Below are 52,719 nucleotides of genomic sequence, written 5' to 3'. Positions count from 1 at the left end.
GTCGCAACATCACTGAAGTCAACCTATAGTTCAGATAACGTAATGATATCAATGGGTGGCGTCATAAAACAACGGATGACGTCAGATATGGTTCTCAACAATAATGGCGTATGACGTCATAACGCTTCAGCTGACCAATCCCTGAAAATCGCTAAATGGTGCATGTGCACTTACCAATTGTTATTACACTGGATCTTCTCACTCTTATGTACATATAGAATACTAAACGAGCACCCGTGTAATACCAATTTTATGAAACGAGTGAATAGTTGTTGTATTCGACGAGCGAAAGCGAGTCAGATACCACAACTATTCACAAGTTTCATAAAATTGGTTTTACACGGGAGCTCGTTCAGTATTTTATTAATTACTTGCCATTTATAACGTTTTTAGAATTAAACTGTTGAGTATGAATAGGATGACACCTACACAATCCACGGCATAGTCCAATTGAGTTTAACAGAATAATACTTCAAACACGTCAAAAGTTGAAAGGTATGAATTTAATACCATACAACGGTCCACCTTTAGAATTCACAAAAGTATCGTAGGGCTAAGACTATCGCAACTCACATACTTTAACCTAGACTACGACTGTCGTTGCGCTACAATACGATCACCTTGTGGAAAGGGGCTTGCACCTCAAAGTTTACAATAACGTCACAATACCCGATAACGTAATTTGTGGAATTTTGTTGCAAGATCAATCGGCGAAACAATACCATGTGAGGTCATCGAGTGTGCATAAGCTCCTCTCAGTGATCTATCAACTCCACACGCAATGTTGTTAAATATGCCAAGGGATGTTAAGAGCTTTCAATATTTGTTCGTGAAACGTGTTCCGAGAGTACATAAGCACGCATTTTGGTATTACACAATGTGTAATACAGCTGCATGTTTATTAAACGGGTGATCTCTTTACGGGCAAGTAATACATATCTATGTTTATTTTTTGTTTGTTTGTTGTTTAACGCCGCACTCAGCAATATTCCGGCTATTCGACGGCAGTCTTTAAATAATCGAGTCTGGACCAGACAATGTCATGAGCATCGATCCACGCAATTGGGATACGATAACATGCATATCATATGACATTATTTAAAGAAAGGTAAGATATTCTATGAGTAGTAACTAAAAACTATACGCATACAAAATTTCATAAATTGTAATGGAAAATAAATGATTTTAGATACCTTGGCGATCAGGTAAAACATCTGACTGGAAGCTTTGGTTCAGCTTCTTTGGTCCAGTGGGTTCTTGTGGATATACCGTATTCGACGTAATAAGCGCCCACGGTGATATGTGCTAATATATTGGCTAGAGAATAATCCCAATTAGCACCCGTTCCGATTGATCAATGTACACAAGACTTACATATTCGCGTATATTGTTATAGTGTTATATGTATCCTTAATTATGGGGAATTAAATTCTGGAAAAATATATCTGTCGTATATAAGCATTTCAGACTGTCAGCATAAACCACGAAATTTATCTTTCAACTTTTTTTTCACCAAAATAATATTCTAATAAGAGCCCCCTATTTCTAATTTTGAAAGTGCCCTGGGCGCTTATTACGTCGAATATGGTATGTTTACAGCGAACGCCTTAACCACGAGGCTACCCCACTGTGGCGATCTTCAGCAACACATGCTTGTCATAAGAGGCGACTAAAAAAACGGGATCGGGTGGTCAGGCTCGCTGACTTGGTTAATGGATGTCATTGATCCAAATTGCATAGATCGATGCTCAGGTTGTCAATCAAATTGGATTATTTACAGACCGTCGTCATATATACTGAACAACAAAAGTTCCTTTGACATTGAATAAGATTTAAAGCAAAGTTATGTTTTTTACCAAATCTGAAACAATTTCGGTTTGCAACAGATAAAAGACTCCTGTTAGTGTTCAAATGGTTTAATTTGCCATACTGACTTCAGAAAATGAGTGATTTCATAAAACAAACCATGCCAAAATTTCAATTTACAAATCAATAGAGTGTTTGTCCACCTCTGGTTGCGATGCAAGCACAAAGTCCTGTGGGATATCTGTCCATATCTGCTGGAGCATGTTTCGAAGTTGACGTCGAAGGCGCCGATCCATCTCATCCCACATGTGCTCCATTGGTGAGAGATCAGGGGAGCGAGCCGGCCAGGGGATGACATTCACGTTGTTTTGTTGAAGAGAATCCTGAACAAGTCGAGCAATATGAGGCCGGGCGTTGTCATGTTAAAGGTAATGCCTACGCCATGGAATCCCGTTATCGTACATGTTTTTATACCCATTCTTGGGTAGTGAAATGCATGGGGCTTGCATAAAAGTCAACTTGTGCATGGAATTCATGCTTTTCTGTAGCAGTTGCGTTTTTATGACTTGATTCCATACATGTACTACAATATTGAAAACCACACTTTACTTGTTTGAAAAATACACTAAAATATTTGCGTCACAGGAACTTTTGTTGTTGAGTATAGTTGGAATATTGCTGAGTGCAGCCTGAAACAAACAAACTATCCTGAATATAGTCTACTCCTCGCTGTTTCTCACTGTTTTTGGACTTTTAAAAAAAATAATTCTGATTTATATCAAAAGCCTACTTACATCCAAAAGAACTTCAATTTATGCGTAAGAAAAATATACAAGATGATTATGAATCTTTATCTGTTCACAGTAGGGTGACCAAATGGCGTGTCAGTCTCTACGCGTGAGTGATTGGGGTGTAACACCGCTTTTAGCTTCCAGTTATATTCCAGCCATATCATGGCGGGGCAACCTGTGAATATCTGGGGTAGAATAGGTCTTCAGCAGCCCATGCTTGCCATAAAAGGCGACTATGCTTGTCCTAGACTAAGTTCCGCCGGTCAGACTCGCTGACTTGGTTGATGCATGTCTTTGTATCTCAATTGTGTAGACCAATGCTAATGATGTCAATCACTGGATTGTCTGGACCAAACTCGATTATATACAGACCGCCGTCATACAGCTGGAATATTGCTGAGTGCGAAGTAAAACAACAAATCAAACTAAAACAACCGTTCATTAAGTACATTAATTTTGAATGCTTAAATATTTTTGAGAGCTCCTTGTGCATCTTATCATATTTATAAAGATAAGTCGCTTTATGGCCGAAACGTTGCCCAGGCAATGCTAAATTTTAACTCACATTCATACATAGATACCATATCTATTCTATCCTCGATTATCCAGTGTATCATATTCTATGACGATAAACATCCTAGGCCCATGTGCCACCACAGCAGCATTTCAGAGCAGACGCCACCATCCAACTTGAATACAATTTATACCACCCATGAGTGAGTGAGTGAGTTGGGTTTAATGCCGCTTTTAACATTATTCCAGTTATATCACGGTGAGTCAGCTTAATGTGGGAGGAAAGCCTGAAGGGATGCAGGTCTAAGACGTTTACCACTTCAGTGAAACCCACGAGCACGGGTATGGTGCTGACAAACCTAGAAACATAATTGGGGCGAACTGGGATTTGAACCCACAATCATAGGTTTCTGGCGTGCCCAAGGGACGCAACTCTGCACAGCGAATCGTGGCGCCTTAGACAATTGGGCCACCCGTGCCACCCATGAGAATAATTTCATCAGACAGCTATTATTACCATCGTGCCCTATGAATTGGGGCTTCCACAGGAGGCATGGGCAAGATCAAGCACTGAAAATTCATCACAATTCTATAGATAACTGGGATGTTATCGGTTACCATGAGGTCACAATCAAATGACATCACTAATTCCTCTGCCACTGATGCTGGTTAGCTGTGGTTTTTACACTCATTACACTGGTTCTTACTGTTTACTAACTGAAAAAGTTGAAAGAATGATTTTTGATGACAAATAGATTCTCACCCTTGCATCTTTTGAAATTGTCATTTGCCATTGATAGCTTTTATTCACTCGTGTTGAAATATTAAATATCCAAAGACACTCAGGAGAAATTCTCTATTTATCACAAGAGAATGAAAATATTACACACTGGGTAATCGAAGATGATTGCCTCCCCAATTTGTCACTTCTGGCAATGTAGAAACTCAAAGATATGTGTTCTTGATTGCACTTTTTATTCACATTGAAATATCTGCATTATCTGCATTTCCTGTCTTTAAGACCCGTGAAGATCCAGGGGAAAAATAGGTCTTCAGCAACCCATACTTGCCGTAAAAGGTGACTGTGCTTGTCGTTAAAGGCGACTAACGGGATCGGGACTTAGTTGATGCATGTCATCGATCCCAATTGCGTGGATCGATGCTCATGATATCAATCACTGGATTGTCTGGTCCAGACTCGATTATTTACAGACCGGCGTCATATAGCTGGAATACTGCTGAGTGCGGCGTTAAACAACAAAGCAACCAACCAAATCCTGTCTTTAATGAACATTCCTCGTTTGGAGATACATGAGTTCCTTCTTTTTCCTAACTGTTCTCCTCATCTTCTTTGGGAAGGTCCTATCATTCCATTGAGGTCACATAGATCACTAGATGTCTTCACACCCTTCCTTCCATAATAGGTCCCTGCAGATATCAAAACCTTAAAAGATCTTCAACACTCTTCTTCCATAAACACATGTCAGTGGAGATCTTTAAAGTGTTCCTCCACACAGGATCATCTCTGGAGATCTTAAACTTTTTCCTCCATGTAGGTCAGTGGAGATCTTTAAAGTGTTCCTCCACACAGGATCATCTCTGGAGATCTTAAAAGTGTTCCTCCATTTAGGTCAGTGGAGATCTTTAAAGTGTTCCTCCACACAGGATCGTCTCTGGAGATCTTAAAAGTTTTCCTCTATACAGGTCACTGGAGATCTTAAACGTGTTCCTCCAAAAAGGTGTCTGGAGATCTTAAAAGTTTTCCTCTAGACAGGTCACTGGAGATCTTAAACGTGTTCCTCAAATAAGGTCACTGATGATCTTTAAAGTTTTCCTCCATTTAGGTCAGTGGAGCTTTTCACAACCCTCTTCCAATAGTGGTCTCTTGAGATCTCAAATACCTTCTATTGAGGTCTCTAGAGGCCTTCCACACCACTTATCCTTATCCAATGCCTCAACCCTCATGGAGACCTTCTCAGCTCCACCTGTCTTACACATTTCATGGCGGTTGTATCTCCACACATTCTTCCCATGTGTATATAAATGGACATGCTGGAGTGAGTGAGTGAGTGCTGTTTTACGCTGCTTTTAGCAATATTCCAGCAATATCACGGCGGGGGACACCAGAAATGGGCTTCACACATTGTACCCATGTCGGAAATCGAACCCGGGTCTTCGGCATGACGAGCGAACCCTTTCACCACAAGGCTACCCGACCGCCCCTTGACATGCTGGACACACACAGGAGAAGAAGCACAAACATCATTTTCAGAATCCATCACCAGTTTTAAGATTCATTCCTTGGTAATCATTTCCCTGCCTCATTCCTTCTTGGAATTGTCCTGCCTACCCTGAATCTGCTGCAGGGTGGCAGTCAGGTTTTCTCTCAGCGTTTTGAATATTCCATTTTATTTCAATGGGCTATTCGGCTGTAGTCACTTGCTCACCTTTCTTTTCTTAACAGGTTGCAGATATTGATCCACAATTATTTCATCGTCGTATGTATTCTGGATGATACTGCTAACATTGGGACTAGAATATAAGAACATTATGGCTTGTTCAGATCCAAGAGATCTGACCCACCCCAGATTCTCTTGACTTGAAGTGCTGTTGTCATGGATTTCCTCAAATGTTCCACTAGGAAAATTGGGGTCATCTTGAAAACTCTCTGGTATCTTCATCAGTTCAAGACATTCAGCCCCTGCCTCCTGAAGAGCATCTTCAGCAGGAAGACTGGGGTCAAGTTGAAGGACCTCTGATATGGTAGTTTGTTCAACACATTCAACACGTTGCCTGGCCTCCTGAAGAGCAGCTTCAGCAGGAAGACTGGGGTCATGTTGAAGGACCTCTGATATGGTAGTTTGTTCAACACATTCAACACGTTGTTTGGCCTCCTGAAGAGCAGCTTCAGCAGGAAGACTGGGGTCATGTTGAAGGACCTCTGGTATCAATGTTTGTTCAACACATTCAACACGTTGTTTGGCCTCCTGAAGAGCAGCTTCAGCAGGAAGACAGGGGTCATGTTGAAGGACCTCTGATATCGTTGTTTGTTCAACACATTCAACACGTTGTTTGGCCTCCTGAAGAGCAGCTTCAGCAGGAAGACAGGGGTCATGTTGAAGGACCTCTGATATCGTTGTTTGTTCAACACATTCAACACGTTGTTTGGCCTCCTGAAGAGCAGCTTCAGCAGGAAGACTGGGGTCATGTTGAAGGACCTCTGATATCGTTGTTTGTTCAACACATTCAACACGTTGCCTGGCCTCCTGAAGAGCCGTTGGAAGCTCACCATCTTTTATAGTGTATGACAACTTCATGCTTCCAGAAACAGTTTGTGATATTGGTCTTACAGACACAATCAGAGGACTAGTATCTGTATCATTCAGGGATTGCTCACCATCAGGAATGGTAGTTGGAGTGCTTTGATTGAGCATTTGACATAGGTTCTTTGATACCAATCTCTGCTGAATGACCTTTGCCAGGATTTGTTTGTGAGAAGACAATAAAATTCTTTTCCTTTGGCTCAAATAGCCTTCATCCAAAGAGGTTGAGTTTTCCATGTGTAAGTAAGATTTTACTTCTTGGTGATCCCTGCTGGCTTCAGAGCTGTTTTCAGGATGATTCAGTACTATGACAGCAGAGTCACTATTTGGTGGGTCTGGCTCAATGAAGTCACCTTGGCTTCTTGCATCTTGCTCGTCCATTGCAAAGTTCTCCTGAATACGAGTATGCGTCCAAGAGCTTACAAGTCTTTCGAATGTTGTGTTGGGTGTCACAAGTTTTTGTCTTGACCCTGAAATACATGGAGACAATAATCATATATGCCATATGTCATAACTTAATGGAAAGAATAGTGTCTCGGAGCCATAGCTCACCTGGATATGGAGTCAACAGTAATAAATGTCTCAACAAAAGTTGCTGTCATCGAAATTCAAAAATATTCTGGGTGAGTGAGTTTGGGTTAATGCCGCTTTTAACAATATTCCAGTTATATCGTGGTGTGTCAGCTTAATGTGGGGGAAAGTCCGAAGAGATGCAGGTCTCAGACGTTTACCACTTTGGTGAAACCCACTGGCACAAATATGGTGCTGACAAACCTTGAAACATAATCTGGGGCAAATGGGGATTGGAACCCACAATCATAGCTTCCTGGCGTGCCCAAGGGACGCAACTCTGCATAGTGAATCACAGCGCCTTAGCCCCGATTATGTTTCTAGGTTTGTCAGCACCATACCCGTGCTCGTGGGTTTCACCGAAGTGGTAAACGTCTGAGACCTGCATCGCTTCGGGCTTTCCTACCACATTAAGCTGACACGCCGTGATATAACTGGAATACTGTTAAAAGCAGCGTTAAACCCAACTCAATCACTCACTCATATCAAGTTAATGTCCCAACCACATTAATGTCTGGCGTGTGATACATTTTACCAGTCCCAGGCTTTAGAAAAGTTATTTCGGGATGAACATAAACTTGACATGAAATGGGAATGAAACTTGCATCATATTTATTACCAAGAATATTTTTTTATGAATTATCAAGAAACCATGTCCATGTGTCCTGATGATGACAGAAAACTGCTGATGTTGGTTGGGTGGTTTGTTGTTTAATGATGCACTCAGCAATATTCCAGCAATATGAGGGGGGTCTGTACATAATACAGTCTGGACCAGACAATCCAGTGATTGATATCATGAGCATCGATCCACGCAATTGGGTTCGATGACATGTATCAACCAAGTCAGCAAGCCTCACCACCCAATCCCGTTAGTCACCTCTTATGACAAGCGTAGTTGCCTTTAACTGCTGATGTATGCAAGGTTTGCAAAATGTGTAACTGGAACTGCATCTCTTCCCACATGTCACAACAATTCTGTGAATTTAATAGGCCTATAGAGACTGCTGGATTACACTGATCCATTGACCGGGTATTAATAGTGTAGGGTTTGACCATCCCCCTGTGTGGAGTGGATATAAATGTCCTACTATTACTATTAGTAGTAGTAGTATTAATATTATTATGAAAGATTAGCTAGAGTCGTATGAAAAAATTGGGTGTTCTCTAACATATTTTGAGTGGTATATCAGTGTTAGAAATTGTCACTAGTCCTATAGTCCTAGCCAAACTGCCCAATAGTTAAGATATCATAAGAACTCGTAGACATTTGCCCTTTTTAAAGGTTTTGCTATATGTTATCATCATAAGGACTAGTGGGCTAAAGCTGTTAATTTCTACTGCTGCATGTATTTATCTTACATCAATGAGTGAGTGAGTGAGTATGGTTTAACGCCGCTTTTAGCAATATTCCAGCAATATCACGGCAGGGGACACCAGAAATGGGCTTCACACATTGTACTCATGTCGGGAATCGAACCCGGGTCTTCGGCGTGACATGCGAACGCTTTAACCACCAGGCTACCCCTTACATCAATGAGACAACCATGTTTTATGTTTAATGTTTTATGTTGTGTGTTTGTTTGTTGTTTAACGCTGCATTCAGCAATATTCCAGCTATATGAAATTCTGACTACGGTCTGTCTGGACCAGATAATCCAGTGACTGACATCATGAGCATCGGTCCACGCAATTGGGACCGATGACATGCATCAACCGAGTCAGCGAGTCTGACCACCCTAATAGTCGCCTTTTATGACAACCATAGTCGCCTAGTTTGAAATATATATCGTAACAAGGAATTGGTGGGCACAGACATGTTAGTATTACGAGTGCAAGTAAAAGTCATGATCATGGATGATTATCGCCCGTTTCCTTGACAAATTCAACAACAAACCAGCTATATGACGGCGGTCCGTAAATAATCAAGTCTGGACCAGACAATCCAGTGATTGACATGAGCATCGTTCCACATAATAAGGATACGATGACATGCATCAACCAAGTCAGCGAGCCTGACCACCCGATCCTGTTAATCACCTGTTACAACAAGCAGTCGCCTTTTACGGCAAGCATGGGCTGCTGAAGATCTATTCTACCCCAGATCTTCACGGGTCCCACCTATTGGTAATACATCCTTTTCAGTATTGGTAAGTTTCCTTAAATTTAGCATGCTTTCACAAAAATGTTACATTTTAAAGGAGAACAAATATATCTGTGATACTTTATCATATTATCTCACATCTGTTTATTTATTGTACCTAAATCTTAATGAGGCGACAAAATAGACTGGGCGCTCTGACTTGGTTGAGGTGTGTCATCGTACCAGGACGGTGTGGATCATTGATTGTTGGTCCAGACTCGATTTTTTACAGGCACATAGCCGGAATATTGCTGAGTACGGTGTTGCAGAACAAACAAACAAAACAAACCAAAATCAATTTTTAACATTAGGATGATGACACAGCCCCGTTGACTTTCCTTTACTTTCGGACAGGGCATGATCAGTTACTTGGTTGGATTTTTTGTTTTTTTTTGTTTGTTTGTTTGTTTGTTTGTTTTTTAATGCTGCACTGAGCAATATTCCAGCTTTTTGACGGCAGTCTGTAAATATTCGTGTCTGGACAATACAGTTACTGACATCATGAGCAACGATCTACGCAACTGGGATACAATAACATGCATCAATCAAGTCAGCCTTCTTGGTAATTCGGCCAGTGAAGATACGGGGTAGAATAGGTATTCAGCGTCCAATGCTTGCCGTAAAAGGCGACTGACGGGATCGGGTGGTCAGGCTCACTGACTTAAAGGCTACTCAACAACCCCTTAACCATGATAACCGCCTCCATGGTGTAGTGTATAGAGCGTCTGGCTGGAAAGCGGAGTGTTGGTCATTGGCCTCGTCACACCAAAGGACGTAGCAAGATGGTACTTGTTGTTACCCTGCCTGGCACTCGGCATTCAGGGGTTAAAACAAGGAGTGGTAGGCTTGGTCAGTACCCAGATAACACACGACATTGTCACACGTCGTGATATAACGTTGTCACAATGTTATTTAACGTCGACCTGCAATGTTATTTCATAACGTTATAACAACATTGAACATTCACGATGTGAAAACGTTGTGCATTGGACATCACACAACGTTCTGTAACTACGTTTCTGAAACGTCGGTGAAACGTTATTGAGTTTGCTTCTCGATAGTCATAAAGGAATAGAACTGCTTTATCAAAATCAACATGAATTTGTCAGAATACCAAGGTAGTAATGCATTACCTTTCTATATATTTGGCATTTGAATTTCCATCACTTATACTAAAATTTTCCATAACGTAATTGCGTATCTCTATGACAACGTTATTCCACAACGTTACAACAACGTTGCAAATTAATGTTGTGATAACGTTGTGCTTTGGACATTACAACACTTTTTGTAAATGATGTTTAGGAAACCACTCGTAGATCTACCATCTCTTAGTGTTATTTTTTTTAAACATATATATCTATTAACAAACTTATCTGTCTACTAAATGTTGTCACAAGCAATATTACAGTTAAAAACAATTGGCGCGTATTTTTTTCCGGCGTGAGAGCGACTGCAGAAAGGTTTATCCTGTTGCCTCGTGAAGTGACGTCAGAATGACTGGACAGATGATCTGTGAATTCGGATGAGGTAAGTTAATTTTTCAAAAGTAGTCTCCGCTTGTTGATATTTTTCTGTACATGCAGATCGTCCAATGATTTAAATGTATCGTATTATTCAGAAGTGGCAGGGTTTAGAATGCAGTTTGCCGGTCACTTTCACTGAGCGTCAGTGTTGATATTAATATGATACACAGAACATGATGATAGAGGTGAAGGGGGCCCAAGACTTTTTTCCATATTATTATTTTATGAATACCAAGGGTAATTACCAAGGGCAAGCAGTATCTGTTCGACCAGAATTCAGTCTGGCGGCGTTTTGTGGCCGTCATATCATGTTCGGGTTTCGATCGTAAGCGTGTAGGTCTGTAAATAGGCCTAACTTATGCATCGCCTACTGACCACTGACAGTTATCGCCATTTCTTCCGTGTTATTTCTGAAATCATTACTATTTAAAGTTTACATGTTCTAATCTTCTGACTTTGATTTTTGTGAAACAATGTGGCTCATTCAGACCATGGGAAAGGTTAAGTAGATGCCGATTTCTCTTATACAGCGAAAAGAGGGAATCAAAACAATGGAAGTATTTTCAGATCGACTCTCTGTAGGCTGCTAGTTATAGCCCTAGTCTAAAGCGCTCAATGATGTTATGAAAAAAATTGTATTTTCGGGAAGAGACAGAAACATACTTGTTGTTTCCGAAAAGGCCTAATTAGCACTGACTGAAGTAGCCTAAATGTGGATCATCAGGTTGTTGGTGCTGTCTATAAAGTTTATAATAGCAAGGCGCTTATCATGTGTATTTTTATTATTTCCCAAAAAGAATCAATTCATCATTTTCGGATAACTAGATCTATGTCCGACTCCCTTCTAATGAAAACGAGCAAAAGTAAAACGAGTCTCTCGTCGCGCGCTATAACGGGGTGTTTGCGGTCTTGTCCTCGCTGGTGATGATAAGCTAGTCGATAGTCAAAAGTTAAATATCACCATATGTTGTCAGTGAGTTGGTCATCGTTTGTTGATTATTAAGGTGAGATAGGTGTAGCCAATGTGCACCAATGAAAAAAATAATGGAATTGATAGCAACCATATTCGTTTGGTTTTCAATCTCCATATGTTGCCACGTAGGCTACCATATTACAGAATTATATTAAACGATATTTAACTGTATTAGATCCACGTAATAAACGTAGTGACAAATAAATTTCAATAAATATTTACAGAGCTGTTTCAACTTCGTCTGGTATTGTATAAGCTATTGCATTTTGTTAATTTCCCCATGTTTCTAATCTTTGTAAATGTTAGAACATATATAACTATCGGGCATATTAATATGGAAAATATTAAGGTAGATCTAAGTATTAAAAAAAGTAATCACAGTTTTAATTAGGATAAATACCCCAAAGTGTTAACACTTCTATCACTTATTCATAATTCATATTCTACATTCTTGCTTCAAATATGGGAACTATTTATTTTATTTGGCAATATATATTTTTCAGTTATGTACATATTTTTCAAATAAGGTTTTAGAAACTTGGCCAACATATTCACTTGAATCACTAGTTTGTGATGTACAGCAGAAAGGTAAAGTTACTGTTTGAATACAAACAGTTGATCTGATGACTGTTAAAACTATTTGCCAATACTACCACCAGTTACATCATATGTGATTTATCTATACAGGACTGGTTTATTTAAGAATGTGATATTTTGTGGTTTCTGTTTTTCTTTCAGGTGGAGAAAACAGTATTGTGGGAGCATATTTGTTTAAAGTACATCACTGACAGAAAGGTATGTCTGATGCAATAATATATACAAACATCTTCAAGAATTAAAATTTAGATGATTCTTATTTAATTATACCCACAATCTAAAAGGGCGGGGGTATAAAGTTACACCAATGATTCAGTGCTAAAAGCTTTTCTGCCTATGTATGATCCAAGAGCATCATGGTATTACTGTCAGCACCTTCTTTGCACTTTCAGCAGTTTTTAACAGTTTATTTTGGGGAATGCAACCATTATTTTGTTATGTCAGAAATATGTCCCTTGCCTTGCCATTTTATAACATTTGTGTCATTTTGTATTCAGTTACCAAGGCATAAGGAGAGACTGAGGATACAGTTGAAGATCATCCCTGTGACTTTTCATTTTAGGACTGAAAAGGCTCCTCAGCCACTCAGCCCAAGTTCTGACTTGTCATTTAACAAATAAATAAAGGTCACCTCAACCAGAATTCTACTGTCATTTCGTTTACTGGGAAATGGATCTTAGGACACCAGATGCATAGACTATTCTGTTTGTCACAGTGTTGCTCTCAATGCTGAATGTATGGGGTAAGGCCAAGAAAATTTAAATGTTTCAATTTGTGCAGGGCTTATTGTTTGATGGTTGTTAATTTGCAAATTCGTGGGAAAATCAAATATCTTTTAATTGTGTTGAAACATTTGTGAACAATTTGCACATAGCCTTGAAAATTGTTTGGGAAAATATATATTATATAACCAAATTGTACATGTAATTTAAAACATTTAGATTTTTATCTTGGCCGTATTTCAAACTCTGCCAAATGAGAGTGCATTTCAATGACTTGCTGTTTAATGGATAGGGTTAAAGTGCCTGGGAGGTATTGAGGAATAAAGTGTTAACCTACATGGACATTGCAACAACGTGCTGCAATGACTGTAGTGTCGCCATATGTAAACAGTATGCGATACCTACGTTGTCGCGACGTTTTGGTTAAACGTTGTAGCAACGTAAAAAATGGACGTTGTGACAACATCTTGATTTGGTTGTATTTTGGTTTACGCACAATGTTGTAGCAACCACTCTGGGAGTCTACAGATTTACGTTGTGACAACGTAACATCACAACGTTATAGCAACGAAAAGTCAACGTTGTCACAACGTAGAATTGTTTGCTGGGTATACTGTCTGAATGGGGTGTTCATTTTAACTGCAGCATATATTTCAGTGGGCTAACTATAGCAGTCTGGGACCCGTTCCACAAAGCGATCTTAGCGCTAAGACTGTCGTAAGTCAGTGTTAAAGAATGGGAGTTACTATCGACTTAGCGCTAAGATCGCTTTGTGGAACGGGGCCCTGGAGTACTACAAAAAGTGCTGTAAACCTCCACGACCTGCTTTTGACAAACGCTAGCCGTCACAGTCTCAGCATGATGGAGGCAAATCGGTTTGGATTGATTCTGATTTTTTTAAGCTACACTCAGCAATATTTCAGCTATATGACGGTAGTCTGTAAATATTCGAGTCTGCGGTTGACATCATGAGCATCGATCCACGCAATTGGGATACGACATGCATCAACCAAGTCAGTGAGCCTGACCACCCGATCCCCTATTTGCCTCTTACGACAAGCATGGTTTGCTAAGAATAAGATCTAGCACAAGCATACATGGATTATGGAACCAGGTTATTTCGACAAGGTTAATTCTCGTCGTCGAATACTACTGCTGTACTAGCCTTGTGGGCGGAGACCACGACAACGAGGCACTTGTCCAAGATTACTTGGAACCAATATATTGTATACCCTAAAATCGAATCTCAAACTGAAGTGACCGGGTCTTCGGTTTGTGAACACCACGCAACCTATCGCCTCGTGGCTGTCGTAAGATACAGCGTTGGTCATCAGCAAAATATTATACATACCCAGACAATGTCATAAATATAGAGATCAGAAAAGGACCCTCGCGAACACTAGTTTGCAAATATACACCATGACACACCCACCCACCTGTTACAGCTGATCTGGATAGCGTCTGGACTTTGGAAGTTAAAACTGGTTGATAAATTGAGATGCGCAAAAACATCTGCAGACAGGAACAAGTTCGTTTTGTTACTGAGCTCTCTGCAATGATTTCGATCGCGCACACTGTCATGGAGTTTGTTAGTGATTGGTGTAGGGGAGATAACTCCTGTTTCCTACAGCATATGCACAAGACAATACCCAGTGTGGCGTGCTTAAAATGATACCCTCTGGTTGTTGATATAACATTGTTATGTTAATACATCATACACCAGTTTTATGGCTCAAATATGCGAGTATTTGTATCTACCACAATTTGTGATGATATATCATTATAGGATGTCGTATATGTGATGTTTAGCGAGCCGATAGGCGCTAACTTTATATTTGTGTGGATACATGTCGATATATGTTGGGCTGAACAGAGAGAGGCAAAACTTCGGCATGCGCGTTATTGTCTGATCCAAGGGAGGTAACTCCTTCATGCATAATCGAAATGTCAAACACTACAGTATAGCTGAACTCAATTTATCACCCCAAACTGGCTCCCACAGGAGATATCGCTTGGATGAGGTCAAGCGATATCTACACTGTATATATCGCTGCAATGAAATTACATCACAATGCTTTGCAGACCATCGTGACGTCACTGGTTACCATGACGTCACAATCAAATGACATCACAAATGGCTCCGCTACTGAAGCTGTTTGCAGTACTTTTTACACTGAAGACACTGCTAATTACTGTCTACAAATTGAAAAAGTTGAAAGAATGATGTTGGATGATAAATAAAATCTCACCCTCATGTCTTTTGATATCAAATATATCAACACTCGTTGATAAAAGTGTCAAAAATCCTCGGCAAGCCTCGGAATTTTTCCGCTTTTATCAACTCGTGTTGATATATTTTATATCAAAAGACACTCGGGTGAGATTCTCTATTTATCACCAAAAACTGGCTCCCACAGGAGATATCGCTGCAATGAAATTACATCACAATGCTTTGCAGATCATTGTGACGTCACTGTTACCATGACGTCACAATCAAATGATCACTAATGGATCTTGTACTGAAGCTGTTAGCAGTACTTTTTACGCTGAAGAAACTGCTAATTACTGTCTACAAACTGAAAAAGTTCGAAGAATGATGTTGGATGATAAATAAAATCTCGGCAAGCCTCGGAATGTTTTCACTTTTATCAACTCGTGTTGATATATTTGATATCAAAAGACACTCTATTCTCTATTTAATAGGAACATCATTTTGTTACTTCGGACTATTCGCTCGTCACGCTAAGACCCGGGTTCGATTCCCGACGTGGGTACAATGTGTGAAGCCCATTTCTGGTGTCCTCCGCCGTGATATTGCTGGAATATTGCTAAAAGCGGCGTAAAACCATATTCACTCACTCACTTCGGACTAGCGGACTAAATTGCATGTGCATGCATGCTTAATTCGTTTCCGTTGCGCATTTAGATATATTTTCAATTTTGCATGTTTGATAAGTCATTACAACATGATGAGCAGCAATGCGTCGTTCGTGAGTTTTGCAATCGGGGACTTATTGTCATTGCTTTCATTAAACACAATTGCTAATTTAGTATCACATTTAGTATTTGGTTGATCTAAGCGATGGCGTGCATAAACAGCACATGTCCGTCTGCGGGTCCACAACTGTTTATTTAGACTATGACACTGACGCGTTCAGTACCAGTCGAATCTAATCTAAAGACCCGTGAAGATCCGGGGTAGAATAGGTCTTCAGCAACCCATGCTTGCCGTAAAAGACGACTATGCTTGTCGTAAAAGGCGACTAACGGGATCGGGTGGTCAGGCTCGCTGACTTGGTTGATGCATGTCACCGATCCCAATTGAGCAGATCGATGCTCATGATATTAATCACTGGATTGTCTGGTCCAGACTCGAATATTGACAGACCGCCGTCATATAGCTGGAATAGTGCTGAGTGCGGCGTTAAACAAGAAACAAAACTAAACTGAAATTTCTCAGGTCTATTGCCTGGCCATTCATATACCATCAGCTTCTGCTGAGATGGGGGCCGTCGGGTAGCCCAGTGGTTAAAGCATTCGCTCGTCACGCCGAAGACCCGGGTTCGATTCCCGACATGGGTACAATGTGTGACGCCCATTTCTGGTGTCCCCCGCCTTGATATTGCTGGAATATTGCTAAAAGCGGCGTAAAACCATGCTCACTCACTCACTCAGCTTCTGTCACGGTCATGTCCCTTGTTCACCACCACGTGTACTTTAATTGCTGGGCCACGATATATATATTCCAGGGGGTGGGGGTTTGGGGGGTGGTTAATCTGGCATAATTAGTAGGATGTGTGTGTTGGTGTGTGGGGTGGGGTGGGGTGGGGTGGGGTGGGGTGGCAATCTAACAAGACCCTACCTCTAGAAGATAAAGAAGAAGAAGAAGAAGAAGTTTATTCATGAATATAGGACACATGGCCCAAAGTTCATTTACTGGCATAATATATACTATGCACATGCACAAATTTTCTTACAACAAATGTTCATCTTTTTTGACATTTGTATTTACAAAGGTGAACGTCTTTTTAAATATATGGACAGGTTTTTAATAACACAATCATTTCTGGTAGATAGAAGACACATTTTGGTACAGATGGCTGCACATGGTAACATTTTGGAATTAAGTTTTCTTTACTACTTTTATAAAAAGGACAAATTAACCAAAAAATAATGGTATTCATTTACTATTTCATAGCGGTAATATTTCATACATAAACTAAATGTCTCTGTGGTATTATCAAATCCGGTTTTCTGTACATTTAGATTATGGCGTTAACAACGGAATTTACATAAAGCTCTGAGAAGATCTCTTTCACATGCGAAAGTAGACAGATATGTTTCTGGTTCGAGTAGTGATTTATAAGATGAATACACATAAAGGAAAGAAGAATTTGTGATTTTGTAATGCCATCTTTACATCGTTGTTTGAATATAACCATGAATAATTTCATATCGCCGCTATCCTAAGACAACCACCCATATGAAAACCCAGTTTGAAATAATAATTGTCTTCAAATGCTGTTAACATATGGTAACAGGCATACGGATATCTTGTTTCATGTAATCTAAGTAGTCGACGCAAGTACTTAATACAACGACTATAACAATGTACACACAGTGATGTTCTTCCCAGCTCTCCTAGAACTGCATTTGTTGATGTTCTTTTACCAACGGAAAGAACACTTTTAAAGAAATTACTCTGAACCTTTTCAATGCCTTTTCTATAGGCACATCCTCGATTCCGGGGTAGAATAGGTCTTCAGCAACCCATGCTTGCCGTAAAAGGCGACTATGCTTGTCGTAAAAGGCGACTAACGGGGTCGGGTGGTCAGGCTCGCTGACTTGGTTGATACATGACATTGGTCCCAATTGCGTGGATCGATGCTCATGATATTAATCACTTGATTGTCTGGTCCAGACACGATTATTTACAGACCGCCGTCATATAGCTGGAATATTGCTGAGTGCCGGTTAAACAACAAACCAACCAACCAACCAACATCCTCAAATTAAACCACCCTTTCTAAAAACTATGACTTTTGTCTTATCTAAATTAACGTCAAGGCCCCATTTGTCACAATAAGAATCTGAAACATCTAGTTTTCTCTGCAGTCCAATTACACAATCATCAACTAGAATGACATCATCAGCAAATAATAATAACATGATTTCATCAAAATTATCTTTCACAAATATGCCTCTTAGCCCAAGATTCTCCATTTCACGTACAAACTCGTGAATAAAACGTATAAAAAGAACAGGACTTAACATACATCCTTGTCTAACACCACTTGTTGTGTTAAAAAGACTAGTTTTCACATCTTCAACCCTTACACATGCTTTTATATGTTCATACATATTTCTATGGATAATATACATTTTACCATGAACACCTCTATTTAATAACACATATAACAACTAATTTCTATCTACATAGACGAAGGCTTTTCTAAAGTCAATGAAAGTTATTTATTTTATTTGTTATTTCTGACATAGGGATTGTAGAACAAAAATTTGGTAAGTAGTGGAATAATCATTTCTGAATCCCGCTTGTGCTTCGTGTAGCATATCATTAACTTCGACACAGTTTCGTTTTCTCAGTTCCAGTGCTGAAGTGAAAAGTTCACCAACAATATTTAAAAGCGAAATTCCCCTGAAATTATCCGGATTTCGAGCGTCACCTTTATTATACAGTGGGACAACCATTCCAATATTCCACTCATCTGGAAATTCGCCACGATCAAATACAGAATTGTAAAGTATATTTAATATGACACAATGGAAAGCATTTTTATAAAGTTCAGAAGGAACACCGTCAATACCAGGTGCTTTACCAGACTTTACACTTCTAACAGCTGCCCTTATTTCATCGTCAGTAATGGCTTCGGACAGTATATCTGTAGTATTACAATAGTCAATGTTATCATAATCATGTTTCATAATAAACTCTTTCACATTTATACCAAAATCACTATGTGATTTTGGGGGCACGGGTGGCCAAGTCATCTGAGGCGCCGCGATTCGCTGTGCAGAGTTGCATCCCTTGGGCACGCCAGAAAGTTATGATTGTGGGTTCGAATCCCGGTTCGCCCTAATTATGTTTCTAGGTTTGTTAGCACCATACCCGTGCTCGTGTGGTAAACGTCCGAGACCTGCATCACTTCGGGCTTTCCTCCCACATTAAGCTGACACGCCGTGATATAACTGGAATAATGTTAAAAGCGGCGTTAAACCCAACTCACTCACTCACTATGTGATTTTGTATCTTTGATATTTAGTAATTTTTTAACTAGTTGTACCAATCAGAACTTGATACACTGTTGTGAACACTGTCAGAGCCCAGTAAGGGTTTCATCTTTCTCCAGAACAGAACATTTTACAGTTGTTTGACTGTACAGCAGATTCAATATCGTGAACGACAGACATTTTAAAAGCTTTTTCTTTTCATAACACAATTTACAGTATATCTTCTTTGCCGTCAGGTAATTTTCTAAATTTTCCCCAGATCTGTAGTTTCTTAGAAAATCTTAACATATATATTTCTTCCTTTTGGCACATAAACATTCAGAGTCAAACCATGGAGGTTGTCTTACTCTATCATTTGATCTATTTCTATTGATAACTTTAAAGAGATCGCCAGCATATTGGAGTAATTTGACAATTTTAGCAGTCGCTGCATGTACATTCGTATGTATAACATCAAGAAAATGACTGCCAATATCAGAGTTTAATCGGCTTTTAAACTTTTCATTAACCTAATCATGCCATTTGAACTTGAGCGTTGTTTCGGAATCAAGATCAGTCTGCCTGTGATATGGCGCACTATGGGAAAGACATGGAAGATTTAGCTGACATGAAACTGGTAGATGATCAGAATCCGGTCTAGAGTGAACAGCTAGATCTATGATAAATTGGAACATGTTTGATGATGCGATGAAGTAGTCTACCAGGCTAGTGCCCCTATTACTGACACGTGTAAAACTTCCCTCTTTGTCACTAACTAATCTCCCATTGACAATATGTATACAGACGCTTTTACATAATTCGAGAAGTAACACCCCATAGCTGTTTACAATACTGTCTTGCGTAGACCTTGACAAAAGTCGTCACATACATACGTATCACCAAGTGGAATATAGTCCGAGTCGGTTTCGTCCTCCACTATAAAATCATCGTTATTTCCTACTCTGGCATTAAAGTCTCCACACAGCAGGATATCTACATTTTCGTCATATTCTGATTTCAAGATGGCTAACTTTAAGTCCAAGTCACCAATACCATTATTATCAGTATCCACATAAAGCGGGGATTTATCTGGGAGAACATATATATAACCTTTTATTTCTCCATAAAGAAGAGTACAAAAAAAGCAGAAAATAATAGATGAACATTTATCAGAACAACATATGCAGAATGGTAATGCTGATATATTGAGAGTTAGTTGAACACCATTTTGAACATTGGCTTGACATATTTAACACACACTCTTGCAAAGTCATTTGCGTCTTTATCACAAGGTCTGTAATCTGTTCTGCAAGACAACAGGCATTCAGCGAGCTTTGCTGAGTCCATACCATGCAGGTAGCAGCTGAAGTCGACATCACTGATATTGATCAACTCCATCCAGAGCTGATCCCGAATGTCACACGTACATTCGCACTCAACAACTGCATGTATCACTGGATAACAATACACAGTCCACATTGTGGCACAGTCCTGTATCACATATGTCCTTTGCGGTGGCACACGTCCTTATCACAAAGATCATCCCAGAGTTGGGTCGTCTAAGGAGATCTGCCAGCCTGGATGGACATCATATTGTCAATGGATTCAACTAAAGTTCTGGATAAGCAGCAAGTCTCTGGCTCCAGGCAGAGACATGGTGAGATTTTAGAGCTTTACTCGCTAATCGTTTCCATTTCTGTTTCCCTATGAAGATACCATTCCGCAGGAACGACAGCAGAGGATCCATGATATTGTATACTGAACACCAAAAGAAACGCGAATCAAGAAGGTATAGGAAACATGATGTATTTGGTTTCAGCTGGTATAAACATAATAATGGTGGATACAATACAATTCATTAGCAATAAGAAAGAGTCAGTTCTCTGGACATCAGACATCTTCTGTATCCATCAACACAACACCACACGACCATGCTGAAGTCAACTGAAGTATGGGCCCACCTCAATGCCTGGTATGGCCCCCATTTAAATTCACAAGCGCGACACACCGTCTGTGCATGGAGTGAATAGATGGTTGATAGTGTTCATGGGGATGTGACGCCACACCTGCAGGATGGTAACCTCGAGTTGTGCAGCTGTCCTTGGCCTCGGACGTGCCATGTTCAAACGTCTATATGCACTTCATCCCACAAAGGTTCAATAGGCTTGAGTTCAGGACTAAGAGCCGGCCAGGGCATGGTGTTGATATTGTGCTGTTGCAAGAAAGCTTGAGTAATACTGGCGGTGTGGGGACGAACGTTATCCTGTTGAAATTGGAAGTTGCCATGTCTTGCAAAAAAACGGTACAACCTGGGGCCTCAACACCTTATCGATGTAACGCTGAGCAGTGACACCCTTGTCCCTACCAACTTCAACGTTCTGAAAGATTACAAGGTCAGTTCTCTGATTTAACCCTATTCCACCCAAACCATGACACTAGGACCACCAACGAGTTCCGTTCGAGGACACACTGGTCATGATAGCGCTCACCGCGACGTCGCCATGCTCTAACACGTCCATCGGCATGATCAAAACAATACCGACTTTCATCAGAGAACAGAACTCTTCTCCACTGCTGATGACGCCAATTCAAGCTTGCTTGGGCCCACTGTAGTCTCAGGAGACGGTGACGTTGAGTGAGAACAGGACCTTGTGACGGTCGCCTACCCTGAAGCCCTCTGTCACGAAGTCGCTGTCTTACTGTGTTGGAACTTACAGCCCTCCCGTTCCTAGCAGTTTCACTGGCCGACAGGAAACGTCCTTGCAGATGTGACCTGTGAATGTGACGGTCCTGACGTTTTGTTGTCACACGTGGTCTGCCGCTACGATGCCTGTCTCTGGTGCTGTTGGTTGTCTGGAATCTTTCCTGCAGACGCTAGCTGGCGGACACGTGGACGTTAAAGGTGTTTGCAACTTTCTGAACACTCTCACCAGCTTGAAGTTGCTCTCTCTCGATCGATCTGTGACAGTCGTGGCATTGTCACTGACGTTGATGAGTGAATGATTCACAGTGACACTTTCGTGGCTTTAAAAGACAACATCTTCACGGACAGTTTTTGCGGCATAAGCAGCACGTGCATTTAGTGTGTATCCATCCCATACTGACTTCAACGTCGGTGCGTTTGAGCGCTGTGGATTAAGAGTTCACTGCCCTTAACTCTGGTTAGGGTCATTTTGAAACAATTAAAGCCCATTACAATGGAACCATAGCAGCCAACCGTTTTCATAACCATCAAGTCTTGGATAGATTTTATGACATATCTGAACGACCTCTCCAGCATCAGCAATTCTACCTTTGATACATTTGACCACAGTTCTGATCCATACAGATTCCTTGGGAGGTACATATTATTTACCACAATCAAGCTGGTTATAGGATTCAGGAACCTAGGATGAAAACCTCGTGAAATCAGCGTTCTTACCCCTGACCTCAGGTTGACTGAAGCTTGAGTAACATGTTCAAGGGATGACATGTTGCCAGAGAGTACCAAACCAACATTTCTGATGGTGTTCGTCCATGGAATGGGTTCACTGTACAGCTTCAGTTCAGATCTGTGTTGAGTCCCCTTGCGGCAAGGGAATGATACAATCTCACTTTTGGAAGATGACAATATGTATCGCCAGTCACAGCTGTAGTTCTCAGCTGTTTTCAACATTAATTTCAATGCTGACACTCTTGATGAAACAAGGGCTACATCATCGGCTACATCAAATCCATAACCACAGCACTAAGTCTTGACTTCGATAGTTTCTGGAGGAGGGCGTCAATGTACAAGAGGTACAACTTCCCCGACAACACACCACCTCGTCTTATTCCCCGTTTCATGGATACGGGTGTAGAGCACATTGAGTCCACACACACACGGCAAACCTTCTCTGTCTACATGTTGTTAAGCACTAGCCATAGAGACCCCTTGATTCCGAACTCAAATATCTTGTACTTAAGACCACCATGCCACGCCGGGTCAAATGCCTTACACGTATCTAAGAAGGCAACATGGACATCTTCATTCTGCTCATGATAGTAGTGGATGGTCTCTTGTAAGTTGATAGATGTGTTAAGGGCAGACAATCCGATCTGGTACGCCATTTGTTGAGGGTTGGGAAATTTGTCAGACTGATCTAAACCTTTCAACCTTGGTAATAGCAGCATTTCAAAGACCTTGCTCAGTACAGGCGACAGGAATATACCCCGATAGGAGTTCGGATCCTTCTTTGATTTATTCTCACCTTTGAACAGAGGGATGATTATGCTTTCACGCCAGGCTGCAGGGATATATCCAGTTTCTAGGATTATGTTGCACAAGGATGTTAAATGAAACATCAGGGTCTTACCACCATATTTGATATGTTTGTACACAATAGAGTCGGCTCCACCAGCTTTATTGTTCTTCAACTTCGCACAGCATGCTGTAACTTCTGATAAGGTTATCGTTGGTGGCGATATCTCGAATTCTGTTTTACATTGATTCCTGACCTCATTCACTATAGACTCTATTTTCTCACAGAATGCTGCGTTGTAGTTTTCATTGCCAACAGAAAAGTATACGTGTTTAAAGTGATTTGCCCAAGCGTCTAGTATTGATTCAGGTTCAAATTATACATATCTGTTTGATATAATGGGGTTGAGTATTGATTTTGATGTACTCGTTGATGATCGCACTCTGTTCCAGAATGTTTTTATATTCATTTCATGAGACTGTTCCAGGTCATGGAATGTCTGTGTTACGTGCTGTTTACTAGCCATTCGCATCTGTGCCCGGAACTCTGATTTTGAAGCATTATATTCTCTATATGTTGGGTGATCATTACCTCTTGGTCGACCTGCTTCTAACCATAGATAGCGCTTAATTGACATTGCGGCGTGAAGATCATCCAGTACATAGTTCCAGTAGGGCCTCATGTATGATTTGAATGATTTTGTTGGCAGGGTGTCCTTTCTTGCACGCAATATAGCATCAACTATTTGTGTTTAGTACTCTTCTACTATGACAATATTCTCAATTGTTGTCAGAGGTCGAACAGCCCAAAGAAGATGTGACACAGCATAGGTATAGTCAGTTACCTTCCCTTGTTTTCTCGCCTTTTCCCAGGAGACAGGTGGCTGAGTCTGCATATTCCACTCTGGCATGGGTGCTGCTAACTCTAGTGTGCAGAGAACAAGGTTATGGTCAGATACATTGAAGTATGCGTCATCAAGAACACTTGGAGAGATGACATCACACATTAAAGATTCTGGGATCAAGATATGATCGATCATGGTTTTTGGTCCGTCTTGATGTGAGCAAAATGTTCATTGTGGACCAGCACATGATTCGAGGGTATTCACTGATGTATTCACTTTTCAAAAGGTCACTCATGCTCTTTGACCGGGTATCTTCCTTGAACATGGATCTAGAACTCCTTATCTTGGTATTCATATCACCCATTATTATAACCTCGCCTAGATCTGAGTATGAAGCATAGAGATCGTCCAGAACGTCCAGGCACCAGAAGAAAAGTTCATTTGATCTCGTTACTGCTGGGAGATATACACTGAAGACATACATTCGCTTGCAACCTGGAACATGTAACTCCACACGAATCAGAAAATCATAATCCAGTTTGGATGAGTTTGTTCAACATAATTTAACAGTGAGTTCCTCACGTACATAACCACTCTGCCTGAAAATCTTCCATAGTTTTTCAATCTCCTGGCAGGTGATGCAAAACAAATAAAGTCTGGGAAAATATTTCTAATCCTATCAGTGACAGGTTGCATGGTCTCTATGAGGCACAATATTTCATATTTCTGACAAAAGTTAAAAAAGTCTGTGTCTTGAATGTGTGAATGGATGCCTTGCACATTCCAAGCGCGGACATTTATGCTAAATGTCGAGCTGAGAGGCGTTGTCTGTTGTCGGGGCAGTTGACGTGTCTCGGGCTTTTTCTTCAGTGAACCACGGCTGTCTTCCTAGTCTGAAGGAGAAGAAAAAGAAGGGCGAGAAGAAGAGCCTTCGGCGCGTCTCCCTTCACCCCTCCCCTGGGGGCCGGATGGGCTATCCGCCCTGTCCGCAGGAGAATGGTGATGGGGTCTGCTATGGGTCGATAAGTTTTTACCTCGTTTACTGCCCACCCGTTGTAATCCCCTTTATTGTCTAATAAAAAAATATCATCACCTTTGATGAGCTTGTCATAAAATAAGTAGGCTGTCTTGTCTTCACCTCCGGCGTCCAGCATGTGGTGGATGAGTCCGGCTCTGGTCTGTCGTGACTTGAATGTGTAGCCTTCTCCCACTCTTAGGGCCTCATTCCTCTTTAACTTGTGTCCAGCACTTGAAAACACTCTGGATTTGTCTTCGTAAGAGAAGAATTTGCATATGATAGGTTTTGATTTATTTTTGCTTTTTAACTAACCGATGTGCGCGTTCAATATGAATTGAACCTGCATCCCCGATGTCTAAATCATCCTTCAAGAAAGTTTGCTCTAATTCCTCAGTCTGATCCCAAGTTTCATACGGTGAGCCCTCAATGCCATGAATTATAATGTTATTGCGTCTGGTGCGTGCTTCAGCCTTATCAACACTATCCTCTGTCAGAACTGTCAGACGTTTCCTCAGTTCAGTATTTTCTGATTTCAGTTTATCAAATTCCTTATTGAATTCAGATTTCACATTATCAAACATTTTGTTCAAGCCTTAAATATCCGACCTGATACATTTAAAAATATCCGCTACATTTTCCTCGGTATGATCAGTATCGTCATTCAATTCGTAGCCTCCCTCGTTAGTCAGGGTTGATTGCCTCGCGGACCTAGTTCGACAATTGGCCCAGGATTCATTTCAACGTCACAACAGACTTCTAACAGTCTTGCAATAAATGGTTCAAAGCTACCACAATTTGTATCAGAATTGTCACATGTGAATTTGTAGACTTTCTCACTGTCCTGCTCGGTACGCCTGTCCCCACAATCCGGTGTAATTCGGCCGCTCATAAACACAAGTAAACAGAGAATGAGTACAAAGCAAAATTGTCTTTGTAAGAATGTTCCTGATAAAGTCAATTTACTCCTTTTGAACTTTGATTGATGAGTTATGGTAAAAATATCCCAATGCGAGCACGCGAACACAGTAGTGTAACTCCCATGACCGCATGTGAAGGGCGGGTGCAGGACTGACGAATTCAAAAGTCGATATCTACCTGTCCTCAGGTGAGCTTGATTACAGGTACGCTAACAAGCACAATCTCGACTTCTGGTAAAGAATTATATAGCCAAAGTGGGGAATATTAACTCACAAAGACATATCACACCATAATATGAAGTTTGATTAAGTATTACTTGACTTTTCACCAATTTTAGTGTTTATTTCTCTCCCGCGACATTAACACGTATTCACACCTTGACACATGCGCCATGAATACTCCAATATCAGGTTGAAAGATTGGAATTTGAAAAGTTAACTGAGAACTGAGTTTCACTTTGTGTGAATTCATTGAGTATGAGTACCTTCATAGAGCGAAGGCGAATAGGATCGGTTTGCCGATCATTGAAGGGTGATTAAAAATGTGTCAAATAGATTCTAAGATGTATTCATCAAATGCAATTGTCAGTCTAGAAAATCTAGGGAAATACAACCGTTTGAAGGTGAAAAACACATATTTCTTAAATATTAAGCGATTCTCGTGCATGGTGGCTCGTTGGAAAGCCTTTCAAATTCTGAGACGTTTGATACCAAATATGACTGACATATTAAAGGTAGTGTCCAAATTGACGTCAAAAGCCTCTCATACTGTGCTACCGCACGCGCATGCGCGACACCATTGTGGTTATTTTAAGACAGTTGGATAGCCAATGTAACCCTTTCAATGTTTCCAAAAGTTTTCAAAAGATTATGTCACTGCAAAGTGTTTCAAAAGACATGCACATTTACTCCTAAAACCAAAATTGGCGCGTTTCTCTCACACTCAAGGCAGAACAATGTTTTGTTCGTTTGCTGACTTGGAAGTCCATTTGCTGGAGAGGTGAAAAAGACATTTTTCTTAAATATTAAGCGATTTTAGTGCATGATGGCTCGTTGGAAAGCTCTTGAAATTCTAAGACGTTTGATACCAAATCCGACACACCTATAAGGGGTCGTTAGGGAAATACAACTGTTTGAAGGTGTCCAAATTGACGTCAGAGGCCTCTGTTAGTGTGCTACCGCACGCGCATGCGCGACACCATTGTGGTTATTTTAACACAGTTGGATAGCCAATGTGACCCTTTCAATGTTTCCAAAATATTTGAAAAGATTTGGTCACTGCAAAGTGTTTCAAAAGACATGCACATTTACTCCTAAAACCAAAATTGGCGCGTTTCTCTCACACTCAAGGCAGAACAATGTCTTGTTCGTTTGCTGACTTGGAAGTCCTTTTGCTGGAGAGGTGAAATAGACATTTTTCTTAAATATTAAGCGATTTTAGTGCATGATGGCTCGTTGGAAAGCTCTTGAAATTCTAAGACGTTTGATACCAAATCCGACACACCTATAAGGGGTCGTTAGGGAAATACAACTGTTTGAAGGTGTCCAAATTGACGCCAGAGGCCTCTGTTAGTGTGCTACCGCACGCGTATGCGCGACACCATTGTGGTTATTTTAAGACAGTTGGATAGCCAATGTGACCCTTTCAATGTTTCCAAAATATTTGAAAAGATTTGGTCACTGCAAAGTGTTTCAAAAGACATGCACATTTACTCCTAAAACCAAAATTGGCGCGTTTCTCTCACACTCAAGGCAGAACAATGTTTTGTTCGTTTGCTGACTTGGAAGTCCATTTGCTGGAGAGGTGAAAAAGACATTTTTCTTAAATATAAAGCGATTTTAGTGCATGGTGGCTCGTTGGAAAGCTCTTGAAATTCTAAGACGTTTGATACCAAATCCGACACACCTATAAGGGGTCGTTAGGGAAATACAACTGTTTGAAGGTGTCCAAATTGACGTCAGAGGCCTCTGTTAGTGTGCTACCGCACGCGCATGCGCGACACCATTGTGGTTATTTTAACACAGTTGGATAGCCAATGTGACCCTTTCAATGTTTCCAAAATATTTGAAAAGATTTGGTCACTGCAAAGTGTTTCAAAAGACATGCACATTTACTCCTAAAACCAAAATTGGCGCGTTTCTCTCACACTCAAGGCAGAACAATGTCTTGTTCGTTTGCTGACTTGGAAGTCCTTTTGCTGGAGAGGTGAAATAGACATTTTTCTTAAATATTAAGCGATTTTAGTGCATGATGGCTCGTTGGAAAGCTCTTGAAATTCTAAGACGTTTGATACCAAATCCGACACACCTATAAGGGGTCGTTAGGGAAATACAACTGTTTGAAGGTGTCCAAATTGACGCCAGAGGCCTCTGTTAGTGTGCTACCGCACGCGCATGCGCGACACCATTGTGGTTATTTTAACACAGTTGGATAGCCAATGTGACCCTTTCAATGTTTCCAAAATATTTGAAAAGATTTGGTCACTGCAAAGTGTTTCAAAAGACATGCACATTTACTCCTAAAACCAAAATTGGCGCGTTTCTCTCACACTCAAGGCAGAACAATGTTTTGTTCGTTTGCTGACTTGGAAGTCCTTTTGCTGGAGAGGTGAAAAAGACATTTTTCTTAAATATTAAGCGATTTTAGTGCATGGTGGCTCGTTGGAAAGCTCTTGAAATTCTAAGACGTTTGATACCAAATCCGACACACCTATAAGGGGTCGTTAGGGAAATACAACTGTTTGAAGGTGTCCAAATTGACGTCAGAGGCCTCTGTTAGTGTGCTACTGCACGCGCATGCGCGACACCATTGTGGTTATTTTAACACAGTTGGATAGCCAATGTGACCCTTTCAATGTTTCCAAAATATTTGAAAAGATGTGGTCAATGCAAAGTGTTTCAAAAGACATGCACATTTACTCCTAAAACCAAAATTGGCGCGTTTCTCTCACACTCAAGGCAGAACAATGTCTTGTTCGTTTGCTGACTTGGAAGTCCATTTGCTGGAGAGGTGAAAAAGACATTTTTCTTAAATATTAAGCGATTTTAGTGCATGATGGCTCGTTGGAAAGCTCTTGAAATTCTAAGACGTTTGATACCAAATCCGACACACCTATAAGGGGTCGTTAGGGAAATACAACTGTTTGAAGGTGTCCAAATTGACGTCAGAGGCCTCTGTTAGTGTGCTACCGCACGCGCATGCGCGACACCATTGTGGTTATTTTAACACAGTTGGATAGCCAATGTGACCCTTTCAATGTTTCCAAAATATTTGAAAAGATTTGGTCACTGCAAAGTGTTTCAAAAGACATGCACATTTACTCCTAAAACCAAAATTGGCGCGTTTCTCTCACACTCAAGGCAGAACAATGTCTTGTTCGTTTGCTGACTTGGAAGTCCTTTTGCTGGAGAGGTGAAAAAGACATTTTTCTTAAATATTAAGCGATTTTAGTGCTTGGTGGCTCGTTGGAAAGCTCTTGAAATTCTAAGACGTTTGATACCAAATCCGACACACCTATAAGGGGTCGTTAGGGAAATACAACTGTTTGAAGGTGTCCAAATTGACGTCAGAGGCCTCAGTTAGTGTGCTACCGCACGCGCATGCGCGACACCATTGTGGTTCTTTTAACACAGTTGTATAGCCAATGTGACCCTTTCAATGTTTCCAAAATATTTGAAAAGATTTGGTCACTGCAAAGTGTTTCAAAAGACATGCACATTTACTCCTAAAACCAAAATTGGCGCGTTTCTCTCACACTCAAGGCAGAACAATGTCTTGTTCGTTTGCTGACTTGGAAGTCCTTTTGCTGGAGAGGTGAAAAAGACATTTTTCTTAAATATTAAGCGATTTTAGTGCATGATGGCTCGTTGGAAAGCTCTTGAAATTCTAAGACGCTTGATACCAAATCCGACACACCTATAAGGGGTCGTTAGGGAAATACAACTGTTTGAAGGTGTCCAAATTGACGTCAGAGGCCTCTGTTAGTGTGCTACCGCACGCGCATGCGCGACACCATTGTGGTTATTTTAACACAGTTGGATAGCCAATGTGACCCTTTCAATGTTTTCAAAATATTTGAAAAGATTTGGTCACTGCAAAGTGTTTCAAAAGACATGCACATTTACTCCTAAAACCAAAATTGGCGCGTTTCTCTCACACTCAAGGCAGAACAATGTCTTGTTCGTTTGCTGACTTGGAAGTCCTTTTGCTGGAGAGGTGAAATAGACATTTTTCTTAAATATTAAGCGATTTTAGTGCATGATGGCTCGTTGGAAAGCTCTTGAAATTCTAAGACGTTTGATACCAAATCCGACAAACCTATAAGGGGTCGTTAGGGAAATACAACTGTTTGAAGGTGTCCAAATTGACGTCAGAGGCCTCTGTTAGTGTGCTACCGCACGGGCATGCGCGACACCATTGTGGTTATTTTAACACAGTTGGATAGCCAATGTGACCCTTTCAATGTTTCCAAAATATTTGAAAAGATTTGGTCACTGCAAAGTGTTTCAAAAGACATGCACATTTACTCCTAAAACCAAAATTGGCGCGTTTCTCTCACACTCAAGGCAGAACAATGTCTTGTTCGTTTGCTGACTTGGAAGTCCATTTGCTGGAGAGGTGAAAAAGACATTTTTCTTAAATATTAAGCGATTTTAGTGCATGATGGCTCGTTGGAAAGCTCTTGAAATTCTAAGACGTTTGATACCAAATCCGACACACCTATAAGGGGTCGTTAGGGAAATACAACTGTTTGAAGGTGTCCAAATTGACGTCAGAGGCCTCTGTTAGTGTGCTACCGCACGCGCATGCGCGACACCATTGTGGTTATTTTAACACAGTTGGATAGCCAATGTGACCCTTTCAATGTTTCCAAAATATTTGAAAAGATTTGGTCACTGCAAAGTGTTTCAAAAGACATGCACATTTACTCCTAAAACCAAAATTGGCGCGTTTCTCTCACACTCAAGGCAGAACAATGTCTTGTTCGTTTGCTGACTTGGAAGTCCTTTTGCTGGAGAGGTGAAATAGACATTTTTATTAAATATTAAGCGATTTTAGTGCATGATGGCTCGTTGGAAAGCTCTTGAAATTCTAAGACGTTTGATACCAAATCCGACACACCTATAAGGGGTCGTTAGGGAAATACAACTGTTTGAAGGTGTCCAAATTGACGTCAGAGGCCTCTGTTAGTGTGCTACCGCACGCGCATGCGCGACACCATTGTGGTTATTTTAACACAGTTGGATAGCCAATGTGACCCTTTCAATGTTTCCAAAATATTTGAAAAGATTTGGTCACTGCAAAGTGTTTCAAAAGACATGCACATTTACTCCTAAAACCAAAATTGGCGCGTTTCTCTCACACTCAAGGCAGAACAATGTCTTGTTCGTTTGCTGACTTGGAAGTCCTTTTGCTGGAGAGGTGAAATAGACATTTTTATTAAATATTAAGCGATTTTAGTGCATGATGGCTCGTTGGAAAGCTCTTGAAATTCTAAGACGTTTGATACCAAATCCGACAAACCTATAAGGGGTCGTTAGGGAAATACAACTGTTTGAAGGTGTCCAAATTGACGTCAGAGGCCTCTGTTAGTGTGCTACCGCACGGGCATGCGCGACACCATTGTGGTTATTTTAAGACAGTTGGATAGCCAATGTGACCCTTTCAATGTTTCCAAAATATTTGAAAAGATTTGGTCACTGCAAAGTGTTTCAAAAGACATGCACATTTACTCCTAAAACCAAAATTGGCGCGTTTCTCTCACACTCAAGGCAGAACAATGTCTTGTTCGTTTGCTGACTTGGAAGTCCTTTTGCTGGAGTGGTGAAAAAGACATTTTTCTTAAATATTAAGCGATTTTAGTGCATGATGGCTCGTTGGAAAGCTCTTGAAATTCTAAGACGTTTGATACCAAATCCGACACACCTATAAGGGGTCGTTAGGGAAATACAACTGTTTGAAGGTGTCCAAATTGACGTCAGAGGCCTCTCTTAGTGTGCTACCGCACGCGCATGCGCGACACCATTGTGGTTATTTTAACACAGTTGGATAGCCAATGTGACCCTTTCAATGTTTCCAAAATATTTGAAAAGATTTGGTCACTGCAAAGTGTTTCAAAAGACATGCACATTTACTCCTAAAACCAAAATTGGCGCGTTTCTCTCACACTCAAGGCAGAACAATGTCTTGTTCGTTTGCTGACTTGGAAGTCCTTTTGCTGGAGTGGTGAAAAAGACATTTTTCTTAAATATTAAGCGATTTTAGTGCATGATGGCTCGTTGGAAAGCTCTTGAAATTCTAAGACGTTTGATACCAAATCCGACACACCTATAAGGGGTCGTTAGGGAAATACAACTGTTTGAAGGTGTCCAAATTGACGTCAGAGGCCTCTGTTAGTGTGCTACCGCACGCGCATGCGCGACACCATTGTGGTTATTTTAACACAGTTGGATAGCCAATGTGACCCTTTCAATGTTTCCAAAATATTTGAAAAGATGTGGTCACTGCAAAGTGTTTAAAAAGACATGCACATTTACTCCTAAAACCAAAATTGGCGCGTTTCTCTCACACTCAAGGCAGAACAATGTCTTGTTCGTTTGCTGACTTGGAAGTCCTTTTGCTGGAGAGGTGAAATAGACATTTTTATTAAATATTAAGCGATTTTAGTGCATGATGGCTCGTTGGAAAGCTCTTGAAATTCTAAGACGTTTGATACCAAATCCGACACACCTATAAGGGGTCGTTAGGGAAATACAACTGTTTGAAGGTGTCCAAATTGACGTCAGAGGCCTCTGTTAATGTGCTACCGCACGCGCATGCGCGACACCATTGTGGTTATTTTAACACAGTTGGATAGCCAATGTGACCCTTTCAATGTTTCCAAAATATTTGAAAAGATTTGGTCACTGCAAAGTGTTTCAAAAGACATGCACATTTACTCCTAAAACCAAAATTGGCGCGTTTCTCTCACACTCAAGGCAGAACAATGTCTTGTTCGTTTGCTGACTTGGAAGTCCTTTTGCTTGAGAGGTGAAAAAGACATTTTTCTTAAATATTAAGCGATTTTAGTGCATGATGGCTCGTTGGAAAGCTCTTGAAATTCTAAGACGCTTGATACCAAATCCGACACACCTATAAGGGGTCGTTAGGGAAATACAACTGTTTGAAGGTGTCCAAATTGACGTCAGAGGCCTCTGTTAGTGTGCTACCGCACGCGCATGCGCGACACCATTGTGGTTATTTTAACACAGTTGGATAGCCAATGTGACCCTTTCAATGTTTTCAAAATATTTGAAAAGATTTGGTCACTGCAAAGTGTTTCAAAAGACATGCACATTTACTCCTAAAACCAAAATTGGCGCGTTTCTCTCACACTCAAGGCAGAACAATGTCTTGTTCGTTTGCTGACTTGGAAGTCCTTTTGCTGGAGAGGTGAAATAGACATTTTTCTTAAATATTAAGCGATTTTAGTGCATGATGGCTCGTTGGAAAGCTCTTGAAATTCTAAGACGTTTGATACCAAATCCGACACACCTATAAGGGGTCGTTAGGGAAATACAACTGTTTGAAGGTGTCCAAATTGACGTCAGAGGCCTCTGTTAGTGTGCTACCGCACGGGCATGCGCGACACCATTGTGGTTATTTTAACACAGTTGGATAGCCAATGTGACCCTTTCAATGTTTCCAAAATATTTGAAAAGATTTGGTCACTGCAAAGTGTTTCAAAAGACATGCACATTTACTCCTAAAACCAAAATTGGCGCGTTTCTCTCACACTCAAGGCAGAACAATGTCTTGTTCGTTTGCTGACTTGGAAGTCCATTTGCTGGAGAGGTGAAAAAGACATTTTTCTTAAATATTAAGCGATTTTAGTGCATGATGGCTCGTTGGAAAGCTCTTGAAATTCTAAGACGTTTGATACCAAATCCGACACACCTATAAGGGGTCGTTAGGGAAATACAACTGTTTGAAGGTGTCCAAATTGACGTCAGAGGCCTCTGTTAGTGTGCTACCGCACGCGCATGCGCGACACCATTGTGGTTATTTTAACACAGTTGGATAGCCAATGTGACCCTTTCAATGTTTCCAAAATATTTGAAAAGATTTGGTCACTGCAAAGTGTTTCAAAAGACATGCACATTTACTCCTAAAACCAAAATTGGCGCGTTTCTCTCACACTCAAGGCAGAACAATGTCTTGTTCGTTTGCTGACTTGGAAGTCCTTTTGCTGGAGAGGTGAAATAGACATTTTTATTAAATATTAAGCGATTTTAGTGCATGATGGCTCGTTGGAAAGCTCTTGAAATTCTAAGACGTTTGATACCAAATCCGACACACCTATAAGGGGTCGTTAGGGAAATACAACTGTTTGAAGGTGTCCAAATTGACGTCAGAGGCCTCTGTTAGTGTGCTACCGCACGCGCATGCGCGACACCATTGTGGTTATTTTAACACAGTTGGATAGCCAATGTGACCCTTTCAATGTTTCCAAAATATTTGAAAAGATTTGGTCACTGCAAAGTGTTTCAAAAGACATGCACATTTACTCCTAAAACCAAAATTGGCGCGTTTCTCTCACACTCAAGGCAGAACAATGTCTTGTTCGTTTGCTGACTTGGAAGTCCTTTTGCTGGAGAGGTGAAATAGACATTTTTATTAAATATTAAGCGATTTTAGTGCATGATGGCTCGTTGGAAAGCTCTTGAAATTCTAAGACGTTTGATACCAAATCCGACAAACCTATAAGGGGTCGTTAGGGAAATACAACTGTTTGAAGGTGTCCAAATTGACGTCAGAGGCCTCTCTTAGTGTGCTACCGCACGGGCATGCGCGACACCATTGTGGTTATTTTAAGACAGTTGGATAGCCAATGTGACCCTTTCAATGTTTCCAAAATATTTGAAAAGATTTGGTCACTGCAAAGTGTTTCAAAAGACATGCACGTTTACTCCTAAAACCAAAATTGGCGCGTTTCTCTCACACTCAAGGCAGAACAATGTCTTGTTCGTTTGCTGACTTGGAAGTCCTTTTGCTGGAGTGGTGAAAAAGACATTTTTCTTAAATATTAAGCGATTTTAGTGCATGATGGCTCGTTGGAAAGCTCTTGAAATTCTAAGACGTTTGATACCAAATCCGACACACCTATAAGGGGTCGTTAGGGAAATACAACTGTTTGAAGGTGTCCAAATTGACGTCAGAGGCCTCTCTTAGTGTGCTACCGCACGCGCATGCGCGACACCATTGTGGTTATTTTAACACAGTTGGATAGCCAATGTGACCCTTTCAATGTTTCCAAAATATTTGAAAAGATTTGGTCACTGCAAAGTGTTTCAAAAGACATGCACATTTACTCCTAAAACCAAAATTGGCGCGTTTCTCTCACACTCAAGGCAGAACAATGTCTTGTTCGTTTGCTGACTTGGAAGTCCTTTTGCTGGAGTGGTGAAAAAGACATTTTTCTTAAATATTAAGCGATTTTAGTGCATGATGGCTCGTTGGAAAGCTCTTGAAATTCTAAGACGTTTGATACCAAATCCGACACACCTATAAGGGGTCGTTAGGGAAATACAACTGTTTGAAGGTGTCCAAATTGACGTCAGAGGCCTCTGTTAGTGTGCTACCACACGCGCATGCGCGACACCATTGTGGTTATTTTAACACAGTTGGATAGCCAATGTGACCCTTTCAATGTTTCCAAAATATTTGAAAAGATGTGGTCAATGCAAAGTGTTTAAAAAGACATGCACATTTACTCCTAAAACCAAAATTGGCGCGTTTCTCTCACACTCAAGGCAGAACAATGTCTTGTTCGTTTGCTGACTTGGAAGTCCTTTTGCTGGAGAGGTGAAATAGACATTTTTATTAAATATTAAGCGATTTTAGTGCATGATGGCTCGTTGGAAAGCTCTTGAAATTCTAAGACGTTTGATACCAAATCCGACACACCTATAAGGGGTCGTTAGGGAAATACAACTGTTTGAAGGTGTCCAAATTGACGTCAGAGGCCTCTGTTAATGTGCTACCGCACGCGCATGCGCGACACCATTGTGGTTATTTTAACACAGTTGGATAGCCAATGTGACCCTTTCAATGTTTCCAAAATATTTGAAAAGATTTGGTCACTGCAAAGTGTTTCAAAAGACATGCACATTTACTCCTAAAACCAAAATTGGCGCGTTTCTCTCACACTCAAGGCAGAACAATGTCTTGTTCGTTTGCTGACTTGGAAGTCCTTTTGCTGGAGAGGTGAAAAAGACATTTTTCTTAAATATTAAGCGATTTTAGTGCATGATGGCTCGTTGGAAAGCTCTTGAAATTCTAAGACGTTTGATACCAAATCCGACACACCTATAAGGGGTCGTTAGGGAAATACAACTGTTTGAAGGTGTCCAAATTGACGTCAGAGGCCTCTCTTAGTGTGCTACCGCACGCGCATGCGCGACACCATTGTGGTTATTTTAACACAGTTGGATAGCCAATGTGACCCTTTCAATGTTTCCAAAATATTTGAAAAGATTTGGTCACTGCAAAGTGTTTCAAAAGACATGCACATTTACTCCTAAAACCAAAATTGGCGCGTTTCTCTCACACTCAAGGCAGAACAATGTCTTGTTCGTTTGCTGACTTGGAAGTCCTTTTGCTGGAGTGGTGAAAAAGACATTTTTCTTAAATATTAAGCGATTTTAGTGCATGATGGCTCGTTGGAAAGCTCTTGAAATTCTAAGACGTTTGATACCAAATCCGACACACCTATAAGGGGTCGTTAGGGAAATACAACTGTTTGAAGGTGTCCAAATTGACGTCAGAGGCCTCTGTTAGTGTGCTACCGCACGCGCATGCGCGACACCATTGTGGTTATTTTAACACAGTTGGATAGCCAATGTGACCCTTTCAATGTTTCCAAAATATTTGAAAAGATGTGGTCAATGCAAAGTGTTTAAAAAGACATGCACATTTACTCCTAAAACCAAAATTGGCGCGTTTCTCTCACACTCAAGGCAGAACAATGTCTTGTTCGTTTGCTGACTTGGAAGTCCTTTTGCTGGAGAGGTGAAAAAGACATTTTTCTTAAATATTAAGCGATTTTAGTGCATGATGGCTCGTTGGAAAGCTCTTGAAATTCTAAGACGTTTGATACCAAATCCGACACACCTATAAGGGGTCGTTAGGGAAATACAACTGTTTGAAGGTGTCCAAATTGACGTCAGAGGCCTCTGTTAGTGTGCTACCGCACGCGCATGCGCGACACCATTGTGGTTATTTTAACACAGTTGGATAGCCAATGTGACCCTTTCAATGTTTCCAAAATATTTGAAAAGATGTGGTCAATGCAAAGTGTTTCAAAAGACATGCACATTTACTCCTAAAACCAAAATTGGCGCGTTTCTCTCACACTCAAGGCAGAACAATGTCTTGTTCGTTTGCTGACTTGGAAGTCCTTTTGCTGGAGAGGTGAAATAGACATTTTTCTTAAATATTAAGCGATTTTAGTGCATGATGGCTCGTTGGAAAGCTCTTGAAATTCTAAGACGTTTGATACCAAATCCGACACACCTATAAGGGGTCGTTAGGGAAATACAACTGTTTGAAGGTGTCCAAATTGACGTCAGAGGCCTCTGTTAGTGTGCTACCGCACGCGCATGCGCGACACCATTGTGGTTATTTTAACACAGTTGGATAGCCAATGTGACCCTTTCAATGTTTCCAAAATATTTGAAAAGATTTGGTCACTGCAAAGTGTTTCAAAAGACATGCACATTTACTCCTAAAACCAAAATTGGCGCGTTTCTCTCACACTCAAGGCAGAACAATGTCTTGTTCGTTTGCTGACTTGGAAGTCCTTTTGCTGGAGAGGTGAAAGAGACATTTTTCTTAAATATTAAGCGATTTTAGTGCATGATGGCTCGTTGGAAAGCTCTTGAAATTCTAAGACGTTTGATACCAAATCCGACACACCTATAAGGGGTCGTTAGGGAAATACAACTGTTTGAAGGTGTCCAAATTGACGTCAGAGGCCTCTGTTAGTGTGCTACCGCACGCGCATGCGCGACACCTTTGTGGTTATTTTAACACAGTTGGATAGCCAATGTGACCCTTTCAATGTTTCCAAAATATTTGAAAAGATTTGGTCACTGCAAAGTGTTTCAAAAGACATGCACATTTACTCCTAAAACCAAAATTGGCGCGTTTCTCTCACACTCAAGGCAGAACAATGTCTTGTTCGTTTGCTGACTTGGAAGTCCTTTTGCTGGAGAGGTGAAAAAGACATTTTTCTTAAATATTAAGCGGTTTTAGTGCATGATGGCTCGTTGGAAAGCTCTTGAAATTCTAAGACGTTTGATACCAAATCCGACACACCTATAAGGGGTCGTTAGGGAAATACAACTGTTTGAAGGTGTCCAAATTGACGCCAGAGGCCTCTGTTAGTGTGCTACCGCACGCGCATGCGTGACACCATTGTGGTTATTTTAACACAGTTGGATAGCCAATGTGACCCTTTCAATGTTTCCAAAATATTTGAAAAGATTTGGTCACTGCAAAGTGTTTCAAAAGACATGCACATTTACTCCTAAAACCAAAATTGGCGCGTTTCTCTCACACTCAAGGCAGAACAATGTCTTGTTCGTTTGCTGACTTGGAAGTCCTTTTGCTGGAGAGGTGAAAAAGACATTTTTCTTAAATATTAAGCGATTTTAGTGCATGATGGCTCGTTGGAAAGCTCTTGAAATTCTAAGACGCTTGATACCAAATCCGACACACCTATAAGGGGTTGTTAGGGAAATACAACTGTTTGAAGGTGTCCAAATTGACGCCAGAGGCCTCTGTTAGTGTGCTACCGCACGCGCATGCGCGACACCATTGTGGTTATTTTAAGACAGTTGGATAGCCAATGTGACCCTTTCAATGTTTCCAAAATATTTGAAAAGATTTGGTCACTGCAAAGTGTTTCAAAAGACATGCACATTTACTCCTAAAACCAAAATTGGCGCGTTTCTCTCACACTCAAGGCAGAACAATGTCTTGTTCGTTTGCTGACTTGGAAGTCCTTTTGCTGGAGAGGTGAAAAAGACATTTTTCTTAAATATTAAGCGATTTTAGTGCATGATGGCTCGTTGGAAAGCTCTTGAAATTCTAAGACGCTTGATACCAAATCCGACACACCTATAAGGGGTCGTTAGGGAAATACAACTGTTTGAAGGTGTCCAAATTGACGTCAGAGGCCTCTGTTAGTGTGCTACCGCACGCGCATGCGCGACACCATTGTGGTTATTTTAACACAGTTGGATAGCCAATGTGACCCTTTCAATGTTTCCAAAATATTTGAAAAGATTTGGTCACTGCAAAGTGTTTCAAAAGACATGCACATTTACTCCTAAAACCAAAATTGGCGCGTTTCTCTCACACTCAAGGCAGAACAATGTCTTGTTCGTTTGCTGACTTGGAAGTCCTTTTGCTGGAGAGGTGAAAAAGACATTTTTCTTAAATATTAAGCGATTTTAGTGCATGATGGCTCGTTGGAAAGCTCTTGAAATTCTAAGACGCTTGATACCAAATCCGACACACCTATAAGGGGTCGTTAGGGAAATACAACTGTTTGAAGGTGTCCAAATTGACGTCAGAGGCCTCAGTTAGTGTGCTACCGCACGCGCATGTGCGACACCATTGTGGTTATTTTAACACAGTTGGATAGCCAATGTGACCCTTTCAATGTTTCCAAAATATTGGAAAAGATTTGGTCACTGCAAAGTGTTTCAAAAGACATGCACATTTACTCCTAAAACCAAAATTGGCGCGTTTCTCTCACACTCAAGGCAGAACAATGTCTTGTTCGTTTGCTGACTTGGAAGTCCTTTTGCTGGAGAGGTGAAAAAGACATTTTTCTTAAATATTAAGCGATTTTAGTGCATGATGGCTCGTTGGAAAGCTCTTGAAATTCTAAGACGTTTGATACCAAATCCGACACACCTATAAGGGGTCGTTAGGGAAATACAACTGTTTGAAGGTGTCCAAATTGACGTCAGAGACCTCTCTTAGTGTGCTACCGCACGCGCATGCGCGACACCATTGTGGTTATTTTAACACAGTTGGATAGCCAATGTGACCCTTTCAATGTTTCCAAAATATTTGAAAGATTTGGTCACTGCAAAGTGTTTCAAAAGACATGCACATTTACTCCTAAAACCAAAATTGGCGCGTTTCTCTCACACTCAAGGCAGAACAATGTCTTGTTCGTTTGCTGACTTGGAAGTCCTTTTGCTGGAGAGGTGAAAAAGACATTTTTCTGAAATATTAAGCGATTTTAGTGCATGATGGCTCGTTAGAAAGCTCTTGAAATTCTAAGACGTTTGATACCAAATCCGACACACCTATAAGGGGTCGTTAGGGAAATACAACTGTTTGAAGGTGTCCAAATTGACGTCAGAGGCCTCAGTTAGTGTGCTACCGCACGCGCATGCGCGACACCATTGTGGTTATTTTAACACAGTTGGATAGCCAATGTGACCCTTTCAATGTTTCCAAAATATTTGAAAGATTTGGTCACTGCAAAGTGTTTCAAAAGACATGCACATTTACTCCTAAAACCAAAATTGGCGCGTTTCTCTCACACTCAAGGCAGAACAATGTCTTGTTCGTTTGTTGACTTGGAAGTCCTTTTGCTGGAGAGGTGAAAAAGACATTTTTCTTAAATATTAAGCGATTTTAGTGCATGATGGCTCGTTGGAAAGCTCTTGAAATTCTAAGACGTTTGATACCAAATCCGACACACCTATAAGGGGTCGTTAGGGAAATACAACTGTTTGAAGGTGTCCAAATTGACGTCAGAGGCCTCTCTTAGTGTGCTACCGCACGCGCATGCGCGACACCATTGTGGTTATTTTAACACAGTTGGATAGCCAATGTGACCCTTTCAATGTTTCCAAAATATTTGAAAAGATTTGGTCACTGCAAAGTGTTTCAAAAGACATGCACATTTACTCCTAAAACCAAAATTGGCGCGTTTCTCTCACACTCAAGGCAGAACAATGTCTTGTTCGTTTGCTGACTTGGAAGTCCTTTTGCTGGAGAGGTGAAAAAGACATTTTTCTTAAATATTAAGCGATTTTAGTGCATGATGGCTCGTTAGAAAGCTCTTGAAATTCTAAGACGTTTGATACCAAATCCGACACACCTATAAGGGGTCGTTAGGGAAATACAACTGTTTGAAGGTGTCCAAATTGACGTCAGAGGCCTCTCTTAGTGTGCTACCGCACGCGCATGCGCGACACCATTGTGGTTATTTTAACACAGTTGGATAGCCAATGTGACCCTTTCAATGTTTCCAAAATATTTGAAAGATTTGGTCACTGCAAAGTGTTTCAAAAGACATGCACATTTACTCCTAAAACCAAAATTGGCGCGTTTCTCTCACACTCAAGGCAGAACAATGTCTTGTTCGTTTGTTGACTTGGAAGTCCTTTTGCTGGAGAGGTGAAAAAGACATTTTTCTTAAATATTAAGCGATTTTAGTGCATGATGGCTCGTTGGAAAGCTCTTGAAATTCTAAGACGTTTGATACCAAATCCGACACACCTATAAGGGGTCGTTAGGGAAATACAACTGTTTGAAGGTGTCCAAATTGACGTCAGAGGCCTCAGTTAGTGTGCTACCGCACGCGCATGCGCGACACCATTGTGGTTATTTTAACACAGTTGGATAGCCAATGTGACCCTTTCAATGTTTCCAAAATATTGGAAAAGATTTGGTCACTGCAAAGTGTTTCAAAAGACATGCACATTTACTCCTAAAACAAAATTTGGCGCGTTTCTCTCACACTCAAGGCAGAACAACGTTTTGTTCGTTTGCTGACTTGGAAGTCCTTTTGCTGGAAAGGTGAAAAAGACATTTTTCTTAAATATTAAGCGATTTTAGTGCATGATGGCTCGTTAGAAAGCTCTTGAAATTCTAAGACGTTTGATACCAAATCCGACACACCTATAAGGGGTCGTTAGGGAAATACAACTGTTTGAAGGTGTCCAAATTGACGTCAGAGGCCTCAGTTAGTGTGCTACCGCACGCGCATGCGCGACACCATTGTGGTTATTTTAACACAGTTGGATAGCCAATGTGACCCTTTCAATGTTTCCAAAATATTGGAAAAGATTTGGTCACTGCAAAGTGTTTCAAAAGACATGCACATTTACTCCTAAAACCAAAATTGGCGCGTTTCTCTCACACTCAAGGCAGAACAATGTCTTGTTCGTTTGCTGACTTGGAAGTCCTTTTGCTGGAGAGGTGAAAAAGACATTTTTCTTAAATATTAAGCGATTTTAGTGCATGATGGCTCGTTGGAAAGCTCTTGAAATTCTAAGACGTTTGATACCAAATCCGACACACCTATAAGGGGTCGTTAGGGAAATACAACTGTTTGAAGGTGTCCAAATTGACGTCAGAGACCTCTCTTAGTGTGCTACCGCACGCGCATGCGCGACACCATTGTGGTTATTTTAACACAGTTGGATAGCCAATGTGACCCTTTCAATGTTTCCAAAATATTTGAAAAGATTTGGTCAGTGCAAAGTGTTTCAAAAGACATGCACATTTACTCCTAAAACAAAATTTGGCGCGTTTCTCTCACACTCAAGGCAGAACAACGTTTTGTTCGTTTGCTGACTTGGAAGTCCTTTTGCTGGAAAGGTGAAAAAGACATTTTTCTTAAATATTAAGCGATTTTAGTGCATGATGGCTCGTTAGAAAGCTCTTGAAATTCTAAGACGTTTGATACCAAATCCGACACACCTATAAGGGGTCGTTAGGGAAATACAACTGTTTGAAGGTGTCCAAATTGACGTCAGAGGCCTCAGTTAGTGTGCTACCGCACGCGCATGCGTGACACCATTGTGGTTATTTTAACACAGTTGGATAGCCAATGTGACCCTTTCAATGTTTCCAAAATATTTGAAAGATTTGGTCACTGCAAAGTGTTTCAAAAGACATGCACATTTACTCCTAAAACCAAAATTGGCCCGTTTCTCTCACACTCAAGGCAGAACAATGTCTTGTTCGTTTGCTGACTTGGAAGTCCTTTTGCTGGAGAGGTGAAAAAGACATTTTTCTTAAATATTAAGCGATTTTAGTGCATGATGGCTCGTTGGAAAGCTCTTGAAATTCTAAGACGCTTGATACCAAATCCGACACACCTATAAGGGGTCGTTAGGGAAATACAACTGTTTGAAGGTGTCCAAATTGACGTCAGAGGCCTCTCTTAGTGTGCTACCGCACGCGCATGCGCGACACCATTGTGGTTATTTTAACACAGTTGGATAGCCAATGTGACCCTTTCAATGTTTCCAAAATATTTGAAAAGATTTGGTCACTGCAAAGTGTTTCAAAAGACATGCACATTTACTCCTAAAACCAAAACTGGCGCGTTTCTCTCACACTCAAGGCAGAACAATGTCTTGTTCGTTTGCTGACTTGGAAGTCCTTTTGCTGGAGAGGTGAAAAAGACATTTTTCTTAAATATTAAGCGATTTTAGTGCATGATGGCTCGTTGGAAAGCTCTTGAAATTCTAAGACGTTTGATACCAAATCCGACACACCTATAAGGGGTCGTTAGGGAAATACAACTGTTTGAAGGTGTCCAAATTGACGTCAGCGGCCTCAGTTCGTGAGCTACCGCACGCGCATGCGCGACACCATTGTGGTTATTTTAACACAGTTGGATAGCCAATGTGACCCTTTCAATGTTTCCAAAATATTTGAAAAGATTTGGTCACTGCAAAGTGTTTCAAAAGACATGCACATTTACTCCTAAAACCAAAATTGGCGCGTTTCTCTCACACTCAAGGCAGAACAATGTCTTGTTCGTTTGCTGACTTGGAAGTCCTTTTGCTGGAGAGGTGAAAAAGACATTTTTCTTAAATATTAAGCGATTTTAGTGCATGATGGCTCGTTGGAAAGCTCTTGAAATTCTAAGACGTTTGATACCAAATCCGACACACCTATAAGGGGTCGTTAGGGAAATACAACTGTTTGAAGGTGTCCAAATTGACGTCAGAGACCTCTCTTAGTGTGCTACCGCACGCGTATGCGCGACACCATTGTGGTTATTTTAACACAGTTGGCTAGCCAATGTGACCCTTTCAATGTTTCCAAAATATTTGAAAAGATTTGGTCACTGCAAAGTGTTTCAAAAGACATGCACATTTACTCCTAAAACCAAAATTGGCGCGTTTCTCTCACACTCAAGGCAGAACAATGTCTTGTTCGTTTGCTGACTTGGAAGTCCTTTTGCTGGAGAGGTGAAAAAGACATTTTTCTTAAATATTAAGCGATTTTAGTGCATGATGGCTCCTTGGAAAGCTCTTGAAATTCTAAGACGTATGATACCAAATCCGACACACCTATAAGGGGTCGTTAGGGAAATACAACTGTTTGAAGGTGTCCAAATTGACGTCAGAGGCCTCTGTTAGTGTGCTACCGCACGCGCATGCGCGACACCATTGTGGTTATTTTAACACAGTTGGATAGCCAATGTGACCCTTTCAATGTTTCCAAAATATTTGAAAAGATTTGGTCACTGCAAAGTGTTTCAAAAGACATGCACATTTACTCCTAAAACCAAAATTGGCGTGTTTCTCTCACACTCAAGGCAGAACAATGTCTTGTTCGTTTGCTGACTTGGAAGTCCTTTTGCTGGAGAGGTGAAAAAGACATTTTTCTTAAATATTAAGCGATTTTAGTGCATGATGGCTCCTTGGAAAGCTCTTGAAATTCTAAGACGTTTGATACCAAATCCGACACACCTATAAGGGGTCGTTAGGGAAATACAACTGTTTGAAGGTGTCCAAATTGACGTCAGAGACCTCTCTTAGTGTGCTACCGCACGCGCATGCGCGACACCATTGTGGTTATTTTAACACAGTTGGATAGCCAATGTGACCCTTTCAATGTTTCCAAAATATTTGAAAGATTTGGTCACTGCAAAGTGTTTCAAAAGACATGCACATTTACTCCTAAAACCAAAATTGGCGCGTTTCTCTCACACTCAAGGCAGAACAATGTCTTGTTCGTTTGCTGACTTGGAAGTCCTTTTGCTGGAGAGGTGAAAAAGACATTTTTCTTAAATATTAAGCGATTTTAGTGCATGATGGCTCGTTAGAAAGCTCTTGAAATTCTAAGACGTTTGATACCAAATCCGACACACCTATAAGGGGTCGTTAGGGAAATACAACTGTTTGAAGGTGTCCAAATTGACGTCAGAGGCCTCAGTTAGTGTGCTACCGCACGCGCATGCGCGACACCATTGTGGTTATTTTAACACAGTTGGATAGCCAATGTGACCCTTTCAATGTTTCCAAAATATTTGAAAAGATTTGGTCAGTGCAAAGTGTTTCAAAAGACATGCACATTTACTCCTAAAACAAAATTTGGCGCGTTTCTCTCACACTCAAGGCAGAACAACGTTTTGTTCGTTTGCTGACTTGGAAGTCCTTTTGCTGGAAAGGTGAAAAAGACATTTTTCTTAAATATTAAGCGATTTTAGTGCATGATGGCTCGTTGGAAAGCTCTTGAAATTCTAAGACGTTTGATACCAAATCCGACACACCTATAAGGGGTCGTTAGGGAAATACAACTGTTTGAAGGTGTCCAAATTGACGTCAGAGGCCTCAGTTAGTGTGCTACCGCACGCGCATGCGCGACACCATTGTGGTTATTTTAACACAGTTGGATAGCCAATGTGACCCTTCCAATGTTTCCAAAATATTTGAAAAGATTTGGTCACTGCAAAGTGTTTCAAAAGACATGCACATTTACTCCTAAAACCAAAATTGGCGCGTTTCTCTCACACTCAAGGCAGAACAATGTCTTGTTCGTTTGCTGACTTGGAAGTCCTTTTGCTGGAGAGGTGAAAAAGACATTTTTCTTAAATATTAAGCGATTTTAGTGCATGATGGCTCGTTGGAAAGCTCTTGAAATTCTAAGACGTTTGATACCAAATCCGACACACCTATAAGGGGTCGTTAGGGAAATACAACTGTTTGAAGGTGTCCAAATTGACGTCAGAGACCTCTCTTAGTGTGCTACCGCACGCGCATGCGCGACACCATTGTGGTTATTTTAACACAGTTGGATAGCCAATGTGACCCTTTCAATGTTTCCAAAATATTTGAAAAGATTTGGTCAGTGCAAAGTGTTTCAAAAGACATGCACATTTACTCCTAAAACAAAATTTGGCGCGTTTCTCTCACACTCAAGGCAGAACAACGTTTTGTTCGTTTGCTGACTTGGAAGTCCTTTTGCTGGAAAGGTGAAAAAGACATTTTTCTTAAATATTAAGCGATTTTAGTGCATGATGGCTCGTTAGAAAGCTCTTGAAATTCTAAGACGTTTGATACCAAATCCGACACACCTATAAGGGGTCGTTAGGGAAATACAACTGTTTGAAGGTGTCCAAATTGACGTCAGAGGCCTCTCTTAGTGTGCTACCGCACGCGCATGCACGACACCATTGTGGTTATTTTAACACAGTTGGATAGCCAATGTGACCCTTTCAATGTTTCCAAAATATTTGAAAGATTTGGTCACTGCAAAGTGTTTCAAAAGACATGCACATTTACGCCTAAAACCAAAATTGGCGCGTTTCTCTCACACTCAAGGCAGAACAATGTCTTGTTCGTTTGCTGACTTGGAAGTCCTTTTGCTGGAGAGGTGAAAAAGACATTTTTCTTAAATATTAAGCGATTTTAGTGCATGATGGCTCGTTAGAAAGCTCTTGAAATTCTAAGACGTTTGATACCAAATCCGACACACCTATAAGGGGTCGTTAGGGAAATACAACTGTTTGAAGGTGTCCAAATTGACGTCAGAGGCCTCTCTTAGTGTGCTACCGCACGCGCATGCGCGACACCATTGTGGTTATTTTAACACAGTTGGATAGCCAATGTGACCCTTTCAATGTTTCCAAAATATTTGAAAAGATTTGGTCACTGCAAAGTGTTTCAAAAGACATGCACATTTACTCCTAAAACCAAAATTGGCGCGTTTCTCTCACACTCAAGGCAGAACAATGTCTTGTTCGTTTGCTGACTTGGAAGTCCTTTTGCTGGAGAGGTGAAAAAGACATTTTTCTTAAATATTAAGCGATTTTAGTGCATGATGGCTCGTTGGAAAGCTCTTGAAATTCTAAGACGCTTGATACCAAATCCGACACACCTATAAGGGGTCGTTAGGGAAATACAACTGTTTGAAGGTGTCCAAATTGACGTCAGAGGCCTCTCTTAGTGTGCTACCGCACGCGCATGCGCGACACCATTGTGGTTATTTTAACACAGTTGGATAGCCAATGTGACCCTTTCAATGTTTCCAAAATATTTGAAAAGATTTGGTCACTGCAAAGTGTTTCAAAAGACATGCACATTTACTCCTAAAACCAAAATTGGCGCGTTTCTCTCACACTCAAGGCAGAACAATGTCTTGTTCGTTTGCTGACTTGGAAGTCCTTTTGCTGGAGAGGTGAAAAAGACATTTTTCTTAAATATTAAGCGGTTTTAGTGCATGATGGCTCGTTGGAAAGCTCTTGAAATTCTAAGACGTTTGATACCACATCCGACACACCTATAAGGGGTCGTTAGGGAAATACAACTGTTTGAAGGTGTCCAAATTGACGTCAGCGGCCTCAGTTCGTGAGCTACCGCACGCGCATGCGCGACACCATTGTGGTTATTTTAACACAGTTGGATAGCCAATGTGACCCTTTCAATGTTTCCAAAATATTTGAAAAGATTTGGTCACTGCAAAGTGTTTCAAAAGACATGCACATTTACTCCTAAAACCAAAATTGGCGCGTTTCTCTCACACTCAAGGCAGAACAATGTCTTGTTCGTTTGCTGACTTGGAAGTCCTTTTGCTGGAGAGGTGAAAAAGACATTTTTCTTAAATATTAAGCGATTTTAGTGCATGATGGCTCGTTGGAAAGCTCTTGAAATTCTAAGACGTTTGATACCAAATCCGACACACCTATAAGGGGTCGTTAGGGAAATACAACTGTTTGAAGGTGTCCAAATTGACGTCAGAGACCTCTCTTAGTGTGCTACCGCACGCGCATGCGCGACACCATTGTGGTTATTTTAACACAGTTGGCTAGCCAATGTGACCCTTTCAATGTTTCCAAAATATTGGAAAAGATTTGGTCACTGCAAAGTGTTTCAAAAGACATGCACATTTACTCCTAAAACCAAAATTGGCCCGTTTCTCTCACACTCAAGGCAGAACAATGTCTTGTTCGTTTGTTGACTTGGAAGTCCTTTTGCTGGAGAGGTGAAAAAGACATTTTTCTTAAATATTAAGCGATTTTAGTGCATGATGGCTCGTTGGAAAGCTCTTGAAATTCTAAGACGTTTGATACCAAATCCGACACACCTATAAGGGGTCGTTAGGGAAATACAACTGTTTGAAGGTGTCCAAATTGACGTCAGAGGCCTCTGTTAGTGTGCTACCGCACGCGCATGCGCGACACCATTGTTGTTATTTTAACACAGTTGGATAGCCAATGTGACCCTTTCAATGTTTCCAAAATATTTGAAAAGATTTGGTCACTGCAAAGTGTTTCAAAAGACATGCACATTTACTCCTAAAACCAAAATTGGCGCGTTTCTCTCACACTCAAGGCAGAACAATGTCTTGTTCGTTTGCTGACTTGGAAGTCCTTTTGCTGGAGAGGTGAAAAAGACATTTTTCTTAAATATTAAGCGATTTTAGTGCATGATGGCTCCTTGGAAAGCTCTTGAAATTCTAAGACGTTTGATACCAAATCCGACACACCTATAAGGGGTCGTTAGGGAAATAGAACTGTTTGAAGATGTCCAAATTGACGTCAGCGGCCTCAGTTCGTGAGCTACCGCACGCGCATGCGCGACACCATTGTGGTTATTTTAACACAGTTGGATAGCCAATGTGACCCTTTCAATGTTTCCAAAATATTTGAAAAGATTTGGTCACTGCAAAGTGTTTCAAAAGACATGCACATTTACTCCTAAAACCAAAATTGGCGCGTTTCTCTCACACTCAAGGCAGAACAATGTCTTGTTCGTTTGCTGACTTGGAAGTCCTTTTGCTGGAGAGGTGAAAAAGACATTTTTCTTAAATATTAAGCGATTTTAGTGCATGATGGCTCGTTGGAAAGCTCTTGAAATTCTAAGACGTTTGATACCAAATCCGACACACCTATAAGGGGTCGTTAGGGAAATACAACTGTTTGAAGGTGTCCAAATTGACGTCAGAGACCTCTCTTAGTGTGCTACCGCACGCGCATGCGCGACACCATTGTGGTTATTTTAACACAGTTGGCTAGCCAATGTGACCCTTTCAATGTTTCCAAAATATTTGAAAAGATTTGGTCACTGCAAAGTGTTTCAAAAGACATGCACATTTACTCCTAAAACCAAAATTGGCCCGTTTCTCTCACACTCAAGGCAGAACAATGTCTTGTTCGTTTGCTGACTTGGAAGTCCTTTTGCTGGAGAGGTGAAAAAGACATTTTTCTTAAATATTAAGTGGTTTTAGTGCATGATGGCTCGTTGGAAAGCTCTTGAAATTCTAAGACGTATGATACCAAATCCGACACACCTATAAGGGGTCGTTAGGGAAATACAACTGTTTGAAGGTGTCCAAATTGACGTCAGAGGCCTCTCTTAGTGTGCTACCGCACGCGCATGCGCGACACCATTGTGGTTATTTTAACACAGTTGGATAGCCAATGTGACCCTTTCAATGTTTCCAAAATATTTGAAAAGATTTGGTCAGTGCAAAGTGTTTCAAAAGACATGCACATTTACTCCTAAAACGAAATTTGGCGCGTTTCTCTCACACTCAAGGCAGAACAACGTTTTGTTCGTTTGCTGACTTGGAAGTCCTTTTGCTGGAAAGGTGAAAAAGACATTTTTCTTAAATATTAAGCGATTTTAGTGCATGATGGCTCGTTAGAAAGCTCTTGAAATTCTAAGACGTTTGATACCAAATCCGACACACCTATAAGGGGTCGTTAGGGAAATACAACTGTTTGAAGGTGTCCAAATTGACGTCAGAGGCCTCTCTTAGTGTGCTACCGCACGCGCATGCACGACACCATTGTGGTTATTTTAACACAGTTGGATAGCCAATGTGACCCTTTCAATGTTTCCAAAATATTTGAAAGATTTGGTCACTGCAAAGTGTTTCAAAAGACATGCACATTTACTCCTAAAACCAAAATTGGCGCGTTTCTCTCACACTCAAGGCAGAACAATGTCTTGTTCGTTTGCTGACTTGGAAGTCCTTTTGCTGGAGAGGTGAAAAAGACATTTTTCTTAAATATTAAGCGATTTTAGTGCATGATGGCTCGTTAGAAAGCTCTTGAAATTCTAAGACGTTTGATACCAAATCCGACACACCTATAAGGGGTCGTTAGGGAAATACAACTGTTTGAAGGTGTCCAAATTGACGTCAGAGGCCTCTCTTAGTGTGCTACCGCACGCGCATGCGCGACACCATTGTGGTTATTTTAACACAGTTGGATAGCCAATGTGACCCTTTCAATGTTTCCAAAATATTTGAAAAGATTTGGTCACTGCAAAGTGTTTCAAAAGACATGCACATTTACTCCTAAAACCAAAATTGGCGCGTTTCTCTCACACTCAAGGCAGAACAATGTCTTGTTCGTTTGCTGACTTGGAAGTCCTTTTGCTGGAGAGGTGAAAAAGACATTTTTCTTAAATATTAAGCGATTTTAGTGCATGATGGCTCGTTGGAAAGCTCTTGAAATTCTAAGACGTTTGATACCAAATCCGACACACCTATAAGGGGTCGTTAGGGAAATACAACTGTTTGAAGGTGTCCAAATTGACGTCAGAGACCTCTCTTAGTGTGCTACCGCACGCGCATGCGCGACACCATTGTGGTTATTTTAACACAGTTGGATAGCCAATGTGACCCTTTCAATGTTTCCAAAATATTTGAAAAGATTTGGTCACTGCAAAGTGTTTCAAAAGACATGCACATTTACTCCTAAAACCAAAATTGGCCCGTTTCTCTCACACTCAAGGCAGAACAATGTCTTGTTCGTTTGCTGACTTGGAAGTCCTTTTGCTGGAGAGGTGAAAAAGACATTTTTCTTAAATATTAAGCGGTTTTAGTGCATGATGGCTCGTTGGAAAGCTCTTGAAATTCTAAGACGTTTGATACCAAATCCGACACACCTATAAGGGGTCGTTAGGGAAATACAACTGTTTGAAGGTGTCCAAATTGACGTCAGCGGCCTCAGTTCGTGAGCTACCGCACGCGCATGCGCGACACCATTGTGGTTATTTTAACACAGTTGGATAGCCAATGTGACCCTTTCAATGTTTCCAAAATATTTGAAAAGATTTGGTCACTGCAAAGTGTTTCAAAAGACATGCACATTTACTCCTAAAACCAAAATTGGCGCGTTTCTCTCACACTCAAGGCAGAACAATGTCTTGTTCGTTTGCTGACTTGGAAGTCCTTTTGCTGGAGAGGTGAAAAAGACATTTTTCTTAAATATTAAGCGATTTTAGTGCATGATGGCTCGTTGGAAAGCTCTTGAAATTCTAAGACGTTTGATACCAAATCCGACACACCTATAAGGGGTCGTTAGGGAAATACAACTGTTTGAAGGTGTCCAAATTGACGTCAGAGACCTCTCTTAGTGTGCTACCGCACGCGCATGCGCGACACCATTGTGGTTATTTTAACACAGTTGGCTAGCCAATGTGACCCTTTCAATGTTTCCAAAATATTGGAAAAGATTTGGTCACTGCAAAGTGTTTCAAAAGACATGCACATTTACTCCTAAAACCAAAATTGGCCCGTTTCTCTCACACTCAAGGCAGAACAATGTCTTGTTCGTTTGTTGACTTGGAAGTCCTTTTGCTGGAGAGGTGAAAAAGACATTTTTCTTAAATATTAAGCGATTTTAGTGCATGATGGCTCGTTGGAAAGCTCTTGAAATTCTAAGACGTTTGATACCAAATCCGACACACCTATAAGGGGTCGTTAGGGAAATACAACTGTTTGAAGGTGTCCAAATTGACGTCAGAGGCCTCTGTTAGTGTGCTACCGCACGCGCATGCGCGACACCATTGTTGTTATTTTAACACAGTTGGATAGCCAATGTGACCCTTTCAATGTTTCCAAAATATTTGAAAAGATTTGGTCACTGCAAAGTGTTTCAAAAGACATGCACATTTACTCCTAAAACCAAAATTGGCGCGTTTCTCTCACACTCAAGGCAGAACAATGTCTTGTTCGTTTGCTGACTTGGAAGTCCTTTTGCTGGAGAGGTGAAAAAGACATTTTTCTTAATTATTAAGCGATTTTAGTGCATGATGGCTCCTTGGAAAGCTCTTGAAATTCTAAGACGTTTGATACCAAATCCGACACACCTATAAGGGGTCGTTAGGGAAATACAACTGTTTGAAGATGTCCAAATTGACGTCAGCGGCCTCAGTTCGTGAGCTACCGCACGCGCATGCGCGACACCATTGTGGTT

General features: G+C 40.8%; 1 protein-coding gene across 1 annotated transcript; it reads right to left on the bottom strand.

Annotated features, from left to right (window-relative positions):
• Window positions 1-4,454: 4,454 nt before the first annotated feature.
• Window positions 4,455-14,476, bottom strand: LOC139472837 (uncharacterized). The gene is made up of 2 exons (XM_071255307.1): window positions 14,401-14,476; window positions 4,455-6,903 (listed from the first exon to the last, which is right to left on the bottom strand). The coding sequence occupies exons 1-2, from the start codon at window positions 14,474-14,476 to the stop codon at window positions 5,546-5,548; spliced, it is 1,434 nt and encodes a 477-aa protein (XP_071111408.1). The 3' UTR covers window positions 4,455-5,545.
• Window positions 14,477-52,719: the final 38,243 nt, after the last annotated feature.

Source organism: Haliotis cracherodii, unplaced genomic scaffold (assembly GCF_022045235.1).
Source record: "Haliotis cracherodii isolate W230 unplaced genomic scaffold, xgHalCrac1.p SCAF_25, whole genome shotgun sequence".
Classification (NCBI taxonomy): Eukaryota; Metazoa; Mollusca; class Gastropoda; order Lepetellida; family Haliotidae; genus Haliotis; species Haliotis cracherodii.
This window is presented reverse-complemented; position numbering and strand designations above follow the sequence as displayed.

Coding starts and splice junctions, on each gene's coding strand:
- LOC139472837 (XM_071255307.1), bottom strand. CDS start 14,476: ATGTTTTTGCGCATCTCAATTTATCAACCAGTTTTAACTTCCAAAGTC. Junction 6,904..14,400: donor ATCCAGATCAGCTGTAACAG/GTGGGTGGGTGT, acceptor CATGTATTTCAG/GGTCAAGACAAAAACTTGTG.